Source organism: Leptinotarsa decemlineata, unplaced genomic scaffold, assembly GCF_025532065.1.
Source record: "Leptinotarsa decemlineata unplaced genomic scaffold, Ldec_3_MD MMD2_tig00000576_RagTag_RagTag, whole genome shotgun sequence".
Taxonomy (NCBI): Eukaryota; Metazoa; Arthropoda; class Insecta; order Coleoptera; family Chrysomelidae; genus Leptinotarsa; species Leptinotarsa decemlineata.
This window is the reverse complement of record NW_027412551.1, coordinates 6,514,578-6,586,666: the sequence shown is the minus strand read 5'-3', so window position 1 is coordinate 6,586,666 and position 72,089 is coordinate 6,514,578. Positions and strand designations below refer to the sequence as shown.

The 72,089-nt window shown below is 34.3% G+C and overlaps 1 protein-coding gene and 2 long non-coding RNA genes across 4 annotated transcripts; 2 read left to right on the top strand and 1 right to left on the bottom strand.

The window, feature by feature from the left end:
* The first annotated feature begins 2,692 nt into the window (after nt 1-2,692).
* Nucleotides 2,693-6,967, top strand: LOC111511280 (uncharacterized). 2 transcript variants are annotated; one of them, XM_023167326.2, is made up of 7 exons: nt 2,693-2,803; nt 2,862-2,904; nt 3,657-3,704; nt 5,037-5,150; nt 6,002-6,064; nt 6,454-6,510; nt 6,802-6,967. In XM_023167326.2, the coding sequence occupies exons 1-7, from the start codon at nt 2,795-2,797 to the stop codon at nt 6,879-6,881; spliced, it is 414 nt and encodes a 137-aa protein (XP_023023094.2). In that variant the 5' UTR covers nt 2,693-2,794; the 3' UTR covers nt 6,882-6,967. The 2 variants fall into 2 exon arrangements, with proteins under 2 accessions (XP_023023094.2, XP_023023157.2); XM_023167389.2 differs by having other exon boundaries at nt 2,707-2,803; nt 3,663-3,704.
* Nucleotides 6,968-11,895: 4,928 nt separating this feature from the next.
* LOC141481932 (uncharacterized) lies at nt 11,896-13,885 on the top strand. The gene is made up of 3 exons (XR_012465253.1): nt 11,896-12,135; nt 12,948-13,115; nt 13,525-13,885. It is a non-coding gene; the product is annotated as an uncharacterized lncRNA (long non-coding RNA).
* Nucleotides 13,886-25,231: 11,346 nt separating this feature from the next.
* On the bottom strand, nt 25,232-33,623 carry LOC111510994 (uncharacterized). The gene is made up of 2 exons (XR_012465272.1): nt 33,448-33,623; nt 25,232-25,426 (listed from the first exon to the last, which is right to left on the bottom strand). It is a non-coding gene; the product is annotated as an uncharacterized lncRNA (long non-coding RNA).
* Nucleotides 33,624-72,089: the final 38,466 nt, after the last annotated feature.

Genomic DNA, 72,089 nt, shown 5'->3' with positions numbered 1-72,089 from the left:
TAACTCTGATTCTTTGAAGTTTTTTTTAAGAAATTGTTCGTGGAATTACTTATGTTTTTTTTTTCATAAAATCATCACTATTTCTTCAAAGATGACCCTAGACATTCCATAGGAAATCGCTCATGGATATTGGATATTTATGAATGCAATGAAGTGGAAAGCTAAGACGCTTTTTCTCAAAAACTGATCTCCCCTTGAAAATAATGTGTTTCAAAAATTAAATGTGGTGAATCCAAAGTATTTCAATTAAACTCGACGTTTCGGTTTATCATTGAACCATATTCATGGGTGCTTAGGTCCTATTGATTTATGATAATAATAATACTTTATTTTCTTAAAGACATGCTGATACATGTGTAGAATTTGTCACAAAATAAAACTAAAAACTAAGACTAAAACTCTTCCAAGGAATAAAATCCACCATTCAACAGGTACTTCCTAAGATATTGTTTGAATGCTTTCAGTGTTATACATGATTTGATTTCGGGGGAAATTGTATTGTACAACTTTTGCCCAGTTACAGTGGGTGATCTTAATAAAAGATTAGTTCTTGAAAATGACACGGGTAAATCATTCCGCTATGTTGTATTAATATTGTGAATTTGTTTATTGGTTTTGAAAGAGTTTAAATTACAAAATACAAAAACACACACTTCAAATATGTACAAACACGGCAAGGTTAAGATTTGATAGGTTTTGAAAAAAATTCTACAACTAGGTGTACGAGAGACACCAGCGATACAACGAATCAATTTTGTCTGCTTTATGAACACATCATTAAAACAAGTCGATGACCCCCAAAAACATATTCCCTATCTTAGTCGGGATTCGACCTGCGCATAATATAACATTATCAGTTGATTCTCCGTTAAAACTGATCTCATGTTTCTGGATAGATAGCTTACAGAGTTAAGTTTAGAAATTACCGATTCACAGTGTCTCCTTCAGTCAAGACACTCATCAATGTAAAGGCCCAAAAACTTTACACACGATACATTTTCCAAAACTCCATTACTAATATTTACCTGAATGGTAGACAGTTATTTTTGTCTTTTGTTGTGAAAATGTATTGACTGAGTTTTTTCTGCATTTAAATGCAATGAATTCATGCAGAACCAGTCATAGAGATTAGAAAGAACTCCATTAAATCTTTTTTCTAGAGAATAATTAGATTCTTTGGAAATAAGTATGGACGTATCGTCCGCATACAATGTAAGATGTATTGATGGGTTCACTTTAACGATATCATTTACATATATTAGGAACAATATTGGGCCAATTACTGACCCCTGAGGAACACCTACACTGATGTCAAGATAATCCGAATTACAAGTGGTCACCGTTTTCTCAGTTATTCCTGAGAGACTAACGTATTGGCGACGAAAGCCTTGCTTAGATCACAGAATATCCCAACAGGGCTTTCGCCTGCTTCGACCAGGTTAGTAAGATTTTCATTAAAGGAGTGGACAGCACTGCACGTAGATTTGTTTTCTTGAAATCCATGCTGATTATCGATTATTGAGTGATTTAGCTTCAAGTGAGAAATCAGCCTCTCTAAATAGGCGTATTCAAATATTTTTGAAAATATGGAGAGAATGGTTATGGGACGATAATTACTAACCAGTTGAGGATCCCTTTTTTTCAGAATCGGAACGACCCTACCAGTCTTTAGGTAATCTGAAAAATTAACATTTGAAAATTAGAGGTTGACGAGATAGGTCAAAGGAGATATTACAAAAGAGACTACTTTTTTTAATAAAAATGATGGTATGCCATCGAAGCCAGTAGATCTCTTATTTTTCAACTTATTTTGTAGTAGTTCAGATAATTCCAGTTGCGTATACGGATATAATAAAAACATTGTCTGCGGAGAATTTTGGGAATTGTTAACAATGTTCGTAACAAAACCATTCGGTATATTCTTAAGTATATCAAGTGGGGCACTTTTAAAAAATAAGTTGAAAGAATTAGCAACATCTACGGGACTCTCTAGTAGGTTATTTTCATTAGTTAGTAATGATATATTTTGGTTTTTAATATTATTATTTTTTGAAAAGTCATTTATTACTTTCCAAGCGGTTTTTGTGGGATTATCAGATGTTTCAATTAGATATTGATAATGTTTCTCATGGGCTGCCTTTAACAGGTTTATATGATCCTTTTCTTGATCTTTATAATATTGACGTAATTCAGGAAATGTCCTTGATAACGCATGTAAGTTTTTTAAGTTAGTAGAATGAATGAATACACAATGCACATTGAATATTGAATTTTTTGCTGTTCTAAGTGGTTATTAATGGACTCCACGGGTTAAATTGAATATTTCTGATTCATTATTGTGCCTGTTTATACTAGCACACTCTCAAAAATTGAAATTGGGTCACAAAAGCATCAAGAAATCCATCTATATTGTCATAATAAAAATTCATATCATAAAACAAATGAAGAGATACATGGACTCTTCAGAAGTAAAAATTCAAATATACTTCAAGTTGCTCGAAGTATAAAGAATTATTGGACTCAATTCCGTGTCGTACACCTTGCTTATCTATATGAGAACATGAATATTGCAACTGCAATAGTTGATAATCCAGGTATCGAACATTCAAATATGGAACTGAATTGTTATCACACTACATAATGGACCGGCTAAATTGATCAAGAATGAATTGTAATTTACAAAACGTGATCGAACATTCATTCTCTAATGGGTATGATTTATATAAATACATGGTTTTTTGAAACAGTAAGCAGTTGTGATAGTTGACATACACAAGCATAACTTAATAGAAACATGAACACGGTAATATATATTGTATTATAAGGGATTGACAGAAATTTTACTGATATTTTTTTTGCAGTTCACATTAGTTGGTATTTGCCTTACCATTCTGGTAGTATCAGGTGAGTTATCAATTTGCTACAAAAATCAAATGAATTTTTCATTCAAACTAAATTACTATTTTCCATTTCACGAAGGGATTTTTTCACATTTCCATAGATATCAAATCAAAAATGTTGAATAACAAAGATGACTATTATTTCTTGTAATCTGATCATTCTGAGAGTTCATAAAATCAGCAAATGAAGAATATGTTTTTGAAAAAGAAGGAAAGTCTTTCACATTTGAATATTGAAAACAGTGATAGTACATTTAAGGTTTACATTGAACAATTTTACTTCTCATCCATTATTAAACTGATACATCAGTTGAAACTATGCTTCTTCTCCTCTTAAAAAATAGGGAATAGTGAAAATTCCATTCACGAAAACCGAAAACTGTTCACTTTGGAGCAATTTTACTAATTGTTTCGTAATTTTTTCATGAATATACGAGTATTTCTCGTTATGGAGTGTACAAAATGGTTTTTTGAGGTGGAAACCAAATTTTGAGGTAGTAGAGGAATATCTACAAGTTTGTTCTGAGTTCAACTATCTATCTACGATTACATTGAAATCATTAAGACATCACTACACCTTTTCGGGTACTCTGATTAACCGCAAATATTCATCTAAAAAATGTTGATGTCTGAAGACTTTTCCATTATTATAAACACAAAAATTCTTCATTCGTATGAGACGAAAATGTGGCCTTCTGATTTCTGATATGTCTAAGTCGCTTAAGAGAGAGGTATATAATTATTGACACTCTTCAGTTGCAGGAAGCGAAGCTAATAAAATACCACCCAAATCTGGAGCACCAGGTAAGCCAAAAATATATTTTTTGATATTTATTTGAGTCATTTTTTGACTCATCTGATCATCATGAAACACATTTATGACTCTAAATATAAGTATCATATTGGACTGTACTAGGTGTGCACTGAATGAAGTGAATTTCTCATAATAATGTCAGTATTTGTGATGTGTAACTTATTTGAATTGGATCAGAAAAAAGACCTGATTTTTCTTCAACGAAACCAGTTAGCTCCAGAGTATACTAAAAAAAGTCCAGAAAATTCTATCAAGTACCTATCCATAGACCAGTAACTTTGAATATGAGTGGAAATGTGTGTTTTTGTACTTCAATGACAACCCTTGAAATCGAAAATTATGCGATGCAGAGATTACCGGGGTCTCATCTCTTAAATAACGATCACTAGCAAAAGTCCTTTCGAACTTTTTTGCCATCAAAACTATGTACACTCATTCCTCAATGGGTGTATGATGAATATCATCTTTGTAGTTTTATAGTTAGGTTATGAGGTCACTTCACCAAGTACCAGAATCTAGTAAAGCGCGATTCGTCGTTTGTTATGACACCAAACTGATAGTTAAAATGGTTGAGCATCTCTAAAGATAATGAGTATTGTCTCCACAAACAAAGATAATCAGATGTGTAAGTTTTACCAGAAGAGTCTCAAATTGTTGTTCAATGAGAATTGAATGTACTCATCAAACTCCTTATGAAATGAATGTTGGTTTTCATTTTTTTCTTTAATTTACTTCGCCAACAACCCTGATTGTCTTTGCTTCGATCCATATAGGCTACAAATCTTCCAGTATTGAATAAACAACGACCAATGTTAACAAATTTTATGATACTTTGTGAATTCTCAAGTCAAATAATGAGAAACGTTTTTAACGATAACAAAATCTGTTTGGAACTAACATTTTGAAAATTGATTTTCTGAATTGTTTGACAAGATTCTGCAGAATGTGTGAAAAGTAGACGATAAATTGAATTGGATCAACTTGATACATTCAGAAATAATCGTCACAAGAACTTCATAGATAACAATTTGTCTATTAGCCCCTTTGCGAAAGTTTCATTGAAACTTGTGATATTATTTGAAAACTTCTAGAATAATTTCCATTTGGGAAGAGCTTGTCAGCTCCATGAAAAATTCAAATCCACATATATGTTTATAGTAGACATTTTCTACTTGGAAGAAAATACGTGATTTTTTTCTTAATTTTTCATGCATATACTCAAATAAGTTGTGAAATGATTTCATTTTTGTTCTATTTCGTAAATGAACTTATTCTTTCATATGTGCTCCATGATATCTAATTGATTTTTTTCTCAATTTCAGAGGCACCCAAACCACCACAACAGAAGCCAACACCACCAAAGTCATCTCCACATGCCGCATCATCACCAAAGCCATCTTTCCATGAGGATGACAGTTCTTCTTCTTCTTCTTCAGGTAATCAGAAAAACAAAAAGAGAATGAAAATACCAAGTAGTTGTATCACATGTCGGAAGCAGCGTTTTCTTTCGGTTTGAAACAAAATCAGACAAATCGAAGTCGATTTTTGTTCAAAGTAGACGTAATATGTAGAAATATTCTTTGGTAGAAACTAAGGTTAGGATTGGTAAGAAACCAGTAAGTGAGATCTTTGATCGAAAATATTACGGTTTGAAACTTTGGAACTGTCGAAATCAAGTGAAAGAAATGAATCAATGAGTCGAAAACCTTATTGGATTATATTGATTGAATATCAACACAGGTGAAAATATACAAATGTTCGTAACATCTGGAGAAAATTTCAACACTCAGAACATTTTGTAGAAAATAATGCTAATGGTAATATTCAAATACGGTATAAATAGAGTATACCTAATTTTATAACTCCTGCACCGAACAATGAGACAAGAACAAATTAACGATATCAATTTTTGTATTGATTATAATTGAAGATTTCTTCTCATCGTTACTGTTTTCATCATATTCAATAGGGTTCTCGTTCATGTCTAATTTCATATTTCGGCAACTTAGCATATCATCGTTTCAAAGGATTAATTTTACTGGCAGTTGTCATTATTCCTTTCCATCTTGGTTTATCCGATATGTTAGTGTCAATAACTCATAACCGAAAGAAAAAGAATATATTATTATGATAAGGGATGAGCTATGAGTAATACTGGTATATCAAAAACAGCATTATCTACGCCCTATCGTAGAAGTTCCTCCCATCTGCGCATTTCCTTTTGAAGACGAATTTTTTCATGCTCTAACTCGAAATAATATTTATTTTAACATTACTTCCATTGCAGAGGAACACTCAAAATTACACCGTCTTCTGAGAATAGTTCCACATGGTGTAGAACGTTTATTGGGTAAGACATTTTCATAGATATTGATATAGCAATTATGATGTGAATCTGAAAACAGGAATAAATTAGTTAGTTTTTGAAAGTAGAACTTCAAATTAGGAAGTATTTTGTTGGCTTCATATAATATGAATTGAAATGATGGGATAACAATGATTGAATGTTGATAATCCACTTTATCAACAAATTTAGTAAAACTATTTTAGAAAATGTTTACCTTAGTGTTCAAGATCACTCAGTGTTGCCTAAATGATTTGATAGTGAAAGAGTATTTTATTAGGATTATCAGTTTCAATAACAAATTGTGTTTCATGAAGTTGTATTTTTTCAAAACTAAAAATTGCTTCCTTGGCCAAGTTTATAGTGTAATTTTTATGATCTTCTTGAATTTTCAGGTGGAAAACTGGAATTCGTTTCAGATGCAATTGAAGATGCAGCTGACATCACTCACGGTAATGATTTGTGTAATCCACATATCAGATAAGAGAAAAAGTAATTCATTTCAATCAGTAGTTGCATTGTTGAGTGAGTTTTCAAAAAGTTCATTCTGTACGGCATTCAACGGCATTTTTGAATAGTTATTAGTTTCATTTTCTACTTTCTGTAGCTGAAAAACTTTGAATTCAACTATTCTGTGTTAACACTTTCTACTACACAGGTTTGATTTTTCATTGGTATTGCTAACATCACACTTTCACCTTGAAAAACTGGATTTTGACTTATGTTCTTTCATAATTTTTCAGATATCATCAAACATGGATCGGGTTTCATTGCTGATGCAGCAGACAAAATACGCCCACATGATCATGGACACAAAAACTGATTGCAATGATTTGTTGAAACCGATGTTTGATTTCTTGTATTCTTTCGATTAATAGAAAATATATTCTGCAAATTCAAATAAGTAAACTGATTTTTCATCAAGATCCCACATTCATCCCCAGTTAGAAAATGGTGTTGTTCATGTATCAAGGTAGGTGTTGAGGCCCTGACAATCTTACAAACTGCAAATCTGTTGATAGCAGCAGCAGTGCATACAAACATTCATGTAATTCTAGCCCGATATTTCATTCACAATACTCAGTTTGAAAAATACGCAAATTTTCAAATCATAATGTAGGGCTGATAATCGTTGCTGAAGGTATTCATTCGTTGAAGAAAATTATTTTTGTAGCTTTCTAAATCAGAAATCCAAAATGAGTAAACGTTTCTGGGTTTTTGACAAAATTTCAAAAACTGGATGGCAGAGAAGCATGTAGAACATGTTGATGAAAATGTGCTACTCAGTTACTTCCGTAATATCTGTGAAATATGATCCATAAAATCTTAATGATGAATTATTACAATCCATAAAAACACAATAATGAATCAGTGTGACATGAAATCAGTTATTATCGAACGAAAAATCAAATACTTTACGATTTATATATATATATATATATATATATCTAGAAAGGTTAATGCAGTCAAGCTGCTGGAAAATAATTCCATGAAAATCAAATAATGAATAGATAAGTACTTTCTTGATCATTCCCACATTGATTTCAATTTAAGAGCCAACAGCACACTGTTAGAAATGTCTGTAAAATTACAAATGTATTACAAAACAAATGATCAGTTAAATTACAAATCAGTGTGTTGCCAATACAATATTCAATACGATTTGAGTAATTTACCAAAAAATATTTGGAATCCCAGTCAACTGAGTCGTGATTTTACAATCATCATCAAATAACCCTAAACTTATTGTAATTTTACCAAACCGTAAGTCAGTTCCGAAAGAATTTTTTTTGAATTTACAAATATTATTTATGAATTGATTCACTTCAATTTTTTGTGAAATTATAAAAAAAAGTTGGAACTGGAATTAAAATGAAGTCATAAGCATTTTACAAAAACATTTAGTATTTTTAAAATTTCCGTTTAGAAATTATATAGTGCTTTGTAACTGGGCCAATTGTTTTCATTTTTCTCACACGTATTGTAATTATACTGAACCGTTATTAAATTTTTCATAAAAAGTTTTCGAAACGTACGAATGTTATTTGCAAATTAGATTACTTAAATTTTTTGTGAATTGAAAAATATTTTTATAACTGGAATATCTATGAAGTCATCAAAATTTTACAAATACTTTCAGTATTTTAACAACTTTTGTTTGTAAATTATAAAGTGCTTTGTAATTTGGCCAATAATTTTCATTTTTCTTACACGTATTGTAATTATACTGAACCGTTATTGAATTTTCCATGAAAAGTTTTCGAAATGTACAAATATCATTTGCTAATTGAATCACTTTTAAGTTTTTTGTGAATTAATAAAATATTTTTGTAACTAGAATAACTATGGAATCATCAAAATTTTACAAACACTTTCAGTATTCTAACAACTTTTGTTTGCAAATAATATAGTGCTTTGTAATTTTGCCAAAAATTTCAATTTTTCCCACACTTATTGTAATTATACTGAACCGTTATTAATTTTTTCATAAAACGTTTTCGAAATTTACAAATATCATTTGTAAATTAATTCACTGTAATTTTTTGATAATTGATAAAATATTTTTTAACAGGAATTACTATGAAGTAATTAAAATTTTACAAATACTTTCAGTATTTTCACAACCTTTGTTTGCCAATTATATAGTGCTTTGTTATTTGACCAAAAATTTTCATTTTTCTCAAACGTATTGTAATTATACTAAGCCATTAGTCAATTTTCCGTAAAAAGTTTTCTTAATTCACAAATTTTATTTGTAGAATTATTAAATTTGATTGTTTGTAAAATTATGAAATATTTTTGAAACTGAGATTATACTATGAAATAACTTGAATTTTACAAATATTTTTAGTCATTTTACAACTTTCGTATGCAAATTTCGTATTGCTTTATATCGACTAAAAATGTTTATTTGTCTCACACGTATTGTAATTATACTAAACCATTTAGCATTTTTTATGAGAAGTTTTCAAAGTATACATCGTTTGTGATGTAATATAAATAATTGTTAGAATGGAAAGTACTATGAAGTAATAAACATTGTAAAAAAGTATATATTATTGTACTTATTGGTCACAATGCGATAATCAGAGTTGTAATAGTGTAATTTTTAGTACAGAAATGTGAGTTAGTGAAAGTTAGTGATATAAGTGGTTAATCACTAATGATTTTCGGTGTCAATTCAATCATGTATACTCGTATAAATAGAAATTCGGTTCTAACTCAAAACAAATGAATATTTACGAATTCTAGGAAATTTCCACTAATTCATGCGGTTTATATATCAGAAAAAAATATCGCGAATTTGATTGGCGACAATATTCGAATTTTGTTATCACTAACAATCATTTAAGGAAATTGATACGATGAATGAAAATTTAGCCTCGAATGGAAGTTTTGAATATGAGTTTTCAACATCAATCGTTGCTACATTGCGATAGCAATGTCGCAAGTTAATTTTTTTTTGTATTGAAAATCATTCGATCATAATTTCTATCATTGTTGATGAAGCAATTTTTGTTCCATCCATTGGATTGTAATCATTTTCTTTAAACTTTACTATCTTCAGTAATCAATTCTGATTTTCTAGAAAGAACTAGATATCTCCACATTTCTGATCAATAATTTAGTGTATTGTTTTATGTTAACATACTTCTTAACGCGTGTTAATAATCACAAAATAGGGCACTGCGTACGCTGTCATTATTTATTTCAAATTACCCTTACATTTTTAACAGTACACTTTCGGTACTGAAAAAACCTTATTCTCAAACCTTTTCCAAGTAAAAAACAACGCTGGTGGTGATCGTTTTCTAAATATTTACAATTTTATATATCGATGCATATTACTTAGCTCCAAGGGCGCTAAGTGAAGTTGCTAGCAACATTACAAAAACTATGAGTATGTGGTGGATCTCGTCAAAATAAACAATTTTTCCTATAAAATGTTTATGAAAATATCATTCGTTTTTTTGCAATTTTAGTTATTTTCATCAAACTTTATAGGCAGTATACCCGGACAGACTTCTTCTAAACTAATCATTATTGAACTGCCTAATCAATCCAAACTGAAAAAAAAATCCAGATTTGATTATTCAATTAGAAAATGCTTCATTTCGGAGTTTGTGAAAATAACAATTCAGAGAAGTCCTGTGTTATTTATCAGGAAAATGAACATTTAAAAATTAAACGAAACAACTATTACAACTGTTCAAAGTGACGATCCCCAACAGTAATACCAGCTTCTGCTCTCCTCATCAAATAATTCCGCACCCGTTGGAAAATGCCGGGAGTATTTCTTATCGTTTCGCAGTAAGCTATGATGTGTTCTTCAACATTTTCTCGTTTTCAATGGGGCTACCATGAATTAGTGATTTTAGGTGTCCCCAAAAAATTCGACGGGATTAGGATCTGGTGACCTCGGGCGCCAATACTGAGTGCCTCCTTTTCCTATCCATCATTGTGGATATGCTACGTCTGAGACATTTCTTACTATCACACTAAAATGAACAGAGGCTCCATCGTGCATAAACTAAGAGTGACTTCGGACGCCAATGGGAATATCTTCTATAAGCTGGAAAAGCTCGCATTGCAAAAAATTCAGACAAGCATCTCCATTCAAACGTAATCCTCAAGTATGGCTACCCATACTTCAGAAGAGAATCTGTTTTGGAAATTAATTTGTGATATCGCAAGTGGGTGATCCCCATTTCTTGAAAAATTAGGCTTATCTGTGAAGAGGATTTTCGATTAAATTTGGGGATGTTATTCGACTTTTCTATGAAGACATTGAGGAAATTCGATGCGTGGTTGGAAATCACGTAGCGTAGTGCCTGGATACGCTCAATATGATAAGGATATAATTGCTGTTCCTTCAAAAGTCTGTAAACGGTCATGTGAATCACATTTGAAGTTTACTATTTTTTTGTACTTGTCTTTGAATGTTCATTATTTTCTTCGAGAACCACCTCCTTCAATTCAACAATTCTTGTTGTCTTTGGCAGTCCTACTGCAAAATTTCTTTCAAAGCTTCCAGTCGTCGAAAAAGATTCGCAAATGACCCTACACAAGGAGTCACGCGTTGGAGATGCAAAAACCATCTCAGCCACTTCAGCATTCGAAAAGTCGGACATGGTACCAAAAAATCACTTTATAAACACCAGCTGTCGAAAGCGCTCGCAGATAATTAAACAGAAGTCATAGAGCTTCAAATCCTTTTTGTAACTTACATTAATAGTAAAATACTGAAAATAAAGAAAAAATTAGTTTCATCATTCAATATATATATATATATATATATATATATATATATATATACAAGTATTTTATTATTTGACTTCTGTTACACTATAATTTCATGTATAAACACATAATTTTAATATGTTCTTTCTGAAATGTTTTTCATAAAATCATTTATAACCATAATAATTAAATAACAATCAATAACCATTTCTATTATTATCATCATCATTGTTATTATACTCAGGGTAATTATTCACTAAACACATATATCCTGTAAAAATCGTTGTAGGCCCAATTAATATTTCAAGTCGATTGGATGTCAATACTGTTTTGTTTTGGCGGTTAGGCGTCCAGCCCCGCTAGAAATTGTCTAGACACTTTTTTTTACATTTAAGGAGTACAGGAGTAGGTATGTATTATAACATATTCAGTGTCAAGTGTATCAGTGCCGAGAGAGGAAGGATCCAGACACATATAAGTCGAAGTAGTTTGCATTGCTTGAAGAATTACATTTATTTGATTTCTGTGAATTAAAACTGTCTCTTTTGTTTTCCGTGAATAGTGCGTGTGAACCTTTTACTCAAGTAAAGTATCAATTATAATCAATAGTTGGTAAACATTTGAATCAATAAAATATAAAACTCTTCAAGATCTTTTAGAAATAAAGTCATTCCATGTAATTATTTAATAATATGTTTCAGATTGTTATGGTATCCATCAGTTTTCAATTTTAACGTAAGTTTACTAACTTAAGTTACAAATACTACACTTTATGTTAACAAATTGATTAATTTTTTGGGCAGGAGGACTTAACTGATGATGAGTTACTCGAGAAGGTAGGTACCTGTTTCCCGTATTGATGGTAAGAGATGCGTAACAATTCCATATTTCTATAAAGTTAGTTCCTTTCAACTATCGAGTAAGTTTTATCAAAATTACTGTATGTTTGAAGGTGTTTCACAATGTTTCATTGTGAATTTCATCCATTCGGACTTCCACTGTCTAATATGATATAAAATGATTTGAAATCCCTGAAAGAACAAATAAAAATGAAAATTAAAATAAATAGCTGAAAATAACAATTATATTAAGCAAAAAACCCTGGAATGGAATTACAATAAAATACAAGGAATAATTTGAAATTGAACCATCAAAATGAAATGAAAAATTCAAAGATTTCAAGCCAAGTTAAATCACGACGTTTCGAATGTCAGTATCCACAATCGATTTCGGCTGATGAGTCATCACCCAAAGACGATTGTTGATACTAATAATCAAAACTTCGTGAAGTAACTTGGCTTGATATATTTTAATTTAAATTTTTTCAATTTTCAATTTTTTGCTTAATTTTTTTTATTGTAATCTGCTTTCAGGGTTTCTTTGCTTAATATAATTGTTATTTTCATCTATATATTTTAATTTTCATTTTTATTTGTTTTTTCAAGGATTTCAAATCATTTTATATCATTTCAGACAATGGAAGTATGAAGTAATGAAATTCAAAATTATTGTACTTGATATTTCAGAAAATTCACCTATTTCCAGAAAAAAATTGTACATAAAGAAGTTGAATTCATTTGATTAAAAATAATAAATAACAATGATAGTTTGAAATATTTTATATATATTTATTAAATATTTTTTTTAGGAAAAGATTCACATGACAGTTGAAATGTATGCATTTGGTATTTGATGAAGAAATAAAAATGCATGCTCCGTCTTTTCTTGATGGACTATTAGCTACATTTCTGTGCTGCCACGCATTTGGCTTCGCATATCCCCCGTAAAATGGGGGAATACTTGAAGCAATTCAACGGTGAGTGTTAAAAACTGTGCTATTCTCTAGATTTTTGATAATTCCAATACTCTCTTTTGTTAACAATTTCAAAAGTTGGAAATCAGTTTTATTTTTCATTTTTCCATTAATTAAACTCATCATTTAAAAGACGTCGCCCCGGAGCGCCAATTTTAATGATCTTACTTTCGACAATTGATTTTAAAGGTAATCATTTTCGCTATCTGAATAATTGAAATTCCCAATCTTAAGCGATTCATAATTTGTTGTACATATTTCTTGCGAAAAAGCTTTACATAAGACTTTATAGATACTGCACTGATAAAAATATTCACTTGAATCATGTTAATTTTGTCTCAGGATAATTCATATTATTCAATTTTTTTTATCTTTTGCTTCCGATTAATTTGTAAATGACTTTAAATTTCAGATTCTTGCTGGAAATTTGTCCTCTCAAACGTACAAAGTGGGACGGAAAAAGAAAAGCAACCAATATCCATCCTAAAGTCAGCAAGCTGAGAAAAGCAATCGATCCATATATTGCTGATGAATCGCATTAAATTGTCATTTTAACATAATTGTGTACTTTTTATGTTATACGTACATACTACATAATTATTATTCATTAATATGATGTGATTTCTATTTTGTATAATACTCGTTATAATCTTTTATTTTTTACTATGTATATTATAACTATTTGACTGAATTACTCACTTACTTAATTTTTACTTTGTATCTAATGTATATTACGTTGAGTTTGAATTATAATATAATATACTCAAGTATAAGTTTTATTTATATAATGTAGACTAATTATCCTACATTGAATAAAATTCCATTTGTTAATTTTAAAATGATTTTATTCAATAAACTATTTTGTTGATCAAGAAAATGATAAATTATCGTTTGGTACCTTGATAAGAAGCTTATAAATCGCACTTCTCATTCAACACCTAAATTATTTGCAATATTATATTGCCAAGTTAAAACTTTGGATGTATCCAGTAATAATAAACATCTCCAATTAAATTGTTCAAGATCTTCAATTAGAGCACTACTATAAGATCTGCTTCATTTGTAAATCAATAGAGAAATAAAAAAAACTCATTTTAGAAAATCACAGTGTTCGTATTTAGTGAATTCGCAATGCAGCATTTTAAAATTACAAATGTTTCCACTGAATTTGTTTAACAAAATCACAAAGTTTCTATTGTGATATTACAAAACAGACGTTCCATATATATTTACTAAAAATGCAACAGATGTTTTATAATTTTTCAAAACTGAGTTGAATTGAATGCGTAGTAAATTTGGGATACAGTATTTTCAAATTACAAATCAATTTTCACCGAAATTGCTTAACAAATTCGCAAATATTGTGTTGTAATAATAGAAAACAAACTCCCATCAAATGTTTACATAAAAGCAACAAATTTTTTGTAATTTTCTAAAACTGTGTTTGACTGAATGCGTAGTAGATTTGCAATGCAGTTTCTTGAAATTACAAATCAACTTTTTCGAAATTTGTTTAACAAATTTACAAAGATTGTGTTGTATTATTACAAAACAATTGTCCACCGAATGTTTCCAAAAAAAACAACAAATATATTGTAATTTACTAAAACAAAGTTGAACTGATTTCGGTAGTAAATTTACAATGCAACATCTTGAAATTTAAAATCATTTTCTACCAAATTTGCTTCACAAAAATACATAGTTTGTTTTGTAATATAACAATACAAACGTCAGGTGTAAGTTTACTAAAAATTCAAAAATGTTTGTAATTTTTCTAAATTGAGTTGAAATAAATCGTGTAGTAAATTTACAAAATGCGATTCTATTATTCAAAAAAATGTTATGCGTTAAAACTTCCAAAGCATTTTTTGTAAAATTAGCATAGAAATTTTTAACAGTGCAGCTTGACTGCATTAACCTTTCTAGATTTCATATCATTTCTAGAAACATGTGGATTCGTTTTCCGATGGCATTTCAGGTTAGCTTTCCAAATTTCTTCTACCGCAGTTGTCGGTTGATTGGTCAAACCACCAACACTGACATAAAAACTTGGCAAGTTGACTTGGGTTTCACACCAATAGGTGGTTCCACTTATGTTTCGCTTGCATTTACGCAGATATTTTTATCAAGTACTTTCTTGGTTTTTCTCATTTTGTCTTCAATCGAGGACCGCCTGCCCGGTACTGACGAGAATGTGAGAATGATCAAGAAAGTACTTATCTATTCATTTTATATATATATATATATATATATATATATATATATATATATATATATATATATATATATATATATATACAGGGTGTCCCTGGACTTCCTCTTTTCCTCTCGGGAATATCCAAATTTTGGTAATTGACTAAACAAATGAATTCCTTCGATGAGCTTTCATGCAGGAGTCAGTTGTTTTGCTACAAAGTCAAGAACGGACTACCCCGATGGTCCACACCCCAAAACTTTGAAATGACAGATATTTTTCAATATTTTTCAACAAATTAAGGTTACTTGGACAATTTTATGAATGAAAGTACTCGTGTGGAAAGTCGATCGGAGCAACGAGTCTTGATAAAAATGTAGTTTCACTCGACGACATCAAACCCGCTCGTCCACCATTATTTGAAATGAATAATTATCAAAGCAGAAATAATAATGATAACGTTAATTCAACAACATTTATCCTGAGATGTCTACCATTATTCGAAAATATTAGTTTTTAAGGAAAATGGAAATGATAGGTAAAATGTTCATAACGAATTTTTATAATGCAAACACGTTTAACTAACGAAACTCAAGAGCCTCAAGAGCAAACAGAAATGAAACCACCTTCTTTCTCTATACATTTTCTTAGTCTGCGAAGACACCCTCTCTGTACTTGAAATAGCATTCCAGGGTCGTTTCGTATGGCTTCACAATGTAATGTTATTCTATTCAACAATGCATCTCTTGTGTGAATAGGTGTAGCGTAAACAAGGCTTTTTTGATGCCCCCACAGAAAGAAATCCAATGGATTTAAATCCGGAGACCGCGATGGCCATGAATATGGCCCACCTCTACCAATCCATCTATTGTGGAAAATATGGTTCAGATGGTCACGCACAATCAAACTAAAATGAGGAGGAGCGCCATCATGCATAAACCACATATCTCTTCGGGTTTGCAATGGAACATGTTCCAAAAGTCCATTCAAATCGTTCTGAATGAACTCCAAATAACGTTCTCCATTCAATCGGTCCTGTAGAACGGATGGTCCTATAAGATGGTTTCCTATGATACCAGCCCAAACATTCACGTTGAATTTCCGTTGGTGTTTGGTTTGCAATATCCCATGGGGATTTTCTTCGGCCCATATATGGAGATTATGAGAGTTGATAACTCCATCTCTACTGAAAACTGCTTCATCAGTGAATAAAACTCGATTGATAAAAGTCATATCCTCTCTTTGCCTATCCATGAACCAATTGGCATATTCCAGTCGTGCTGGAAAATCTTGAGGTGTCATGGCATGTACCTTCTGGATGTAAAATGGGTGGAGCAGTTGTTCCCTAATTATTCTATGAATAGTGGACTTGGATGTATGGAACTGTTCTGATAGATTTCTGATGCTCATTGAAGGATCATCAACGACGGCTTCCAAAATATTTTCCTTCAATACAACGGTACGTACAGTCCTAGGAGCGCCCTCACCACCTCGTTTTGGCAAAACTGTACCTACAATAATATCGAAATAAAACAACGTGCTCAAATTAATTATCAATTATTACATACCTGTCTCCCTCAAGCTGCGATCGACACGCTCGAATGTTTCTCTTGACGGTACCGTTCGATTGGGAAAATGCTCCGAATACAGACGACGAGCTTCTGCAGCATTACAAAATGCTCGTCCATAAAATACATGCATATCTGCATATTCATTGAATGTAAACTGTTCGGCCATATCAAAAAAATTCAAAATATCCTATAGAATATTGACAATACAATGATAGTCATATGACAACGCACCACTCAACAAAACAAAATCGCATTCCAGTTTCTCATTTTTTATCAAAACTTTCTAAAAGGTTTTTTTGTCAACATCTGTGAAAGAAATGGAACATAATTATTCCCTGGATATTTTTCACCTGATCATGTGCAGCCGTTTTTGTAGTTCATTCGTTTGCTTTTTATTAGTATAGTAAATATTTTTTCCGATGTGCGTTTTTTCAGCTAAATTTAGATTCGTGTTAAAGAATTTCTCCCATAAAATTATAATTATCAGTGAAACTCCTCAACAGTTTAGCTGTGAAGAAGAATTCGAAACATTCGAATGTTGAGTTTCATGAGATTCAGATAACTGATCAACACGAAACGTGATTATTCCACACGTATTATGTACATACAAAATATGGAATGAATTCGATATTTCATAGTAGAGTAGCTTGTTAGTTTAAAAACACCACGAATCTACAGAACTTGATATTTCTTTTGAAAAAATATCTGCTATCACAATTGTGACTTAAACTTCCATATAGGTACTGTACTTTTTGTTCACGACTTCATTTTAGCATACTTTGTATTATTCCTGTTATAAATGTTGTTGAATTAACGTTATCATTATTATTTCTGCTTTGATAATTATTCATTTCAAATAATGGTGGACGAGCGGGTTTGATGTCGTCGAGTAGAACTACATTTTTATCAAGACTCGTTGCTCCGATCGACTTTCCACACGAGTACTTTTATTCATAAAATTGTCCAAGTAACCTTATTTTGTTGAAAAATATTGAAAAATATCTGTCATTTCAAAGTTTTGGGGTGTGGACCATCGGGGGTAGTCCGTTTCTGACTTTGTAGCCAAACAACTGACTCCTGCATGAAAGCTTATCGACGGAATTCATTTGTTTAGTCAATTACCAAAATTTGGATGATTTTGAATATTCACTTGAAAAGTTATCAAAGAAAAATATTTTTCATTTTGTAACTTCGAGGGCCCGTAACTTGGTTACGAAGACTTTTAGGAAAAAAAGTTATATGAAGTACTGGTGATATTTTGACCCCATCTATACATTCCCGAGAGGAAAAGAGGAAGTCCAGGGACACCCTGTATATATATAAATGTCGAAACAATGTTTCGACATTTTACTCAAAAAATATCATTGTGATTATTCCAAGAGAGTTGAGCATCAATGTTCAAACCTAAAAATTTTACAGATGAGGTTTGTTGTATTGACTTGCCATTTATTTTGACCAGAACACTGCGATCATTCTCATGTAGTGAAAAGACGATTGTATTAGTTTTTGAACTGTTCAGAATGAGAACAATATTTTTGCATAGTAGCAATTGCTTGATTGGCCTGACTCGACAATCCCTCATAATCTGAAGACTTCAGAGTGAACCAAAAATCATCGGCAAATTGCACTGTACAATTTTGACGGTTACTGTTGTTGAGGTCATGTACGAATAAAAGAAACAGAATAGGTCCTAGGACGCTACCCTGGAGAACACCGCTGGGAACAAGACAGGTTCTAGAGTGGAAGGTCCCAACCTCCAGTTCAACCCTCACAGTTTGCGTTCTGCAATCCAGATAAGATCTCAACCAATTCAGAGATGAGCCACGAATTCCTAGACAAAACAGCTTCAAGAAATTTGTGGCCGAAATAAGACTTTAAAGTTTCTATCTTTCGTCGATGCTGTTTCAAAAGTAATTTATATTGTTCGTTAATGATTTCATCAGATTGGATTTTACTGATGTGAAAAATATCTCTGAGTAATTTTTCTTCATTAATGATCTCCTTAGTTATCCAAGGTTTATTGTTATTAGATTGGTTTGATGTAATTCCTGAGGAAAGGCTTTATCGAATAGGTTGAGAATTTTTCATCAGCATAACCGTTTTTGGAGTATATACATAGCCAATCCTCACGAGCCAATAAAGCATTCAAAAAGTGAATGTTTTGATCACAGAAGGATCTTTTAAGAAAATAATTGTTTATCTTTACAGTAGGAGAGGTTATTGATAAAACTATATATTGAAGTGCATGATCCGAGAAATCTATGTGACTGACGGTGGAATTAGATATATTGGATGTAGAGGAAAAAATATTCTCCACCGTAGACATGCTATTGCCCTGTATTCTTGTGGTTAACTGACAAGAGATGTCAAAATGTGTTCTTATAGAAATATTGAATTCATCTATTTTATTATGAAAACAGGACAGTTGTACAAAACATATGATATTTGTGTTGAAAGTAAGTTTCATTTTGTTCGTGAAATTGCTCAATTCGCTACGCTCGTTTCGCAAACTTTTTCACTCAAACAAAATAAAACCTTACCTTCAACACTCATATCATAAATAGCTATTGAAATATTCATGAATCTCAATGTATTATAAGAGAAATATCTCATTCTCTCTATACCTGAAAATCATGCTCATATGAGCACATGAGTCTGTATCTATTTCCTCAACAAAACAACAATTCTGTGTCGTGACGTGCATTTCGCTGACAAAGTTAGCATCACCATGATGGTTTCAGCAATCTCCTGATGAACCCAATTTGATTAGCAAAACGCGCACCAAGAGACACCGTTTCTGATCTGTTGAGAAAAAGTGTTTTCAATAGATTTATTCCACGTCAGAGGTTCCAAATTCCAATATATGCAACTAAGTCTGCGATGGTATGAAAACATATATCTAGAAAATCATAGCGACGTGAACTTTAATTAATACATGAAAGCTACAAGCGTAACAGAACACTTCAGCAAAGCTAAACTCCAACATTTTTGTTACAATAACATCTATAATTGATGACACAACAAGAATAAAATATGTAGACACAGAACTAGGAAATGAGATCAATCTAAACATCAAAATTCAAGCATCTGTGAAAATTGATGCTCAACGTGAAACATGAATATATTTCTCTAGATTACCAATTGGTTCTGTGACATATTCTTGTGACTGGACTGCACTGATTATTTTTAGTTGACTAGAGACAAAAATGAAAGAATTACTGACCCTCTTTCTTCTAGCTGACTTAGAACAAATCTTCTGTTTCTACTACTCCGAAGCCGTCTGACTTGTCTATTCCTCCCGAATCTTGGAAAAAAACCTATTCCAACAATCCTGTACCCTGTACTAGTTACAGGCCCCTTGCTTGATTCATGTCAACAGGTTATCTCTGTCCCTTCGTTGCAGTTGAAGTATCCGTTGTACAAACATATCCTGTCCACGTGGCCTCTCAATGAGTGATACCCAGTGAGTAGTTCTATGATTGTTCTGAGCCGATCACCGCTTTGTTGGATCAGTTTTTCAGTCCTCTGTGTTCCCGGGTATGTTTTTCCAGTACTCCCTATGTTTCTAATAGAACTTTCCGATTCAGTTCCATACCAAAGCTTTGGTACCCTCACACCTCGTTTAGGACCTGTACATGGAGTTGATGATTCCTGTCTGATACACTCATCAGCACTTTCGTTGTCTGCGATGCCTGAGTGTCCTGGCAACCAGTATTTGGTTCATTTATTTCTTTCCGGCAGTTTTCTCAGCCTTCCTCTACTGAAATTAAAATTTTTTTCGACACAGTATATTTTAGCTCCCGCTTCAGGTTCGGTTTCCAGTCCGTCTGTATACCAGGTGTATTTTATTTTCACTATGACTGTCCACTTGCTTCACTTCGTGTTTTGAGACTCCAACCAGGGAGTTTGCCTTCTTGCCTTCTTCATTATCACTAAATCTAAAGGAAGAGAAAGATCCATATGCAGCTGTAGAGGTGATTTTAATTACTTTCGTTGTTTCAAAAGATGCTAATCTATGCACCCCGCCTAATTTGTTGATTTCGGTCGTTTGTTTCATCTTCGATCACCAGACCATAGATGCATATGTTATCATGCGTTCAACCACCATGGTGTAGAGCCAATATATCATTTATTGTTTGAGTCTCTATGTCATTTGGTAGGTGAGTCTGACCAACATCAGTGACACTACTGCATTTCTCTCAAGTCTTTCTAGATGTTCGTTCTGAATCAACTTGGGATTTAGTATCACTCCCAGATATTTGACCAGACCGGATTTTTATCTTCGCCAGGAAGTTTCAGAGGTCCTGAAACTATGGTTGTCGTGAAGAATACTCCCATGATCGATTTTGTTGGGCTTACGTTCGCCCCTTTTTCGTAGGTCTATTCAGTTGTGATATTCAGGGACTGGTGCATGTGCCCTTCTATCATATTATTATATTTGCCGTTGACTAGGATACATAGCCAGTACTTTGTGTAAATTATGGTCCAGAAGACGTGGCAACTTGTCCATTACAACATTTAATAATAGTGGCAACAAATTCCCCTTTGAGGACAGCATCTTAATACTCGTGTTACTACTGTCTCTCCTATGATGATTTGTATAACATTCTTCCTCTAAGCAATATTCACATAATTGATTGATTGCAGGGACGTATCATTAAATAAGCTCTCTATGTGCAAGGGAGCAGTTGAAGGCACTTTTTTGTCCTTTGAAGCATATTCTGCTCTTTTCGTCACCTGGCATAAAGCTGTTTCTGTCGGCTTTTGCATTCCGTTTTTTATTTTGTTGGCGTCTGAACTTTGCATATGTGTCGGTAGTGGAATATTTTCATCTCCATCAATGGGGGCTGTTTGGTATATTCTTTTTCTTTTGGAAATAAGTTTCTCTAGTTTGTCAGATATGTAATAAAACCTTTTCATTTCTTCCAATTTTAATTTCTGTATCTGTCGAGTCTAGCTCAACTTTACAATTAGTCTTTCCTTCTGATACCGACATTTTTGGTTCACTGTTGTTGATGACGATGACTTTTTCTCTATGATCCATATTTTTTCAATTTTTCCAATGTATTATGATAATGTACGAATTGAAAGCCAAAAAATGTTGTGATAGGAGTTTCTCCTTCTCGACATCACTTCCTTTTCCAGAGAGAGACTGATACCTGTTCCCGTGAGTGGAATTTCATATCAATACTCATTCATTCATTACGTTGATTTATATTTCATTGTAGGAATTATACTATGATAAGTCACTGACTGTTCAAAAAATTAGGAAGTTTTCGACTGATTGATTGATTTTATTGACAAAATGCAGTACAATGTATGAATAATACAGACAATTCTTGAATTTTGTCAAAAGGCAGAATTCAGGTTCTGATTTTGTCATTTCAGTAACGCAATCAGAACTTGCTCCTCCATTTAACCCTATATTTCATTACGTTCTGCAAATTTATTTTCGAAAGAAACTCTCTGTTGTATTCTCTGGACCCATTATAGAGTTCCAACAATTTTGACTGATCTGTTTTTGTGGGGATAGTCTGCAGGATTTGTGATCAGCCAGAAATATGTACTGCTTTTTCGAAATTGTGACAACCTAAATCCCATATTGAAGTTATCAGGATGATTTAAGGTATAGAAATTGTATCGGTGATTAGGCTTAATTGAAGTACTTACTCGTATCGAGTTATTCAATTCCGAAATTCTTCTTGTATCATCTTCATATCGTGTTCCTTTATTCTCGTTATTGTTTTCATTTCACCTAAGCAAAAACTGCACGTTCATATTAATAAACTTTGTCCAGCCCAGATTGTTAATTGAAATTCAAATTCTTTGTTCAAAATCCAATATGCAAAAGCACAACACAAAAATCTTCAAGATCTGTTCCGATCTAGAAATGACTCACGGCAACTATTTCTCAACTTTCCTTCGAATATAGGTATTTCACTTGAATATGAATCATCTACGTCAAACTGTCTAGAGGTTATCCAGTCTCTAAAAAAGATTTCAATCACAGTAATTGGTGATAACATATAGCCGTATCAAAGAGTGAAATGTGACATCTCCATCTGGAACTCACAGGTTTCAGATGATTCAGATTCTGAATTATTCCTGGGATGGGTTTTAATGTAAGTAGAACTCGTATTTCAATATTTCAAAACTATATCAGTTTATGAATAGAGAAACTTCTTCAAAGACCTTCAGAAATAATTCAATACCTCAAAATAGGACCATTCCGGCCCCGCGATTACTTCCAATTAATAAGTCGTATTAATTGAGATTCAAATTGGAAAAGTTTTGTGCTCTGAGCATTAATTTGTATTTGCAGGGAGAAATGTTGACTGGAAAGATACAGTTCGAAAGAAAATTGTAATATAATCACAAAGACGCAACATTCACAATAAGCAAGGTATTATTCCATCGTCATTCAATAATTTCACTCGTGATGGTGAAACACAAAAAATTGAGAGTTTGTACATTGGAAATTATTGATATAAAACGATAATTTGACTGAAGAGTGTGAGCTCTCACAGCCGGAGATAACTGAGTCGGCTACTTTCATAGTTTCTGGCCATGGTCAGTTTTTTCAAAAGTTCCTTTCATATAGTATTTATTGAGTACCATTGATACAGTTGAAATCGACATAAAATATTACAATATAAAACAGTAAATAATAAAATGGCCAAAAAAAATTCCAGACACATTTGAGCATTCGAAGGAGTTGTCCCTCTGTAATACTGAATATATCCAGTTCACAGTTCGTCGCCATTTTGTTAACTGTTTCGAAACATTTTTGAAGAGGAGACAAATTGTTTGAGATACGAAATAGATTGTCTCTTCTTCTCAGTCTTACGTCAGGTACAATAAAATCAATAGTACAGAGAATTTCAGGTACTTTCAGTTTTCTAAGAATGTTAAAAACAAAAATAACTTCCGAGGACTCACTGCGGTCTTTCAATGGTTTCATGTTTTATTCTTGTAATTGGCTAGAATACGATATAAATGAAGGCCAAACATTGTGTTTTCTAAAAAAGAGTGTTCTTAATAATCGTTTCTGGAATTTTTCTATAGTTTCAGATTATAAAATGGTCATTGAATTACAAATGACACAACCATATTCCAGCTTAGAACGGACAATGGAGTTGAAGAGTAACAAACAAGTATTGTAATTTAATTCACGGCTAGATCTAAAGATAAAGCTCATTTTTCTATAACATTCAATGTGCCCAGAGAAACTGAACACACCAGTGAAAATGATCCCGAAATCTTTCATCTAATTGATTCTCTGTAAATTGGTATGAATAATGAAATAGTCCTTGATAGTAGGTGACTTCTTTCGTGTGAAACTTATCTGCTGCTGGAAAATATTTTCATGAAATCAAAAGATAAATAGATAAGTACCTTTCTGATCACTCCCACATTGATTTCAATTTAAGAGCCATGGGTAGACAGATGTTTCAACCTATTGGGCATCGTCAGTAACGGGCAGGCGGTCCTCGATTGAAGACAAAATGTGAATAACCAAGAAAAGTACTCGATAAAAATAACTGCGTAAATGCAAGCGACACATAAGTTGAACTACCAATTGGTGTGACATCCAAATCAACTTGCCAAGTTTCTATGTCAGAATGCAGTTGTCGGTTGATTTGTCAAACCACCAACACTGACATAAAAACTTGGCAAGTTGCCTTGGATGTCTCACCAATAAGTGGTTCCACTTATGTCTCGCTTGCGTTTACGCAGTTATTTTTATCAAGTACTTTTCTTGATTAGTCACATTCTGCCTTCAATCAAGGACTGACGATGCCCAATAGGCTGAAACAGCTGTCTACCGGTGGATCTCAAATTGAAATCAATGTGGGAGTGATCGGTGATACCATATTCGAACCAACCACCAAAATTCCATTCCAATACCATTCCAATAACAAGGTCTCACCTTTCAACGTTTGATTCCTAACACAGGTTGGACAATGGGAAGTGGAAATCGATCGTCCGATCCGTTGTGGTTTGAACCAACGGTTCACACAGCGATGGATTGAGTGAGTGTAGCAAACCATCCACGTCAACCTAGCAAACTACCGTCCCAGTTCTCACACTATTTAAAAAATCATGAACTAGAACATGTTGGCTGTTGACGACATATGTTTAACAGTTAAAACCTATTTTCATCATTTATTTCAACTCATACTTGGCTATTTTGTAAATTGAATTTAGAATATAAGTTTTGAATGCTCAACTTGCAATTTTTTGCCACATTCATTACTAGCAATGATTTTTCACGTCTTGAGAACAGAAACTTCAGCTAGAAACTACTTTTGGTATATAAAATATTTTCGGTCCAAATAAAAAAAAACAATTAATTAATGTCACGTGAGGATCTGTTATTATTTTGACCACAGATATTACATCTTGACAAAGAAAATATTGACATATTTCAGGATTTTGCGACGTTTAGGACAATTTTTGCCATTCTTCTTCTTTCCATGGTTTGAACCAATCACTACCAGTGTCTTTCGAAACCACAGATAGCCTCGCCCATTTTTGCCTGAGATAACCTGAAAAAAAAATTCGTTATATTATATAATCATCAGAAAAATAGATGAAAGTTTTCAAAAATCATTCCAGTGCTTCAACAGTTACATTTCATTGGTTATGAAATGTAGAATAATGTGATTTCTTGAAATGTGAAATGTGTTCATTCTCTGAATGAACTCTGATGAATTCCATTGAAATTTAAATATATCTACATATAATAATTTTGTATTCTCAACTGAAATGAACAAAAACAATGAAGAGAACTTTTGTAACTTTACAGGTACAAATCACTCCTGTGATGGAAAAAGCATCAGCCTCCATTAATTATCCAAGTATATTTCCTCTGAACTGAACTAGAGTCATTTGAAAATTTACAAACCAAGTTCAGTTCAGTTGAAAATCAATCGAAAGACTGCTAGACTCATATGGGGTCTTTCATTGAGCGCTTTCTGTCTTCAGATTTGAATAAAACATACTGTGTGTGAGATATCATCGAAATTTATCATTCGTTAAAAAGGCTAATTGATGCCATTATGTGTGGAATATAACATAGTTCAGATGTCCAACCCTCCATGACTCTGGTGAATAAATCAGGCTGAATTTGACCGATGGCATGAATTATGCTGTCTTTGAGAATCGATGTGGTTTGTGGGTTATTCGCATACACCTGTGACCTCAGAACATCTTAGAGAAAAAGTCTAAAAATCGTACGATCTCGTTGGCCAACTCCCATCACCCCAACGTGAGATGACCATGCCCTCAAATCGCTCGTGTAGAATATCCAATGGGGTATGAATTGTTTGGCATGTAGCGCCGTCCTGTTGAAACCACATGTCGTTGGGGTCCAGATCATCCAATTAAGATCAAAATGAGTTGATAATCATCTACCTATAGTGCTCGCCGTTGACAGTGGTAGCCTGGCCAACGCCGTTATCAAAGAAATATGGACTGATGATGCTGCCAGCCCTAAATACACACTAAAGAGTGACACCTTTGGGAAGCATTAGACGCTTTTAGATCTCGTATGGCTTGGATCGTAGCAAATTCGATAATTCAGCGAACACACCTCGTTGTCTATGGCCGTTTATCAGTTCTTCTGTCAGTTGTGATCTGCATAAGGCTGAGTTCCTGTGAGCGACGCGATATCAACTGGCTCGGATTCTCTTGCATACTCCCACAGACAGTGGCAATGTTTTCATCAGATATTGCATTTTGTCAATGTAAGGGTATTTGTCGATCGTTTACTTAACCAGTGGACTCAAATTCATCTACCACATTGCGAATAGTCCACACGATAGAACGATTATGGCGACCGTAAAATGAGAGAAGCGCGCGGTATGTTGCCCGAAAAGAACTCCTTTTTTGATGAAACAATTTCATTATTTACACATGTTGTTGAATACTATATCCGTCCTTGATGATTTGGCAAAGCAGACTGAATAAATGACAACTATTTGTTTGAAGGTGGTTGACAATGTTTTGTGGTGTATTTCATCAGTTCGGACTTCCATTGTCTAAAATAATATACATTGATTTGATAACCCTGGAAAAAATCAAAAAGATCAACCGAAAATAATAATTTGATTAAACAAAAACTGAAATTACAAAGAAATAACATACAACAACAACTAAACAAATAAAAATTGAAATATTGATGAAATCTGAAAAAATGAAAAATATTATTAACAAAAAATGAAAAAATAAAAATTAAAAGATTTCAATCCAAGTTATGTCACAACGTTTCGATTGTTAGTATCCACAATCGTCTTCGGGTGATAACTGGACATTCGAGTGCTTTCATCTATCCCCTCTTCCCTCTTTCCGCTGCATTGGTTTTGGCGGGAGATGACCGTTTGGCAAGAGTTGGTCGTTTTTTCGCTTGATAAGAGGTTTCCATATGTTACGTATCTCTACGCTAGCTTGACTAAATGCGTTGTTGGACAACATATACATGGCTTCTTTGAATTTTCTCCTGGACCAGTGTTCCTCTTTGTGGATGATTTCACTTGATGTTGTATTGATGAGTCCAAACATGCTCTTCTATTCCGGATTTGCTGGTTTCTCCTCGCTGTGTGTGTTTCTTGTGCTCAGCAATGCGAAGTTTCAATGGCCTCTTAGTTTCACCGATGTATGATTCTCCGCACTCGCAGGGTATCCAGTAAATGCAATTCTTGGAATTGCAGTCTGCGTTTAGTGGCCTGGTTTTCGTGAGGCTGCTACGGATAGTGTTTCCAGATCTGAAGCAGGTCCTGATGTTATACTTGGACCCAATCCGTCTCATCCTTTTCGATAATCCTCTGATGTAGGTAAGTACAAGTACTGGTTATGGCGGCTTCACTTCCTTGTGGAGTTTTTGCTGTCTTCTAGCTGAAGTCTGTTCTACCATCACTTTGGAGTAACCATTCCGTTGCAGGTCATTTTTGATGATGCCTAGTTCCTTTTCGAGACCTCCTCTGTATCACAGATGCCAAAAGCATGGTCCAGTAGAGTCTTGATGATTCCTCTCTTAATCGTTTGATGGTGGTTGGATTTCTGGTTCAGATACTGTTCTGTGTGAGTGGGTTTTCCATTTAGTGTCGGTCCTCTTCACCCATACGTCTAAGAAAGGCAATTCGTTGTGGATTTCCTTCTCCATTGTGAAAGTGATGGAAGGACTTACGTTGTTGATGTGCTTCAGGAAAATGTCTAGTTCTGCATTTCCATGGTTCCATATTATGAAGGTGTCGTCTACGTATCTCAACCAGACTCGGGACTTAACAGGTAAAAGTGGCGATCCCATTGGCAGTCCCTCATCTTGCGTAAAGAATTCGTCCTTCAGTTGGAAGTAGCAGTTTCGTACACAGCATCCTAGTAATTTCATGATTACTTGTATCGGTGAGTTTGTTCTATCTTTCAGGTCCACATCTTCGGAGAGCTTCTTCTGTTTGATTCGAAGTGCTTCTTCGACAGGAACGTTGGTGTAGAGGCTTTCCACGTCGAAACTGATCAGTTGATCCTGCTCTTTGACTTCTATTTCCCCTAGTAGGGTTATCAAATCAATTTATATTATATTAGACAATGGAAGTCCGAACCGATGAAATACAAACGACAACTAATTTGACTTCAGTAAGATGGCCATTACTAATTGTCGAAGTTCCACAGTCCCTGTTGAAAAACCTTTTATCGAATCGTCAATCTCATCCATTTATTAATTATCCAAAAAACTATCACAGCAATGAAAGTTCATATAATCCTAAGAATACTCATGAATGTATAAAAATAGTAAAATATGTACCAGAATTGTAGAGGGAAATACTGCATATGGTAAATTCAACATACCTATGTTCCAAATTTTTTTTGCAGAATACTGATTGGGAAAGTGTCCAGTGAAGATCTATTGATATATTCAAACAATTAACTAACTTTAGTAAAGATATTAGTGATGCTTTCGATGCGGTACTTACGGTTGGAATATTGAACATGAGCGAAAATCGGGTGCTACGAGGGGGTAAGTGAAATGGTAACATACTGAGAAGAATCAATGTTGTTATTCAAGAGTTTGTGCATGAATATCATTGCTGATAATTGGCGTCTGTGTTCTAAAGATAATATTTCAAATTCATGTCGTAGATCCAAAGACTTTGTTGAGTTATAGTTTGGACACTTGTGATATCGCTTGAAAAATAAATACCTCAAGAATTTGTTCTGAAATTTCTCATGTTCATAGGACCAAGAAGTTGAATGATAATGTCATTTATTTTTCGTGAAATCAACAAACATTTTAATTCGATAGCGATAAAATCAAAAATGAAATTGGAAAAATAGTTATTGAAGGATGAAATTTCGAAACATTTACCTTTCCTAATGTTTCTGCACAGTAGGATTCGGTACAATCCTGTCAAAAAACAACTTTTTCATAGGTTGAAAGCACTACGGACATCGAATTAGGTATATCTGACAAATATTTATGGCAAGTAGGATAAATTCGTAGAATATTTTTAGTTCATTCAGCAACAAGACTATGCTGAAATTAATCCAGTGGATCACATATAGACCAGTTTCGAGATATAACTCCTCATCAGTACAGAAAATATCCGTCCGAAACAGTAATGTACCTGAGTCGCTAGTGATAGCTCCAACTTACGAAGAAAGCCGCAGGGTAGGGAAGAAATATACCATGTACACTCAACAGATATCAAAATATGCCTGATGACTGTTTCGAGACGAGATACAAACGTATGAGAAAATAAATATTTCGAAATAGAATTTCAAAATATTCACCTCTCCCAACATTCCTACACAGTAGGATCTGATAGATGACTGCCGGTTCACAACTATCTCCCTGGCCGATACCGTAATTCACATTTCATCCTACAGACATATATACGCAAGTTATGCCTCATGGAATCACAGATCAGATTTGTACCTAAATATTAATTTCAACGAAGTATGCGCTGGTCAGGCCCTATACCTGAAGCCCCGATACATTCGGAAGGGCGCGCCAGAATTATCAACCAACGATCACTCCCCACACCGTGAGGTAAGTTATCATTAGTTTCGAAAATCATGTGCCCTGAGTAAACGCAGTGAGCCAAGAATGACATCCTTCTGCATCTGTCCAGCTAAGATGTCTGCCTTAGTACGGCAAGCCGGTATGATTTTAAGATTTGAGAGTAGAGGCATCATTCTACCAAGGACTCCAATAATCAGAACAACCATTTTGACAGAGTGATCTGGATAGACTCTGCGGAGTTCGAAGAGAAAATCTCGATATTTTATCCGTTTTTCCTTCTCTTTTCTGACGATATTGGTCTCGCCAGAAGCTGAAAACTCCACGAAAAATATCGTTTTGTTCTGGTGGTCGAGAAGGACTACATCAGGATTATGAGCTTCTATGTATATTATTATTATTATTATCATTTTTTTTTCACCGTTGTGTGCGCTGGTCAGGCCCTATCGTCCGTAGCCCCGATACATTCGGGAGGGCGCGCCAGCATTATAAACCAATGACCACCCCCCACAACCGTGGGATAAGTGATCATTGGGTCCGAGAATCATGTGCCCTAAGAAAGCGCAGTGAGCCAAAAATGATAGTCTTCTGCATCTGTACGGCTAAGATTTATGCCTTAGTGCGGCAAGCCGGTGTGATTTTGAGATTCGAGAGTAGAGAGGACATCATTCCACCAAGGACTCCAATATTCAGAACAACTATCTTGACAGAGTGGTCTGGATAGAGTCTGCGGAGTTCGAAGAGAAAATCTCGATATTTTATCCGTTTTTCCTCCTCTTTTCGGACGATATTCGTCCGAATATTCGTCTCGCTGGACATGCTGATAGCAAGTGCATTAGGGTCTAGGGCGCCTCTCGGCATGCCCTGCACCTTGTGTCAGGTACCTCTATGCCCACCACGCAACTGCGGTAGACTAATGTGTTGAAGACACCATCCAGGCAAACCATGATGAACCCCTCAGTTTCCGACTCCAGCCCACTCGACCTGAGAAAAGCGAACGTCAGGCGCTTTGATAAGCCAAGGTCCCCAATTATTATTATTATTATTATCATTTTTATCATTATTGCATTATGTATTCTTTATGTTGCTTGACTTATTTTATTCATATACACACGCATTCTTAAATTTCCATAATTTCCAATGTTATAATCTGGACTTTGAAATTTTGGGGATTTATCCCCATTTAAAATTCATAGAAATTTTATATACCAAACAGATTCATATTTCTCATGCTAAAAGATTCCCAATAATCATACCTCTCAAGGTACTTTGTGGGTTCAATGAAATCCTACCTTTAGGCATTTATATCTAAATCTAAGCACCATTTTGGAAAATAGAAATATTTGAAAATTACATAATCTGAAATGTATGTATATATTTTTTTAAGTCTTTTGTCATTCTAAATAGTTCACCGTTGGAAAAACAGAATAATTTCGGTTGTGTCACTTAGCTATAGTGATTCATGATATCTTGTGCTAGGTACTGAGTACCAAAAAACATTTTTGGTCACCAAAAAACTCGATTTCTGGAAACTTATTTTGTTTCATCATCGTGAACTATTATCAAAACATAAACCAAAACAATCATATATGATGGGATTGGCCGATATACTTGATGAAAATCCATTATTCAAGTAACACTTGATATTTTCACTGGACAGTTACACCGCAACATATTTAGTATGAAAACGCTTGAGCAAGCCATTGTATAGCGAGGCACCTTTATGGTTTTGTAAAGTGTCCACTGAAAATCCCACTATAAAGTGTAAGTTGAACATAAAAATCATATTCTCAAAAAAAAACAATGATAGCAATGAGCATGTGATATATTTTCGTGTAGAACTTTACTGTATTTCTTATATGACATTGTTGAATTTCCTCGGAAATTCCTGTGAAGTAGATTGACTTCATCAATCTCAGAGAAAGAATTATTTTATTCTCCATTTTACTGATTTCTATGAATTGAACAACACAGCGAAAGCGTCCAAGATATGACTAAGAATGAAATAACCTATATTGGGGAGAATGAAATCCTGAATGACAGGCCGTGGTCGAATGGAACCCGTACCAAACGTTCATTTATTTATTTATTACCGAATCAGGCTATTTCAGCCTAATGACTTGGAAAAATAAGGTAGATTATAATTGTGTACAAGAAATATTATCTATATTATACCTACTACCTTAATATTAAATCAATGCCCAGAATTGCTATTATGGCAAATATCTTCAGGATGTATGTAGGTAGGTATGGCTAAAGTGAGTGGGTCTATTCGACCCTCCACCGCAACCCAAAAGGATTTATTGTTGCTCACACATATTCACACTCGGCCAAATAAACCCAGCTTCTTAACGAAGCCGATTTGTTTGTATGGTGAGTAGTCTTTCAGGTCAGATGGTGAGAGTGCGGATTCGCCGAACTCAAAGAACCTGATTCGGTCCCCAGCAGGGCAGGCACAAAGTATATGCTCTGCAGTTTCATCATTTTTCAGACAGAGGCGACACACACTGTCTTCCGAGAGTCCAAGTCTCTGCATGTGATGATTCATATGACAGTGACCTGTAGTAAGAAGGCCTGTTAGACATCGTAGTTCATCCCTACTGTGACCAACAACTGTTTGGAATCAAGCTTCGAAGGGTGAATAAATGCCTTGGAGTGAGCCAATCCTGGAAGATTCTGCCAGAAGTCCTTAACTCTTCTTGCCATCCAGGTGTTGAGTGTTTGTTTGGCAAAGCCCAAAGCGATGCCAATGATAGGTTCTGGTCCAATGAAGCCGCTTGCAGCACCCTACTTTGCAAGAGAGTCAGAAGCTTCCTTGTCTTCCAGGCCAGTATGGCCAGGAATCCAGACCAGAAACAATCTGTTCAGTCTTTCTATCGAGGAGAGTCTTTCTCAGCTGTTTGCTACCAATTTAGACGTTGCTCGGTGGGAGCCAAGAGCTTCCAACGCCGCTTGACTGTCCGAGAATATTTTTATTGACTTGTGAGTGAGGTTGGATTAATCCAATCTCTCCGCACACAATTCAATTTCCGCTTGAAATACCGTCGCATAAGTTCCTAGGCAGGTAGATAACTTAGTCCTGGGTCTGCGACTGAAAACACCAGCACCAGAACCGGAAGGTGTTTCTGATCCATATGTGAACCAACAACTATCTGCTCTCAATATTTCCTTCTCCCGCAGGATCCAGTCAGGATGTAGGACAAAGGTAACAGTGGCAAACAAAAAGTTTTTGATTGCACAATTTTTATTCGACCAAGGCCAACCAGCGCAGATTTTGTTCTAATGAACGTATTTTATTAGGAATATCGATTCCGAAATGAAAATATTCCATGTTTTCCTAGTCATTCCAGAAACTTCATAAGAAACTACAATACTGGGGGATATTTCTGTGAGAAAAACAAGTTTACATGTATTATGTCACTCAATGGATTTCAATGAACGTTCAGTTGGATTTGAATTTTCTCGAGTTCAATAGAATGAAGTTCAACGGAAAGTATACCAATTAATCTCGAACAAATGAAATTTTTATTAGTCAGTTTAATAGTCTCTCACCAAATAAACTCAAAGGCGTCCCGAATGTCCTTTCTGCCGAAGCACTACCGTTGATTGGTTTTACTGGCTCCGTATCTATATCAACCTTATGTACGGCAGCAATACCTGAAACATCATTGACATTTACTTCACACACACACAATTTTTATTTCTCAATCTGAATTATTTGAAAATCGTGTTTTCAACATATATAATCTGAAAAGAATAATTTCAGTTTTTTCTCCTAATGCAGAGTAAATTTTTAAATTGTTCTTAAACGCCCCCAATAAATATTGAATGATGTTTTTTCTAATCAACTGAAAATCATATATCCGTCATCTAAATACTCATTACAAATCTTTCTCTGTCCTGTCTGTTGTTTTGTTGACCAGTTGTTAGCTTGTAAGCACATCAATTTACAATTTCCGAACCCATTGAATCTTGAAGCAAATATTCTTACCAACGTGGTTCAAACAGAACTGGCTGGTATCTCAACTGTCACATAAGAAATAACCAGGAAAGGAATTTCTGGCAAAAATATAACAATCTGCACTGATAGCAGAAAAGCCCTATTAGCCTTGAACAGACAACTTGTTACCTCAGGGCTAGTACCAGAGTACCACCAAGATTTAGCCAGAGCCTCGGTAGTTAATAATATTATCCTGAGGTGGGTTGAAGGGCACGATAGTAGTGAAGGTAATCGTATAGCCAACTCTATAACCAAGGAAGCGGCTGGACTGAGAATTTCAGAACCCAGTGGCACCTACAGCCTGATGACTTCGACAATTGCGGAACTAGCCAAACAGTACATCTATGCTCAATCCCTTAAGAGATGGGATGAAATCAAAGGATGCAATCTTGTCAGGATAACCCTGGGTGATCCTGGGTCCTGGTGATGACCAGGACGCTTAACAGTATGACTTCTGACTGGCCACTGCCAACTAAGAAAACACCTCCATAATATGAAGCTAGTGGAGACACTTCTTTGTGGGATGTGTGAACAGGAAGATGAAACTATCAGGCATGTCCTATGCGAATGTCAGGAGTTATCGTCAATAAGAGAGTGTGTGTTCATCGAATCTTGGCCTTCACCTGCTGATATGAAGGAGATGTATCTTAGTGACCTGTCCACCTTCCTGGAAAGAACAGGATGGTGGATGACCTAGGTGGACAACTCCTCGGGAGGATATACAATAGGTCACATGTGGTCTAAGTGTTGTGAGCCTATATACACCCTCCCTACTCTACAGATACAGATACGCTATGAACTTTTTACAATCCTCACATCTGAGATCTGTGAAAGATATACACAGGAAGCACAAATGACAAAAACTACTGAACGTTTGATTTACATGAGGCAAATCTATAAACCTGAAACTTGTATAGCTGGCGGGCCAAACAACGTTCAGATTTCGAAGTCACATGAGCAAATACATAAAATGTGGTAAATCTCGATTTTTCAAACTCAAAATCTCTACTTGAAAACGCCAAACATTTTTTCGACATTAGGATTAATGTATCTATGAAATAAATCAAAAAAATAAATCAAAAGCAGTACGCTGAATCAATAATTTTGTTAAACAGTTTGTAGACCAAACAGTAGACGAAAATTGCAATTGTTATTAACAAAATAAGATGAAAAAAAAATGGCATTTAGTTTTTCGTTATCAACTCAAAAAATGTTAATATTCAGGCAATTTTAAAAAAAAAGCTCGTTGAAGAGGAGGAAATTCTTGATAAAAAAAGTCCTGACTCCCGAAACTCTAATGGGCGCGCTGCCGCTAAAGAGAGTTTTGTCAAAAGAAATATGTTTTCATAACATAAAATGTATTTTTGAAAATTTGAAGAAAATCTAGTATCTTCTTAACACTTGAATGAATCGAGTCTTGTAGAAAAAAAAGTTTTATCTTCATTTTTCAAAAAGTTATTCAATTGTTAATTAACAAATTTTTTCCCAATTTCCATTGGCATAAATAATGGGATATATATATATATATATATATATATATATATATATATATATATATATATATATATATATATATATATATATATATCCTGCGATGAAAGTTCATGAAAATTTATTAAGTTGGTAATTATGATTTTTTATAACTATTGCAAAATGAAATATCTGAAAATTGTTGACGTTTTTTTTTTTTGATATTTAGCTATGTTTGTTTATTCAATTGTTTCAAACAAAGAGATAAATTCAATATTTTTGAGAAATTTATTTTTGCTATCTTTTTGTCTGGAGATAATTCTGATTTTTAAAATAAAATTTTTTTTCTAATTTTTTTATTGATCAGAATCGATTTTTTTATATTTCGATCATTTAAATAATTAGTTAAGAAATAAAGTTGTTAATTATGATTTTTTATAACTATTGCAAAATGAAATATCTAAAAATTGTTGACGAATTTTTTTTTGATATTCAGCTATGTTTGTTTATTCAATTGTTTCAAACAAAGAGAGAAATTCAATATTTTTGAGGAATTTATTTTTGCTATCTTTTTGTCTGGAGATAATTCTGATTTTTAAAACAAAATTTTTTTTCTAATTTTTTTTTATTGATCAAAATCGATTTTTTTATGTTTCGATTGTTTAAATAATTAGTTAAGAAATAATTTTGCTTTTTAAAATCATATTTCACAGTTTTGAATAGTTTGACAAAAAAACAATTTGTTATAAACAAATATTGACCAACGTTATATTTTTTTCTGAAGCTGAAAACGGCAGCGCGCGCATGCCGCGCGGAATAATATAACAGCCGCGCGGAACCCTATTTTCAACGTCAAATTGAAATTATAAATAATGGAGATAGAGTTTCGGGAGTTGGTATTTTTTTATCATAAATTTTTTCCTCTTCAACGAGCTCTTTTTATAACTGCTTGAATATTAATATTTTTTGAGTTATTAACGAAAAACTAAATACCATTTTTTTAAATCTTATTTTGTTAATAACAGTTGCGAATTTTTACCTGCACCAAAATCCTTCAAAAACATTTTTCTAGCGGTGATTTCAAACCGAATGAGCTATCGCTAATATTTTTAGGACCTTTATCTCTACTTTTCATGTTTTTGAAGTTGTTGATTAGACTAAACATAGTTTGGAATACTTCTATTACTTTACAGTATGTTCGATAGAGAGCGCGTCAAATAGGGTTTCTTTTCTTAGCAACTTCATTCATGATTTACTTTTGGTATCAGTTTCAGCATCAATCAAAATAAAAAATAATCGAACTAATGATCATACATAAAATTATACTAAGAACATGTCACTTTTAAATAATGTTCACTGAATATTCTGGTGATATTTTGAATTTATTGGAGCCTCCGGAGACATCCTTTATATTATTCTATGAAAGAGATGACATTGGCTGATCAAGATCTTTAGATGATGTGCGGCAGGTTTTTCCGGGATTTCCTTCAGCTGAAAAAGCAAACGCGTCACTGGATTCAATCAAGTCGCCCCGGAGCGCCAATTAAATTTTGTTTTTTCATAATTTTATGATTTGTTTCACTTTCTTCTTCACTACTCCAGAAAATAATATTTTTGATACGCGTTCATTAGTAATTTTGAATAGGTAATTATGAATTCAAAAATATTTTTCAATTCTTATTTCAATATTATTATATCATATGGAAGAGGGTTTTGGCATTTCATTTCTTATTCTTCATACCAAAGGAGAATAATTTTCCAAAGGAAGGAATAAAGCAATTGATTTCTCCTGAAGTATGAATTTTTGAATTTCATGATATATGATGAAAAAAAAAAGATTATCTGACACATCAAAATGTGGTCAGAAGTTAACAAGTTCTTATGATTTCGAATCTAAAAAATATTTGAGATTGGAAAACATTGGTAGTACTTACATATGATAATAGTTATATTATCGAGAACTATAAACCCGAAACCGAAAAGTTGGTTGATTTTTGCCAATATTATTCTTCAATGATATGAAACAATTCTGATTCTGATCTCATTGATCGAAGTAAAGAAAAGCTTTTCTAACATTGACAATTTTCCACTTGGAATAAACTCTCTTATGTTCAGCTGTATTTCAAAAATTGTATGAAATGGAACATAAACTATGATAACATTTTTCAAATTCACTGAAAACTATGTAACGAGTAATGATTTTTGATTATAAGTCGAACTTACCTGATGTCGCTATTATTGAAATTATGACAACCACAAAAAAAACATAATTGAAATGTTTAGGGCTGTATTTCGGAAATGAACGAATACAACTCATATTTGATTTCGAATCACCATATGAAACGTTGTGTACCTTTTCAAAAACTAATTTATGGAGGATGTAATATTTTGATAAACACGTATCAACTATTCAGTGATAAACTAGCAATTTGTGAGAATTGTGACAATTGAATGTACGAACTTGTACACGTACGTACTCGGAAACTCTTATATAACTTGATAAAGTTTTCTAGTCACATGAGTATAACCTACTGAATCTCATGTACCGGTCATTATATTCAGAATAGAAAAGTTTAATTGATAAATTCAAGGAACTCATTGATGTATAATGAAAATTTTTTATCGAATTCAGTCATACTCGTATTGTCCCAAATAATTAATTCTTCATAACTTAACTGGTCAGCAAAGACTACCCTCCTACCATAGGGTCTTCCAAATGGATTTTCGAACTTTGATAAACAAAGGTGTGCTTCATGTCGTTATGTGTTGGTTTTGAATTGAATAGGAAATCGTGTTTTTTTGTATATATAATTCAGTGTTCATAGGAAAGCAGTTGTTTCGAAAGTATTTTTTTTTTTCGTGAAATTCAATGTTCATATGAAAGTAGTTATTTCGGAGGGATTATTCCTATCAGTTTGTGTCTGAAAGTTACTTCTTTGCATGATCAACTTATTTTGTTTATTTGAAGGTAATTGACAATGTTTCATGATGAATTTCATTAGTTCGGACTTCTATTATCTAATATTATTTAAAATATCTTTGAAAAATCTGTTTTTCCGTTAATCAGCTGTCGTCTCCATGCGACAAAATGATTCGAAATCCCTGAAAGAACTAATAAAAAAGGAAAATTAAAAAAGAATAGCTGAAAAATTAGGGAATAACAGAGCATGTTTGGACCCATCAACATAACATCGAGTGGTCCCAAGCTGAGAGCATATCCAGGGAGGATATGCTCTCAGCTTGGCTGAGAGCATCAAGCGGATAATCAAGCGGAAAATGACCAACTTCTGCCAAAAAATCATCTTCTCCAAAACCGGTGAAGTGGAAAGAGGAGAGCGGAGATGAGTGAAAGTACTCGAATTACCCATAAATAGTCATCTCTCGGAGGAATTAGTCCAGTCATCATTGTAGATACTAACAATCGAAACGTCGAGAAGTAACTTGGCTTGGAATCTCTTAATTTTTTATTTTCTGTTTAATTATATATAATAATAATAATAATGGTCTTCATTGGGTGAAATACAAAATAACATCCAAAAGGCGAAGTTCAAAACTGTAGTGTAGAACATTACAGGTTTGTTCTACCACTTAACCTCCACAGCTAGCTACGAGAACTGGCAACAAAAAAAAAATAAAACAAATACAAATAAAAAACAAAAAAAATGGAAAAAGTAATACATTATACACCTGATATCAATCAGCATTCCAATAACAACAACAAAAAATATACATATGGATAAAGTATTGAGTATTTAAGTTTGTTTACCTAATAGTTCAATTTTCAATTTTTGCCAAAAAATACCTATTTTGAAATGTTTTAAATGAGGGGCAAGTTTATTGTAAACTTCCCCCCTATATATTCATTTATCGAAAAACTAACTATTTAATATAACAATGATAAAAATAAAAACAACAATTAATAATTGGCGCTCCGGGGCGACTTCATTGATTCCAGTGGCGCATTTGCTTTTTCAGCTGCAGGAAAACTCGGAAAATCCTGCAGCACCACATCATCTGAAGATCTTGATCTGCCAATATCCTCTCTCTCATAAAACAAAATGTAGAGTGTCTCCAGAGGCTCCAATAAATCGCCAGAACACTTTGTGACACGACTATAGCCAAACTAAAATCAGTCCGTTGCGTCTTCGACCAAGGCGTAATAATGACCAAATTCAACGCCAGAACCACAGTGAACAATGACTGCATGAATATTATAATAATGGTCTGCTAGATTCAAATGTTCATCTATTTCGAACCTTCCAAAGAGTTTCTTGCTTCCGTCAGAGGTTGAGTCTTGTTTGAAGATCATCAGTGTTATTATAAGATTGACTGGTGCCTCAGCTATACTTGTTTCCTTACAACAGTCAGTTAGTTTGGCGCATGGTTGGCAATACAGTCGATCTTTACCTGTTAAAGATTCAACAATAAGCTTTGCACGGACTGGTTATTAGTCATATTAGGAAAAGCTAGATGAAGTTCCAGAAATTCATATAAGTTTTCGCTACCTCTTGAACATTCATTACAAAGTAAAGAGAGGATTTTTCCAGAAAAAGATTTACAAACACAAGACGAGATGGACTGTACGGAATCATTCAATCCAGAGCGGTCAGGAGTATTGATTTTGCTATCGTTTTGCTCACGAATGGTATTCAACAAGAACCCCAAGAATTCAGAACAATTTTTTTTTGGTGTCCTAATGAGTATCTAGTGGACTTCAAAGACTCCAGGAAATCGGTTGGAGAGAAAGATGATGCATATTTACGAAACTGCAGCTGCATGAACTACACTTGTAAAATGCTAATCATGTAGCAAGCGTTTCCCAAATTATTCGATCCAATTTTCTTCTCTAGATTTTCTGGACAACTCCCTACTGATTTGTAAGGAAAAACATGTTTCACAGAATCTCCATAAGAACCATTTCTCAAGCTGCGGTCGATCCTTCCAAGTGAAAAAGGGTTTCGTAGAGGGATCAATTCGGCTCTTGCTTCATGGAGCTCTTCATGGAGCTCTTCCACTGAAAGGGAACCAGAACTACGAGGACTGCAACTCATATTTAGGGGGCAAGAATGACCTAAGTCCATTGACCGCACTGAATGAGAAGGAAGTGGATCAATCACTTGTGAATTAACCTTGATAGGAGACTGATGAATATCCACATATCTCGGCTTGTTTCGAAGAGATTTCAGTTCCGTACTGAAATTAGGGCAATGCATGATCTCATCAAAATTATGTGAACGAGGAATTGTTCCAAGGACCGAAGCAGCATTGCCACGTTGAATAGCCATACTAATAATTTCTATCAAAAAAGAGGTAGAACGGTGATCTTTCGTTGCTTGGTCTATTCTCCTTCCGAGTTCATGTTTAATTGTATATTATTCCATTGTTATTCTATTTCAGGGTATTTTTCTCAATATAATTGTTATTTCCATCTACTCTTTTTTTATTCTTATTTTTTATTAGTACTTTCAGATATTTCAAATCATTTTATATAATATCATACAATGGAAGTCCGAAGTTTCGCACATTTTTGCATTAAGTTGTCTCGCTAATGAATATAAGTTGAATCACAGACTAAAAAAAACACTTTCAAAATACGCATGAAACCGTTATCAACTTAATCGGGTTAATTACTGCACACCAAAATTTCATCTGTAAGTTGATCAATGTCACGGCAAAGCTCACAATCAGATTAGGTAACTAGGGTCAGAAAGGTTTTTGCCGTTATTAACAAATTAGTTCTGCCAATTGCAGTTCCGAAGCATTAGGTCTGTACGAGGGCGAGCGCGATAATGGTTTTTGTATAATTTCACTCCACCTGCAATTCACATAATGTTTACCTCATCTGTTCTGGAACAAAGGTCAGGAACGGCTTTGGAAATTTATGAGAGTTATGAAGACAGAGTTGATTCTTTTGATGAAATGACGACTATTCACTATCAGATCTTATTATCTTGGTCTATAAAATTGAGTTACACAGAGTCACCAAACAAAACTGAAAGAGACTTGTCACCAGGATCTGTAAGAATATTTTAGCAAATCGCAACAACTGTTAATTTTTTATCGAAGAAGGAAGGTTACTATTTTCCGGTATTTTCAAATTCATCTACGTCAATCTGAAATTTTGGGAACTTCAGTGATTGAGAGAGAACAACATTCATTTGGCAATCAATATCGAAGCTTGGCTTTTCAAGTGACCGCCATGTGAAGCCTCGTTTGTCTTTGAGATTCATGAATCTAATCTTCTATTGATCCTATAGATGTCATCTATAAAGAAGGAATGGCATCGCCATTCCTTCCTAACCAATCGGGATTCAGTGTAACATCAATGATGATACCTTGGCTAATCGAAACAGTACTGTTTGGTTTGGATCACGAACGCTTCGTTTTATGACTCTGGTTTCGTCTGCATGTCTCCAACTTTGTTTTGATTTTGAAAATATACTCTTTCATGACCTTTAAAAGCCCGAAATCTCAAATGATGACGTGTGTTATGAAGTAGGCTCTATGTCACAATTCAATACGAAATACAAAGTGAATCCATGATGAGTTGGACATAAAGAGTACATTCATTTTTCTAGTTATATAATAACTATACCAAACCATATACTAATACTGAACCATATCAGTGTGACTACTCCAGAATTATAATTAACTGAAAGCAATATTCAGCCAATTGACGATATCACCCAAATGATGAAACATTTGAAGAATGTATGGTGATTTTGGAGAAGATGAACATCGAAATCAGCAAAGAAAAATTCAATGTGTACTATAACTCGTAATTCTCTTCAGATTGTGAAATATGCCTTTATTGGCAGTGCAACATTCTAAAGAGAGTAAAATTATATATGAGAACACATATATTGAGAACCCAACTAATTGCAGTTTGACGCTGTTACCATCAAATTTTGTGTCAATTCATAAAGAGTCATGACCTTGTCTAGAATCAACACTCTGAACTTAGAAGACTGGTAATTTCTATAAATCTTGGTATGAAATCGATGGCAAAATCTGTTGCAATTCGATGGCACGAACAAAAATTAGATGAAAAATGTAGACAACCACTGTATTTCAATAATTTCTTGTCATTTCAGGAATGTTGAAGATATTTGTATTCTGATTGAATCGGCCGTTACTTGATGAAGATCCATAATGAAACAATTTGTTCGATTCATGATCAACTCATTTTGTGGAAATTCATATTGAATAGACTGATTAAAAAGTATTTTTTTGAATTTTGCTAAACTATCAAAAAATTTTGTCGAGTTTTCCAATTTTTTGTATTCTGAATTCAAAATATATATTATCAATATTTTGTTGGAAAAGAATTATCAAAAATTATTAAAAAATTAAGATACGATAATAGTTTTGGATATTTGACAGTTAAATAAAAGGATCTGTGAAATCAAAAAACATTGAATACAAAAAGTTTGGAACATTTTACAACATTTTTCATAAACTTGATAGTTGAATAAATTGTTGAAAAAATTCAACGTTGATATAAAAGTCACATTTGCGCTATGTTGCCAATGAAGTTTCCCTCTTCGAATTTGAGATTTTTTGACTTATGTGGGTAGACATATTGCTCGAAATGTTTTCGCACACTACGAAATAATTTCGTCACTCGACAAATTTATATACACTTAACAAATCTGGCGAAAATGCATGCTTCATTTTCACCCAATTCAGTGTCTTTAATCGAAAACAACAATATGATGAAGGTTATTCGATGTTTCAAAGTGGATAACTATCATAACAATCAAACAATCAATTCGGATTTCAAAAGGGTAAATCAACTGAAGATGCAATAACTCTCCTTACTAACAAAATCAGTAGATATATAGACGAAAAATCACCATCGCCATATATATTTGTAGACTTGGAAAAAGCATTTGATACAGTTATATAGCCATGATCAATTCCGAGAGGTACTTGAGAGTATTGGATTCAGAGGAACATCCCACCAACTCCTCTATAGTTATCTCCATGAAAGGAACCAGTGTGTGAAAATCAGAGACACTCTCAGTGAATCTCGAATAGTAAAATACGGTGTACCCCAAGGGACAGTTCTGGGTCCAATTCTCTTCAATATCTACCTAAACGATATTTTTATGCTAGATGTGGAAGGGGACATAATAAGCTTCACAGATGACACAGTAGTCATTTGCAAATCGGAAACGTGGAGCTGGAAAATTCATATCCTTGCAAACTTTTGAATAAATTACTTTTCAGCTCTTTTTCCACAGTGACTACTGTTTCAAATAATTTAGTTAACCCAATAAATAATAATAATTTAAATTTTTCAAACAGTGGAGATATACTTCCAACTTCATTATTTTTCAAAACCTTACCATATTTCCAGTCTTCAACACCCAAGCTCTTGAACGTTTTCAAGAGTGAAAATATTAAATTTGCTCAATACATTGTCACCACTACGAATAGTCTGTTTTCCAAAATTAAAACTCCTTTGAAAACTTTAGAAAAGTCTAATGTAGTATATGAAATTCCTTGTCATACATGTGATAAGACATATGTTGGTCAAACATCTAGAATTTTATCAGGACGTATAACATCACATAAAAGTGATTGTAATATGAATAAAGCTACCTGTGCATTGGTTGAACATGTCATCAACACAAAACACACAATGAATTACACCGAAGTTAGAGTATTGTGTACTGAAAGTAACTTACAGAAACGGCTGTTTAAAGAAATGTTCTTTATCAAAAGGAATACAAACAACATGAACAAAAAGACTGAGATTAACAACCTCAGTAATATATATAATTACATCTTGAAATTGGAACTGATTCCCCCAGGTTCCCAAAGTGACAGATAGTGTGTGAGTTTGGAAGCAGTGCTGAGTCTTGTTATTCACTTCTTTTATGAGTACTTGGCAGCACTGTATCCATATTCAGATACTTTTTGAAACTGCTAGTGTCAACATTGTTGTTGGTGTGCCTGTTGTCAATTTTCAAATTTTAAACTTCAAATGTCATAATGTCAATTATCAATTTGCAAATATTTCCTGTTTCCTTTCTTTCTAGTTGCTACCACGCCACTAGTAAGTGCCATGCATGGCCGGTAAAATAAAATTTAAAATTTCAAATCCTTTAAATATTACTTCTGAACAAGTTTTATATATTTTTTTTTTTACTTTAAACCATAAAAATTTAATGTGTGACACTTTTCTACATAATGAAAAGGATTAAGTTTGTGTTTCTCAGTGAAACTATCGACTTTTTACTATAACCTCAAGTTAGTAAGTACTTTTTATCTATTGTTTTACAATTTTGCTTCAATATCATCAATTTATTGTAGATGTCTTGATGAAGGGAATAAACATTCTCGAAAGCTCGACCATATAACAAAGAGTATTCTTTAAACAACAGCCCAGCAATTTTGACTGCATCTCCAACATTCAGTCAAGACTACCCGTCGCTTTATAAATATATAAATATATACATATATATACATATATATATATATATTGACTATTTGGTGAAAAAATTACGTGGTGTTACATATAGATTGAAATACATGACATCCTACCTAGATATAGCTTAAATGCTCATGCTGTACTATACGTTGTTTGAAACTCACCTCTCCTATGGAATAGTTGCCTGGGGAGCAGCAAATAATTCTCATATAAAAATCTTAGAACAAATTCAAAAATCAACTCTGAAAATAATCACAATAAAAAAATGAACTTGCCCCACAGAAGTGCTATATGAGGAAACATTGACTTCAGACATAAGGCAACTTTACTTCTTCAAAACTGTTACAAGGCAACACAAAAATAAACATGAACTTAGAAAAATTGAACACCATTATGCAACTCGCCACAAAATGAATTCAACCTATGTACCAAAATCAGAGAAAAATACTTTTCGAAAGTGTTATACTTACTTAGCTTCTCGACTGTATAATCTTATTCCAGCACATATCAAAACTATATTAGGCATTGCTATGTTCAAAAATAAGCTTGAAGCTTGGATCTCAGGTTTGCATAGAGCACAGATACACCAATATGTTGATGTGAAAAATACATATTACTACAATGTATAAATGTCTGTAGAAGATGTATGTGATTAGAGTTATGTAATCTGTAGGTCAACTTTTCCATGGTTTGTTTGTTTTTTGTTTCATTTTTAAAAAAGGGTATTTGTTTGATTGATGTGTGAGTGATCTTCGATGTAATTTACCTATAGCGATTGTTTCATTATAGGTATAACTTGAATGTTTCATTTATATATGGAGTTTTGATGTCATATCTGTATATAATTTTTCAAGTGCTTTTTCTGTTCATGCTGAATGTTTCTATTTACATTGACTATATATGATTTCAATGTAATATCTGCATACAATTTTTCTGGTACTTTTTTTGTTCATACCGAAAAGAACTTTATTTTTTATATTCCATTCATTATAATCTATTGTACCTATATTAAAACGATATAACCCACGCAAGGTTTATCCTTCTGTGGAAACTATATTTATTTGTCGTGAACTAAGATTATTGTGTATTTCAAATTGAATGGCAAAGAAATATTATTATTAGTATTATAATTTATGTTTCACCGTATCATCAAATTATTCTACTGAATTATTCCTTACTCAAGCACTAAAACACGATAAAAAAGCATATTCGATAACGAGCAATTATCAACATACGGTACAAAAAAACAAAGAACCACACATCAAATAAAACTCATCAGTTCATCACAAATATAATTTGTATTATAAAAAAGCTTGTTACTTGGCCATGACATACATGATTCGAAAATATAGGTAAATGTTGTTCAAAAATAGATAAATCTAGATTTTATAACAAATTTATTGTTCAACATGGTAGTTATTTTCGATATGAAGCAACATCGTCCTATCTAATGAAAATTGTGAAATATTAAATATGCTCTGAAGTTGTTGTCAGAATACTATGAATTAATGTTTTGCAAATGATTTTCTCGTCTAATCGACTTTAGATCTTCTGAAGAATTTACGTTGACAAGTAGTTACATTCGGCTGTAATAGGGAGGACGGAGTATATTTATAATTGGTACCTATAAGATAAAAGTCAGCAGTGCAGAAATATTCATCGTTGACGGAATATGAAACAGAGCAGAAGCTTGAAACTCAATTTCAGAGAGCTCTCAGAGAAAATGTCTATCTTCATTTTCATCTTATATTAAAGTATATTTCAATTTTTTTTTTCGAAATTGCTATTTTTAAACTGCCCTCTATTGATTTGGAAGTTTGGATATGTAATGAAAGCATTTGTTTTCTCTTTACTCCTCTTCTGATTATTATTTCGTTTTTGTTTATTCGAATTTCAACTCTGTAGTTACAGGCACCCCTATTATTTTGTACCAGTCTCAGTGAACCGTGTAAATGGTTTTCAACTATTGAATAATGAATGCTATCATTATTATTATTATCATTATTATTATTATACGAAGTCTGCGAATTCACAGCGTAGTTTTCACAAATGGCTGAGATAATTCGATATGGAAAACGATCTAAGGAGGATATATATTATTGACTGAAAAATGTGGTTTCTCAACTGAACAAATAAAAATAGAAATGATCGAAATCGAAACCAATATAGACTCACATGCGGACTCGTGACACTGAAAAAAAATATACTGAGGCCTGAACTTTTACTGCGAATCGAGCACTGAAAAAAATACTTACTGCGGTATTCTAGTCCACGATGAATTTGTAAACGCTAATTATGCACATTCACTTCGAAAATAGTCATGTGAATGAGCACCACCTTCAAGGACGTCTTCTGGTAGTTATTTTCCAGAGTAGAAGTTATTGAATTCTACTTGGAACTACTCATAGTATGTATTTCTAGCATACGGATGTAACACTGCATCTGAACTTATTTTTCATAGTGAATAAATTGTTGTTATCTTTATACGTACCCATTGATAATAGTTTAATTTTGTACTTGTATTGAATTTGAAGTTTTTTTGAAAGTTCATCGCACAAAATTCCAGTCAAGTTACATAAATACTTTGGCAAGTTTAGTGAAATTTATTATTACTAATTTCAATCAACATAACTGGAAAATTTTTCACCAGAAGTCTAAATTGAATACAATAAAAAGCACACTATTGAATTAAAATCATCGTCAATGACATTCAGTACGAAGGCAGGTAGAATGAATTCTCTACTCAGAACAGAATGTAATCTATTACTTTCAGTACATCAGCTTAGTACCTACGCTTTATTCTAAGGTTATTTGGGAAAATATTTTTTGGCAATAACTTTATTTCAGTTTCTGAATCATTCTAGGCCGTTAGAAAATGTTCCACATTCTCGTTTTTTTACACACCACTGCTTGGTGTGTATATAACTGTAATGTGATTCAGTTCAGTGTTGAAAATTTAAAGCGTAAGCTCCCCATGTCCGGATTATCAATCTTCTGGAATGTAGCAGAAAAGTAATATAACTAACTCCTTTACGAAACCTACGTGCACAGAATTCGACATTGCGGGCTTTAAATATAGAAATTCGGGTTTTCCAGGCTAATATATTGCATCCGTCGATAAGGTGATTCATCTTCTGACTAGTTCCTGAACTATTTTGGAAATACTCCGCATGTTATATTTAAAAGTGCTTGTGACTTCCGCTGTTCGATATTTGTCCGATGAGATCTTACTTGGGTAGTTGGTAGATGAGAACATGGACATGGAGAATAGGAGAATACTATAATCACTGGCATTTGCCCGAGAAAAAAACCACGGTAATTTAATTATCAATTTAGTGAATCTAAGTAATTTTTTTTCTACTAACAAAATTGAGTAGTACGAAACGGTTTTACAATCTTGTCGTTAATATTATTACTGGAGTTTTTTCCCCAACACCAAACCGTTATTTCAACACTCCGACACGTGTTTCGATCACCAAGTGATCTTGTTCAAGAGGAAGATTTATTTTAATATACTTATGTTATTTATATCATAGATACCTCGTCTAGGTACTTGCATCTTGAGTGTCTTAAAGTAATTTCACAGTATTGCTTTATCTACTAGTCTCAATAATTGAATAGAACTGGCCGATACTTGAAAATCCATATTTAAAAAACTAATAAATAGAGTTCATTCTATGATTTCCACTATAAGGGTTTTACAAAAACCGCGACACGTGTTTCGCTATACAATAGCTTCTTCAAGCATAACTAAGAGTTACTTCTAAATTACAACCTATACCATAACCTAGTACCTATTCGTCTGCCTAAGTAATAAAACTACCTGAAAAAATATACCTGAAAAAGTCAGGTATCAATACATTTTTCGAAAGTCTACCTGTAAATTATCCAATTTAGTTTGATCGTTCATAAGATGGTGAGAGATTTTGAATTTTATTATTTCCATACTCTCCAACAGGTTAAGTTTCAAACCTTTCTTCTGGAAATGGAGGTGTTTGTATTCATGGTCGAACTCATGTCCCTCTGAGATTAGATGACTGGCATATGTGGAATTTATTTTTCCGTTCTGAAAACTATATTTGTGTTCCTTTATGCGGGTTTTGAACGTTCTTTCAGTTTGACCTATATAAAACATCGGACATGACCCACACGATAATTTATACACTCCTGATTTTTCTGAAACTGAGTTTTCATCTTTGTTATTTTTAATGTGCATGCCCAAGATGTTGTTGGTTTTGAATGCAGTATTTACACCTTTGTTTTGCAGAAAATCTGAAATATTTGTAGTGGGTTGGCCTAAGTAGGTTAAGGTTCTATAACTTTTATCCTCTTCCCTTCGAATTGGGTTCTTCCTTCTTTGATGATAATGTATCAGACCACTATCATAATCATTGTTGATGGCTATTTGCTTTATTATATTCAGTTCTTTATTGAAATTCGCTTCTGACAAGGGTACATTTATCAGTCTGTGGATCATACTGTTGAAAGCTGCTACCTTATGCTGATATGGATGGGTGGACGAATTATGAATGATAATATCTGTATGTGCCGGTTTACGATAAATTGAAAAATCATGTTTGTTGTTAACTTTTGCTATTGTCAAATCCAGAAAATGTATAGATTCGCCCTGTTCCATTTCCACTGTGAATGTGATAGTTGGGTGAAGAGAATTTATATACTTCAAAAACTTTGTCAACTGTCTGTTCGTTCCCGTGAAACATACCAGAATATTATCCACATATCTGTACCAATACAGAAAACTTCTTACTAGTGGGTTCCTGTGTATTCTTCTCTCCAAAAAATCGTCCATGAAAATCTCTGCCAGAATAGAACTAAGTGGGTTTCCCATTATGAGACCTTTGCAAGATGAGTAAAACTTGTCATTGAATTGGAAGTAATTCTGTGACAAACATACCGTAAGCAAGTCTAATATTTCATTTTTCACTACTGGATTGATAGCGTTTTTGTCTAATAGATTCTCCACCAAAGTAATCGTTTCATTCGGAGGGATACTGGGAAACAGATTCTTCACATCGAATGAAATCAATTTGGCATTATCCGGGAGTGAAATATCTTGAATTTCATTAATCAAATGGTATAAATTCTTCAAACTGAATTTTGATTTGAAATTGGTGTGGTTTTGAATGTGTGAATGTGTAAATCTAATAATTAAAATAAACTTTTAACAAGCCATATAGTATACTATTAGGTATTGATTCACCATTGTTATTCATAATATTATTAGTTTACTTATTTCTACACTCTCATGGAAAAAATTGAACATAATAATATTATGAATAACGATATGGTGGACCAATACCTAATAGAATATTATAATATGGTATTGTATACTAACTATATTATTAACTCCACTCATTTCTACACTTTCATAGAAATAAGTAAACATAACAATATTATGAATTACTACATGGCTTGTTTAAATAATGGTATAAGTAAGGATAACTTTGTAAGTATATTTAGTTTTAAAATAACGGTTTGGTGTTGGGAAAAAACTAGTAATATTCATTACTACACCAAAGGTGCTAAACCGTGCATCACAACCTTTTCGTTAGTAAAAAATATTTTGAAGTTTGTTATGATGTCTATTGCTAATGTTTTAATACATTCCTTTTCCATAGACTGGTCACGTTTTTATTGAGCAGAGAAAGAAATGGTTTCGATAAAAAGTTATGGAGGAGACAGTTTTTAAAGTAACGGGTATCCTTTTGTTATAGTGGATAAGTTGATTAGGTAGAGACAATTTAGAGAAATATATTCGTAAATCCTCGATGTTTCAGGGAAGCAGAGACTCTTCTTGATAGCAAAATAGTCCAACAGATTGATTGAAATTTTTCAAAAATCCGAAACATAGGTCGACAGAAAAGAATAAGTCCAGAATTAACGAAATAATGATTGCGCTAAAAAATATGTTGATCAAAATAAGCGGACCGAAATTGTTCCCCAACAAGGAACAAATTTCACATATTTGGTATTATAGACTCGAGAATTCCAGTGATGCTCGAAATGCTATAGAAAACGGCGTCAGAATAAGTAGGGAATACTTGAAATTATTTGGGTCGATAGATGAGAATGGGTTTTTTAGATGCCTTCTAGAATTTATATATCGAAAAATAAAGAACAAGAACTGTGAACGGTGATGAAAGTGACAATTTCAACAGCCCTTCGTTTGCACTCTCACGCAATGACGAGTGGAAAACAGGTAAAAATCGGGTATCAGTCAGGTAACAAATAATGATGAGAATATTAACGAAATACTAGGAATTGACTCTCATTACGCAAGGTGATGATTAGTATGAATGAATATATAAATAATAGCATATATCTGTCAGAAGTAGGTTCATGAACTCCTGATGATGCTAATTCGGTTAGCATCATCATCAATTTTTTTAATAGGTTCATTTCACGTCAGATATTCTATATCTCATTCGAATTCTTGTTAGCATTCCATTTGTATTCCAGGACATCGGCTGTGGATTCAAATATTTACCAGCTGCAGGAGGTTGCATATCTTAATGAGGATCTAGAAGTAATTTCGAATTGGAAAGAAAGTAACCAGGTTCAATTCAATGCCACAAAATCCCAGGCATCTGTTTTCTTCAAAAAGATAAATGTCTCCGAACTGGATATAATAATGTCAGGTCAGACAATTCCGCTTTCTGCTTCGATAAGTTTGTTGAAAGTAAAATGGGCATGAATATGTCTTGACACAATAATGTTGCTGGAATTGCAAAGGCTGCTTCTCAAAAATTTGGACCACTATTTCAAACCATAAAACTGTACACTCGTCAGTAACTTCTGATGCTTTATAAAGCTCAGATCACACCTATGAATGTAGAGAGAATAGTACTCATTTCTCCTCGACATATTTCCCGATGGTTTCCTAAATTTTCAAGTCGTTCAAAAATAATTGATAGTTGTAATAAATGACCTTTCTGGCAATATTATTCAAAAAGTCCGTCACACACGTTTATCAAAATTCACACACATCTTCCTCATGAGCTGAAAAATTGGCTTCAAATACAATTGGAAAAGTAGCTTGTGAATATTTTGTTACCGTTCATTTTTAGTTTAACATTATTCATTCCATATTATTCTGATTGTTGATTGTAGCATGTTTCTCAGTTTTAATGTTTTCTTTATCATCAAACTCCCCTTCTTGATTATTATAATTGTTTAATTTGTTCTATTTATTCAAATAAAATTTCATTTACTTCAAAACAACGATAAAAATGGAAACAACAATAAAAATTATTTGGCACCTAAATACAGTCTTCCCAATACTCGGCAAAAAACACAATGTGTTGTTTTATTTTTATATCATTGATATTATGTGTGTGGTGATTATGTGTGTGGTATATAGATGTCTTTCACTGCATTTAAGCCAGGAGTTCTTCTTGAAAAGTGAGTTTTTTTGTCACGATTTGGGTTCATTTTGGCGAATAACTTGTTGGCCATATTTGAAACTTTATAGCAGAGTGTACCATTTCCATATCGAAGAGTCATGATTGAGGTTATCTAATGCTGTACTGAAAACTGGGTGAATTCATATTTATTACCAAGACACTGAGTGATATGAATCTAAAAAAACTATGAGATTTGTAGTATAGTGTGAATCCATATTGTTGCTTTGAGATATTTTCACAATGACATGTTGAAAAAAATTTTACCAACCAATTTTTAAGATTTGTTATTTTATGGACGTTACTGATAGGTATATATAGTTTGTTACATCATTTTCATTAGATAAGTATGAAATAAACATCTTTCTGAGTATCCACAAAAGTGACTCAATGAGAATAATCCCATCAGTTCACTGCCTTGCCAATAGTTTAGTATCATACAAAATTGAAGATCTGATGCATTACTAGGTTTTCTTCTGATCATCAAGCCAAACAACAAAGTATACACATTTCTCTTGAAGAATGATTTTTTTCACGCTAAGATTACCTGGGGAGAACAGCAATGTGTATCCACTTGCAACTTGCCAAGTTCGATCAAAAGTGGTTTTTTCCACTGTATTCCATGATTCTATGTGGCTAGTGCATCAGGAGTTCTTGTCACATTTTCGTACACTCAACAAGCAGTATAATATAGAAGTTATCCGTCGCTTGTGAGGAGCAATATGAAAAAATAATTCATGGTTTTTGCCATGCTGCTCACTCGTCATTGCTTGTTCGTAATTTTTTGACCAATAACAACACCGGTATCATGCCTTAGCCACCATATTTACCAGATTTAGCCCCTGAGATTTTTTTCTGTTCCCAAATTTGAAGAGGCCCATGAAAGTTTGGCTTTTTGTGACGATTGAGGAGATTAAAATCGAATCGCTGAGACAGCTCAAAGACATACAAAACAGTGCATACCAGAACTGCTTTCGGAATTGAAATAAACGCTGGCATAAGTATATCATATCATTTTTTGAGAAAAATGAAAATTCACCCCATTTTTTGAACAGATCCTATGCATTTCGATTATATCTTGTATATCATTTCCAATCCCGTGATCTGTTTGTTGTTTTATCAGTTATATATCTCACATGAACCTACCAGCACATGCATATATTTCAGCCCTGAACTTTAAACTAATAAACGAACCGCGACAAACCGTTCCACATGCTGAAATAGTATAATTCAAACCGCAGCCTTTGTATATTAATGTGACCTCAGACTCTAATGTGTTCAACCCCTCTAATCTAGTGAAGAATTATTATTTATGGTCATCCCGTTAATGAACGAATAATAACTGTAATGCAGAAAGATAAATTAAATCATAATTTATGTGTGAATTGACTGATAAAAAAGAGACGCACGTGTCACGGAGAATATTAAGCAATGCGATCGATAACAGAATTTTCTCTAATGTGTTTCGAATTGAGGGTCTATATCAGAGGTTCTCAAACATATTTTGTCTACCGCCCACTTCGGTAATTGAATATTTTCTAGCGCCCTTCAAATTTTTTTACATTACTACATCTTAAGAAACACAATCGCAGTCATTATTTTGATAATTAAATTATCTGTGTCATGTGAAAATAAGACTTTCTGATGAGGGTAATGTAAAACATCATTTTGTAATATTAGGAAAACTTTTATTCATGTTATTGAAACAAACATGTCAATTTGAATTTTTAAACTAATCTAATGTGAAGGATGAATTTCATGATTTTTAACAAGTTTGTTAATATCAGGCTCGAATTTACTCGAAAACAGCCGTAAGTCACCGTGTTCGGTGATCCGCAACCGATATCTCTTTTTAGTTAGCAACGTTGCAACTGCACTAAATCCACGTTCACACAAATACGATGGGAATGTTATCAAGAATCGTTGAACAATGGACCATCATCCAGGGTACAATTGCGGAATTGGCTTTACTAGCCAAAATTCTTGGTGTTCATTTTTAAATTTTATTATCATTTCCTCGTTCGTTATCAGTTCTATGAGTTCTTCTTCCAGCTGGGGTGATCCTGCTGTGTTGAAATTTGAAAAAGAATCCAACACCCAGTCCAATATTTCCAATTTTGAAATGTCCTGGAATCGTTCTGCGAAATCACTGTGGGTGTTCTTCAAATGTTGGCAGTAAACAAGCAAGTTGTCGTTGTTGAAGGATACTGCTGACAAATTGAGGAAATTGCGAAACTCTCGTAAGAGCCATTTGGCTACAATTCAATTCAAGTCGTCACCTTGAAGTTGAAGATTGACATCATTAAATAATTTATACAGGTCGGTCAAGTACGCAATATCATTCTTTGAAGTGATGAGGTCGTTGTGTAATTCTTTGTCTTTGTTTTCCAAAAACTCTATAACAGGGTCAAATAGATTGTAAAATCGAGTTAGACAGTTACCTCTTGATAACCAATGCACTTCTGTATGAAATAGCAATCGGGTGAAATCTTCATCATCAGCAACACGAAGCTGATTGAATAATCTGTCATTAAAAAATAAAAATAAAATATTTAATAATCCTTTCAACTATTGTTAACAATAGATAGGATAAGTCAAAAACAGTGTCATTAAGTTTTAATTGACAAACAGGACGAAACAAGCACAATGATGACTAACATAGACTATGTAAAATACACTTCGATATCATCTCAAAATTGAAAAGTACAATTCAAATTCCTCAACAGTATAGAAACATTCTCTGATAAGGAGTCCCCTAAGTCTATACTTAAAAACCGCCAGGGATCCCGCGTATTTTATTTCTTTCGGAAGAAAGGGAGCTGTTTCAAGTTTTATTGACTGTTTTGATAATATATTGCAGCGATTGAGAGAGGCGCTCACTAAAATTTTTCGCAACCAAATGTTGCCTATCAATGACGCAATGTACAGCGAGCACATCTGGAATTTTATTGTGTGCGCTATGATGCGCTAGTGCGCTATGATGCCTTTTTGACGTCCTGTCATAGCCGGAGCGCCGTCCGTAGCAGCTGATATAATATTCTTCAGTGGAATTTCTTTCTCATCACAAAATTTTTCCAGTGTATTATATATAATTTTTCCTTTGTCTCTAAATTTCTGGCAAATAGTAATTCTTGATATATTTTCTCATTTTTAATAAACCTCACGTATAACAACAACTATGCTTCATTGGTTGATAAAGTGGACTCATCTAACTGAATTGAGAATTTAGAAGAGTAATATCACAAAAAATTGTCACACTGAACAAACCTCACTCAAATGTACCTTATGCAACAGGACTGTTAATTGCACATTGACTTTTCAATGTTTTCAGCGATCACATGAATTCGTTTTTGCACGGAAATATTGCTCAAAGAAATATTTTGGCAAACATCTGCCGCTGGTTTATGGAGCACAGTAGCTATTACTTTTTTCATTGCCGGTGAAATCAAATTCTATCCAATAGTGTGAGGTTTACCTGTTTGACGAGATAAGGAGATATTGTAGGAAGCTCGGAGTCCGTCGTCGTCTTGCTTAGAAGCTGCTGAAAAAAGTTTTGACACAGTTGGCTGAGCTGAGTGTTTCTTTTTCAGTTCTTGAAAATAATTCACACTTCTGCCTTTTTTATCAGAATGCATTTCATTCAAATGATCTTGTAGCCTTGAGGGTTTCCTCACATGATTAGAAAATGTTTTTTGACTAAGAAGGCACATAGGTGAAGATGGATTCGTGGTATTTTCAATATATCCATATTTTATAATAAATTCCGCACTATACTTCTGCTCCCGACAGAATTTTGTCTTCAAAAAGGCCGAAGTAAAGAACCGAGTATTGAAAAATTGCTAATGACACCACTCACAGTATTCATCACCGCACATACAGCACTCCACCTAGCTTGTAGCTAACTAAATTCACTTGTTTTCATAATATCTCCGAATGACATTACTGGCTGGATGGCGCGCACGCTTTTATATAAGGCAGCGGGCGGGCCTAGTACTCTCGAGAATGGGGACTAGAAACTTTTCGCTTCACATTAAAGCTCACCGCCTAGTTTTGATCTTCCTCGTTGAAGATGATCACTTGGTGATCGAAACACGTGTCGAGGTGTTAAAAATAACGATTTGGTGTTGGGAAAAAACTCCAGTAATATTCATTACTACACCAAAGTTTCCAAACAGTGCATCATAATCATCTATTGTACAGTTTGAAAACTATTGGACAGTCCCCTAGATGGCGTTACACGAAGAAACGCGCGTTAAGCGTGAAGGAGCGGTAAGTCTGTGTTAAAAGCAGAAAAACATTTTCAAATAAGTCATCGCCTTCATAAACCGCTTCAACGCCCCCCAATCTTCTCTGTGCCCTTTACTGCCCCCCTATAGCCTCCAGCGCCCACAAGGGGGCGTTTATCACCCACTCTAAGAAGACTAGTCTATATCTTGGGAATATTCCCTGTGATTTTATGGACATATGAAGGAACCTCATTAATTTTTAATACCTTTTTCTTGTGGAAAGCTCTCTTATGTGATATAGCTTTGGAGACTAGAGTAACAGTATGTATTGAACCCAGTGTTCATATATATTCTTCCAAGAGAGGGCTGTCAGTTTCTTTTCACCCTGAAAATGAAAAAGTTCATTATATATACCTGAGAGAAAATACATTCGATGGTGAAATGCATAATCCTTTGAAATTATCTAGAAAAACGATGAAGAGTATCATGGAAAATAAATCACCTGATTTTACGATCCTAAATCAATCCTCAATAAACAGGATGCAGCGAATCATTTCTTCGCAGATAAAAATAATTAGTATCAATACGATTGATTTCGAATAATTCAAAGTATACGAATCAGTTCATCAACTTCTATAACATATCTTCTGAAATGAGATTATTTGAGTTACACCTCAGATAAATGGAAAGATATTACTGACCCCACTATCCCTAAAAGTATCCCTTAAAAAGACAATTTCAACTTTTCAAGATTTTACGCCACTACCATCACACGAAGGCATTGATGTGAATCCATTATGCTCTTGTGACAATTTTCATTTAGCGGATATAAATCACATCCTATTCACATGTCCCAACTTCGAACTGTACCGGACGGATTTTTTAAATGATTTTCTTTCCTCGAATGTTTCGTTTCCAACCAATATAACAGCTACAACCAAATACACAACATAATTTTATCATTCACAAATCAATCTAAAATATCAATATAAAACGTAGTAACTCGATTGACTCGAAAATTCTGTGGCAAAATAAATAAATGTGAATAGATCACCATTATTGAACTTGTTTTCTTGAAAAAACCGAGCAAGTATTATTATTGATGTAGAAATGAGGTAATATGCTTCAGGTAATCATAATGAAATGGTATACAAGAATTGTAGAGGTTAAGGTAATTTGCTGGAGGAAGTGTTCATTGTAGTTACCTGCGGAATATGAATGGTATATAAATATTAGCGTAAGAAACAACTGGGTTTGTTTGAAGGTGATTGACAATGTTTCATGATGAATTTCACTAGTTCGGACTTCCATTGTCTACTATATAAAATGATATGAAATCCCTGAAACAACTAAAAAAGAAGAATTATAAATGAATAGCTGAAAATAAGAATTATATCAACCAAAATGAACCTGAAATGAAATAATAGTGAAATAAAATACAAGTAAAAATAGAACAATTGAATGAATGAAAATAAAGAAAAGAAAAAAGGAAATAAAAATAAAACGTGGAGAGTCACGTTAGTTCACGACGTTTCGATTGTTAGTATCTACAATCGTCTTCGGGTGATGACTGGACTGATTCTTCCGAAAGATGACTATTTATAGGTCGTTCGAGTACTTTCACTTATCCCCGTTTCCATTTTCCGCTTCACTGGTTCCGTGGGAGATGACCGTTTAGGCGGGAGTTGGCCATTTTTTGCTTGATGATGGATTTCCATATGTTGCGTATTTCTACGCTAGCTTGGCTGAATACGTTGTTGGACAACATGTATGCGGCTTCCTTGAATTTTCTCCTAAACCAATGTTCCTCTCTGTGCAAGATCTCAGCTTGGGACCACTCGATGTTGTGTTGATGGGTCCAAACATGGTCTGCTTTTCCTGATTTGCTGGTTTCCCCTCGCTGTATGTGTTTCTTGTGCTCGGCAATGCGAACATTCAATGGCCTCTTAGTTTCACCAATATATGATTTTCCGCACTCACAGGGTATCCGGTAAATCCAATTCTTGGAATCGCAGTCCGCGATTGGTGGCCTGGTTTTCGTGATGCTGCTACGGATAGTGTTACCGGATCTGAAGCAGGTTCTGATGTTGTACTTGGAACCAATTCTTTTTATCCTGTCCGATAATCCTCTGATGTAGGGAAGTGCAAGCACTGGTTGTGGCGGCTTCTCTTCCTTGCGCGGCTCCTGCTGTCTTCTAGCCAAAGTCTTTTCTACCATCGCTTTGGAGGAGCCATTCCATTGAAGATCATTTGAGTTATAATCGATTTCTTTGCATCATTGATCAGGTCTCTAAAATACGCAACTTTGCCATAATCTAACCGACACTCTATCTTTTATCGTTTACGAGATCCCCGTGTACAGAAACGAATTTGAATAGCCCTGTATAAATCAATTATGTAACAACTTATGTAGTGAAAAAATTCAACAACTTCAAGTATCGTCGATGATAAAATTTCAACATGGGTTATCGTTTGTTATACCAAAATAACTTTTCTTTCACAAAATTATTTCGATGTCGTTATATGATGATGTAAGAAGTTGATGATTTGAGTACTTCAAGCTAAATGAAAACTCATTCCAAATGAAAATTCTTTTAAGACAGTGTTCTCCTCGAATACTTTGTCACATATTTTCAAAATGAAAAACTGGAGAAATCATGACTTTTCAGATAGAATCAGTACATCAATCTTCGGCAAACGACACACGTTCTGGAAGCAAACCGTCGGTCCTTTCGAAGATGTCAATATTCATTTTTCACAAAAATTACTCCATAAAGCATGATAGATTCGTAATCGATGGAAGTCCTGTGTCAGAATGCAATGACTTGTAACATATGAGCCAGAGTTTATGATAGTCATTTGGGCGTTGATTCATTTTTTGATCAATAAAATGGAAAGAATGTCTGGCTGCCTGGAACGTTCCCGATATTTTAGGAGCTGCGGAACCTGATTTCGACTGAAAACGCAATAAAGGAAACTGGATAAACATTTGTCATCAGTGGGGATATCCGTATAAAAGTTTATGCATGGTAATATGTGTAACGCTTGATATATACACGTCAAAAAAAGTTAGTTGCCCTAAGAATTATCCAAGACGAAAAAATTATTTTGTTTTTCACAAATAAAAGATCGCTTTTAGGAGGAGAGACGAAAATAGATTCATATCAATGAAATCATAGTAACTCTGCATTCATTCCACAGCCACATCTTATGGATGGTCGTGAGCATTTTTGGTGTCGGCAATTCAATAAAGTGATATGGATTTCCAAGTGAGTTCGAGATTTGAAACTGAATTCCAAATAGTGTTGGTGAGTTTTCAATTTCTGATCACGTTTACACGAGCATATATATCCGGTTTCATAACAACCAGACTTTCAACCTGCCTCATTTCGGAAGATTCACACTAACCCAGCAAACTACACCTATACATTTTTAAACTCGACCCTAGCTACCATAGTTGTCAACAGAATGTACCAATCGTTCCTTGATTTAGCTTATGAGCTATTAGACGTTTTGTTTTCTCTTACATATAAAATCTTTCACGTAATACTTGTGTGATAGTAGGATTATATTCTTTCTAGCATCATAGCTCCTTTTACTATGAAAAAATTGATTTCATTAGTTTGGACTTCCATTGTCTAATATGATATAAAATGGTTTGAAATTCCTGAAAAAATCTGTAACGACTAAAAAGATAAGCTGAAACATTACAATTGTATTAGTCAAAAAAACTGTAATTACAATGAAACGACATACAAGCAACAATTAAAAATTGAACTATCAACAAAGAATAAAAATCAAAAATTATCAATAAGAAATGAAAATTAAAAATTGAAAGATTCCAAGCCAAGTTAATTCACGACGTTGCAGTTGTTATATACGGATGAGCGAAATATGAACAACCGTCATTCAAGAATAAAATGATTGTAGTTGGTATGTATATATGTATATTGTAGGGAGGGGAACTGTATTCCTACAGAAATTTGGCCACATCTGACCCATTGTACATTCTCCCTAGGAGTTGTCCTTCTAGGTCATCGTCCATCCTGTCCTTTCCAGGAAGGTGGACAGGTCATTAGGAAACATTTCCTCCATATCAGCAGGTGTAGGCCAAGACTTGCTGAACACACACTCTCTTTTGCAACCTTGAGGTATCACACGGCGGCCTCCGCGAAGGTTTTGGAAGGTACAGCGATATTACTGTCGTTGCGCGGCTTCTTCAACCTTCCTGGGATTCCCCTAGTGGAGGTGTTCAAGTGAGGTCGCTTTATTCCAGGCGGAGATCTTGACGCCCGCTGCAGGAAGTGCCCTTGTTGGAGGTGGAGTGGGGGAGGAGGAGGAGGGTGCACTTATAGTTGCTGCCACTCCTGCCTGTTCTGCTCTCTTTTTCCTCTTGGCTTCGGCGCCGCAAATGCGCCGCCGTCTTTGTATTACATCACGAGGTGATCTGCTATGACCAGCCTCATTTCGAGTGGTAGATTGGGGTGGAGATTTCTGTTCATCCCCAGCCATCATCATAGATTGAGGTGATCACTTCTGTGTAACCTCGCGATTGGTTTTTGTTGTGTCTGTTTTGTTTGTTTCATATATGTGTGTTTCCACGAGTAACAATGGAAGAGCTGGTAACTTCTGGCAGAGCCCCGCATTACCAGAGGAAGGCTGATTACAATGAGGTTTCGCTCGGTTTCCCAAGGAGATCGTTCGTAGCTGCATATCACCCTGAGACCATTCATCTGTCCACACGATTCCTTACCTCTTAGCTTGGGTAGGCTGGTACACGGTGGCATGTTTCGCAAAGGCTTTTGGGAAGTTTTAGTAATGCCACATATTGGCTTCCCGGACAGGGCCCCCCGTCCCCTGGCCGTTCATCTATCCGCCACCTGGGGGGTCACACTAAATTATAAGTACAGCAGTTACATTTTCTAAACTATACAAATATTTGATGGAATCGGCCGATACTTGATGAAAATCTATAACTAACGTATTCTAAGTCACACAATAAAGTGTATGTAGAATACGTTATACAAATATTGAAATTTAATATCAAAAATATGATAACTCTTCCAGATGAACTTTTTTCGAAATTTTCCTGATATTTTTCACATAAAGTCAGTGGGCATACTTGAAGACTGACTATAAATCAAATCATCTAAAAGAAAAATTCGTTCAGGCCAGTCTCAAATCCCTACACTGTAGGTTAATTGACTGACACCTATCAGAAAACAACTATTTCACTAGCTAATACCACGAAGGTCGCTCGTGGGACCTTCGTGATATTAGCCATTTCTGATATAATTCCTAGCAGAAGTGAACTACTTTTCATCAGAAATGATGGTTACTCGCTCAATTTTTAAAAGGTTCATTTTTACGAGTGATTTCTTGTTGAATGAAATATTATAAAATCAGTTGTTGCAGATGTGATCATACTCAGAACAGTCGTACGTTAGAAGTTAATTTAGCATAGAAATCACTGAAGTATAATAAGCAGCGGTAGTATAACAGAAAGTAACTTTTTTAATAAATTTCAATTTGAGACGCGCCTCCCAACAACCCCCTTTTCCACGATAAATTGACAATATGGAAGGAGGCACGTGACTTCGTATTATATCCACGCGTTCAAGTGAAACACCCTTTTCAAAATGCAGCAGGATGCAATTCCCATTTCGCGTGAACAATTTACGGAGTGAAAATGAAAACGAATTTTCTGTATAAAGAAAGGTTTTAATTGAAGTTCTTTGTTGAGCGAAGAGGAAGTTAAGAATGCAATAAGTATATTGCATAATGGTATGATAGTTTAAGTTACTTGAAAGCATGACTAATTGAATTCAAAACCATACATCGTGGAACATTTGATTGGTAATTTTTTGCCGAAAAAGGCAACTAAGCGCAAACATTTCTAGGAGGTTATTTTTAGTAGCAATCAATTGATATGATATCATAATACATACTAACATAATAACAAACTTCATGACCAACACCTTTACTGCTGAAAAAAATTAGGCTTCATTAAAAACACATCAGTAGTGACGAGAATCTTTCACTTTCAATGTTTTCAGTGTCCAAATGGAAAAGTAATATACAAGACAAATGAAGCTAATTCATAACCCGAAAATGATTTTTTTGTACTCAATAATGGTAAATTTATTGAAATCCACTGGAATTGCTCAGTGATTATACACAAGCTATTGGATTGTTCCAAGAGTTTCGTCTATTATTATAAGTTTACTTTGAGCTGTAATTACCCAGTGAATACTTATTCAATTCAATCAAAATGAGCGCCAACGATTATTCCATCAGCTAAAAATTTGTGTGATCCAGATTAATTTTTTTTGTTTCAAATACAAAACACAAGCTCTATAGGAAAATCCTTGAGGAGCATTCGGAGTGGTGCCTATGCGAAAGTAGCGATTCACATTGGATTTGAATCGCTGGAGATTAAATCCATTTGGAAAAACGTTCTCAGGAAGTTTTTATCACATAAACACAGTTATCCAGATGACAGAGTGCTCAGACAGTGGAAGTTCGAGGTGATGGGCAGCCTAGGTTCGTCGCGTATTTCTGATATGTACCGCTTTTGGTGGAATCGAATGTGCCAAGTCACTTTAACATTTTCTGTGAAAGTATTTATAAAAGGGAAACAAATCTCCAACCTTTTTTCGATGTTTCAGGCTATCAAAGTTGCACGTGATGTTCGCGTCTCCAGTCAGACGGATGACACTTTCCTGGATGGAATCCAGCAACTTCAGGGTATGTTTGTGGGCAGAGTTCCATACTTGGAAACACTACTCCAAAGAAGGTCTGATCTGATATTTATAAATCATCAAAAGGTGTGTGTTCCAAGCTTTTGAAAAGCAGCCTTTGCAATTCCAGCGACATGATTGTGCCAAGGCATATAGGTGTCTATTTCAACCCACAACAAACTTATCGAAGCAGAAAGCGAAATTTCCTGACCTGACATCATTATATACGGTTCGAAGACATTTATCTTCATGAAGAAAACGGATGCCTGGGTTTTTGTGGCATTGAATTGAACCTGGTTACTCTTACCCCAATTCGAAAACACTTCTAGATCCTCATCAGGATATGCAACCTTCTGCTGCCAGTGAAGATGTGCCTCCGTAGCCGACTTCCTGGAATCCAAATGGAATGACGAGTTTGTTGTCGCCAGCAAAGCGATATGTTGAATTCTTGGTTTTATTCAATAATTCATTGATATTCAATAAACAGAGGGTTGGAGATAATATGGATCCCAGGGAAACACTAGCATTGATTGTTAAAGTATTCGAGAGATATCCACCGACGGCCACTTGCCGGAAATGTTCTTTCAGTAAGGTGAAGAGCCACACACAAAAATGATCCGACAAGTCATAACAGCAAAGGCCTTAGAAATATCAACCGCAACAGCTTTTGATTCTTCATGTTACTCGATTGCGTTATTCCAAATTTGAGTGATATACGATAGAAGGTCGCCTGTTGATCTTTGTTTCCGAAAGCAATATTAATGACCGCTTAAGAGCATGAAGCCTTCCGAATATTTAAGGATATGATGGTTTACGACTCTCTTCATGATTTTTGATATAACTGATAGCAAAGCGACTGGTCTATAGTTATTTGGAAGATTTTTTGCCCTTTCTGAAGTCGACGGAGGAAGAGAATCGGAACTCTTCTGTTGACCCGTGCCGGTTGCTGTTGATACAATTTTCGGTACATTTCGTCGATTTTCTCACAATAGGACTCTATTGAGATAGTATGGCCCAGTTGCAGAAAGTTATAGTGAATCGCACCAGCCGCTGACAATGATACAATAACCATGGTATCTTATTGGTGTGTTCATGTCTTTGGGAAGTGACTTGAAGGCTCATCGATGTTCAACCATTGTTCCGAACGCCTTCTGTTTTAGTAGAAAATCCACTTTTCATCACACCTGAGAATCCGACTCAAAAAAGGATCGCTTTGGTTACACGAAAGCAAAGAAGAACAGACTTTGTAACGTGACAGATTCTGTCGATAATTCGAATCGTGGGGCACCCATTTTTCGAGCATGTTCTAAACCATTAATTCGTTTCAAAATCACTGACGGTCACTATTTTTGTCACCCCACGCATCGTTTTTGATGTGTTAGTCTCCTCCAAGGTCCTCAAAGCATCGTCCTGGATTACTGTAGATCGACCACTCCACTGCTCTTCTTCGAAGCTGAAATCTCCGAAACGGTATTCTGCAATAACACTATCATTGCCAAATATCTGGTTAATTAATCGAGTTTTATCGACAGCGCTTTGGTTTAATTTGAGCTCGTAGGGAAACATTGGCAGAAAATCGCCCAACAACATCATATTGTCATAAATAAGCTGGAAGAAAAAAAATTAAAATTTCGAAAATAATGAACAGCATCCATTTATGGAGTTCAAAATTCTCTATCGATCATTATATGGATATCTGTTTAAAAATCTGTTTTTCCGTTGATCAGCTGTCGCCCCCATACGAACGATAACTCTCAGAAGTTGAGAAACTAACGAGGAAGACTAACGAGGTTTCACTTTCAAACGTGTGATTCCTAACACATTGAGATATGGAACAACAGACACAAATGACATTGAAACAACCTTATATAATGATTTTCATTATATTTAATTCAGTGTAAAATATGGATGAACACTAAAAATTTGTTTTGTCATTCATTCGCCATAATTTACTTTTTTAGTATTGAATAATTAATAAAATCGTTTCAGAATTTTGATAATAGTAACACTTATTTCAAATTCGGCTAACACATTTCAGATAAAGTCTTACGGTAGGACTAGAACTATGCCTGAGTAGTTTAGATCGATGTATCGAAGAGATATATTAACTGTGAGAACAGCTTTCATTTTGTTAGAAACAAAAAAAAATCACAGATGTCTGATTTCATCCAACATTTTCTGTATCATTAATAACTATTTCGCTTCAGTAGAAGTGCTTTCAATATAATATGATAACCCAATATAAAGTGATTCCGATCATAATCTAGTAATTCTGGTATTGGGCGATGATCTTCCTTCCCCTGATTATCGAGCTTTCTGTGAATGATACGTTTCGAGCGGCCACTTCCAGGGAAGGGTGTCCGCTGAAGAACTATAATGAGTTTACCCCTCGTATCAAAGCCTTGATACGAGAGAGAAATCGCTTGAGAAGGCTTTATCAACGAACCCTTTTCCCAGAGGATAAAATTGCGGCAAATAGAATGGCCAACCAAGTCAATCAGGCTATCATTGATCACCGAAACGGAAGGTGGAAAGAGCTCTTGAAATCCTTCGAACCTGGGAGTGACGAGCTTTGGCGAGTCACCCGCACCCGCTCTCTCACCCATTCACGAAGAGCGCGGAATGTGCTACTCCCCCGCCGACAAAGCGTCAGCCTTTGCTGACATGATGGAACGTCAGTTTCAGCTTAAAGTTGACGAGGATGACGACATCGACCGCGATATGCTGTTTGAAGATCGGGTTTACTGAATCCTCATGGAGGATGACGATGATGACATCCGTTCAACTTCTGTGGAAGAGCTGAAGAGATACATCAGGGCCGCAAAGGCCAAGAAAGCTCCAGGGGTCGATTCAATAACTAACAGGTTATTGAAGAGGCTCTAGGACAACTGCGTCGAATGCCTGCTGAACATAATAAACAGTTCGTTGGCCCTCAGGCACTTTTCCAGAAGATGTAAGCATGTGATCGTCGTCATGATCCCAAAACAGGGTCGAAACCCGCTGTTCCCACAGAACTATCGCCCGATCAGTCTACTCTCGTCGGCGGCTGAGCTGGCTGAAAGAGTTGTTCTCCAAAGGCTCAACGAAGAAGATGAGGACCGAAATGTTCTGCCTGATAAACACTTCAGGAGAGAACACACCACTTAGTTACAAGCTCTAAGGCTGGTAGAAAACACCATCCATGAGCTTGATAACAACAAGAAAGTGCACATTGTGCTATTAGATATCTCGAAGGCCTTCGACCGTGTTTGACACGAAGGCCTTCTGCACAAATGCAGTTAAAGTACCTCGGCCTTCTAATAGACCGTAGGCTCACTTGGAACCCGCACATCATGTCCGTTAAATCTACGATCAAGGGTCGGATCGCAAGTCTGATCAATAAATCGAAAATGAGTCTGAAGAACAAGATTACCAACTACAACACGATGTTCAAGCCTTTCATCATGTATGCTTCAGGCATCTGGGGACAAGCGGCTCCGTCCAACATCTCCATCTTGAAGAGATTACAAACCAAGTTGATTAGGATGATTGTGAATGCTCCTTGGTTCGTGCGAAATGAAGCCATCCGCAGAGATTTGCAGCTGCCTTCCATTCGGCAGTCCATTCAGTCGAGGAATCGGCGAGTTTTCGAAAGTGCGGAAACTCACGAAAATCACTTAGTTAGGGAAGCTATAGACTATGCTGTAGACGACCCCTCCCGATATAGGAGGCCCCGACACTCTGTCGAATGAGGCCCTCATGTCCCCCGTTAACGGACGAAAAGCTTTTTCATCCATCACATCCCAGCCAGGTAGGGATACCCCGTGAAAGGCGGTACTGATGTCTGAGGACTTCATACCTTCATCTCCTCAGTCATGAAAACATTTGTCCTTCTTCGACAAATATCAACCGATAGGGTAAGGGAGCTGGGCTCCATCCCGATTGAATTGAAGACGTTGGTTAGCCAATATAAAGTACCATAAGACTGAGGAGAAAAAATGACCTTGATGATTTAAGACCCGAATGAAATGGCAATTTATAAAAACAAACCTCTTCCACAACTACAACGCTGCCACATTCTGGTCTTGTCAATTTGTGTCAAAACAAAATGCCTCAACGGAATTTCTGTTCAGTTTGATATGGATTGACATAATTTTTCTGTTCAATATTTCATTATGTCGAATAACTCATAACTTGTAACGGATACAAAGATGAAGAAAAGAACAAGTCGTCACTCAGTATATATTGATGTGTTGATTGTGTTTCAGGTTTTTCATGATCCAATGGAGGTATATACGAGTATGTTACTTCAGGAAACATTCAAAGTAAAACGGCAAATGAATTGTACGGATTTTGAATCCAGGACAACAGAATATTAAACAAACTGATGGAAATCTGAAACAAACGATGAAAAAATCGATTGTTTTTTATCAAATTGTATACCAGTATGTGGAAAAATTGTATTATTATAATTGGTTCACCCCTTTCTTGGTTGTTGATGTTCGACCAGCACAAAATTATGGAAATTTTATTTAAATTATTTTGGGTTGTTTCAATGAAAATTTCATGTGGGTTCTTCCAATGAATGCCTTTTCTATGAAATGCCTCGAAAATGATTTCAATATAAACAATTATTACTTCGATTTGTGGAAATTATTGAGCACTAATAATAATCGCCATAATAATAGTCATAATAGCCATAATAATCGTCAATAATAGTCGCCACAGTGTAACCTCTAACCCACGCCTACACCTTAAAATAATTATCACTGTCAGATAGATCAGGAGTATATAAGTTGACTTGCCCAAAAATTTATATGGACCAAACGAGGAGAACGTTTTACCAAAGAATTGAAGAGCATAGAAATAGTTTCTTGAATAAAAAGACCAATTAAACATTTGCAAACTTTCTTTTAGAAGATGAGTTCAAATCTGAATGTGACGTGCTGCATTTTGGAAAAAACAATTCGAAATTCAATTTTTCAGAACGTTCAGAAATGAATAGAATTGAAAATTCGTGTAATTTACTGAAAGACTGATTGAAATATTTTTTTAAAATGTGAAAACTAGTACTAAGCTCGGGTAATTCAATTCATTATATTACAAATTCTGGTATACATTAACCATGAAGTGGCTGGGTAAAACTCAGGTACCTATTTGAAATTTAGGTACTTCAAATTGTAAACACATATACTCTATGAAAATGCCTCTATAACAATTACTTCGTGATTATGATTACTTAACTGACCTATTTTCACCTGTTTCAACTGTTTTTATGATGTGATGCAGCAGATTTCAATTGAGACTTTTTTGAAACTGTTTAAGAAGCTCAGTAAACTGTATTAGTGAGTTTTGATATAGATCACTTACCGTCAGTTACATTCAATTTTTGTCCAATCTGTCTATTGCAAATGCTCTTTGTTACAAATGATCGATAATCAAAATATAATCAGTTTGATGACAAGGTTCCAAACACGATTTAGTGTGCTGAAATTTCCATTCGCCATGATTGCATTGACATGTGATCACACACATCACAATCGCAACCCGATTTAGAATTATAATATATCACGGAATGCACGTTCTGCTGAAAATGAAAGAATGGAACGGAAAATAAAGAATCCGATAGACATTGCATTTTTCAAATCAACCCTCACCATTATTTGGCCGGGTTCCAGGTTGATATCCGCAACGCTAAGGGCAAGCAATAACTCTCCCAAGGGAAACTTTTATGTATTCCTCGTCTAGTTTATTCTTGTTCCGTCTTTATTCACCAGAGAAGCCGAAAGATGAGGATGAAACGAAACTATTTTTAATTTGGTGAAATGAACTCGAGATTGTATATTATCGGAATTATACCATTCCCGTTGCAGAAAAATGTTATTTGCATCAGTAATGGTCCTATGGCAGCAAGTTTCATTGCTGAAGTTGGTCCGTGAGTTAGTATTATTTCGAAAGTTTCTGCAAAAAAACAGTCATAATAGGGGTTTGATCACAGCGGAGTAATTTGGATGATCTACTAAAGGGAATTAATGGTCATAGAGTGGAACTTCCCAGTATCCGAGTGGATCAGAATGATGATTTTGGGTTGAGAAATTTTGAGGAAAATGGTTGTTCACTTCTCCTTCATCATTTTATTTTGTAAAAATGTAAAAAATATCCTGTACCCCCTATTTTCTATTTCATTTCAAGTATGAAGAATATATGTATATGATTATATAATTGCGGATAAATTACAGCGACTTGGGAAAAAATTAATCAAAGAAAATTAAAGAACCTGAAATGTTGAAGCTCTTGATTACTTGGAAAACAGTTTTTATCTAACCCCCACATCCTAAACTGAGATAACTGATATCATCAAAAATCTGAAACCGAAGAAATTGCCTGGCTGGGATGATACTAGATCTGAAACCGTCAAGCATTTGAACTATGAAATATCTAAACCTCTGGTTTTCATCATCAATAAATGTTTTACAAAGGGAAAATTTCCTGATTATATGAAACTTAGCATCATCAAACCACTATTCAAAAGTGGAAATAAACAGTGTCAAAGTGTCGAAAACTTCAGACCAATTTCATTATTATCTGTTTCCTCAAAGATTTTTGAAGGAGTCTTGAAAAATAAAATCTCAAAGTTCTTTGAAAAATTCAACATTCTCTCCGAGAATCAATTTGGCTTCAGAGAAGGTTGCTCTACAGAAGATACGATTTATCGATTGACTCGTGAAAGCTATAGTTCTTTCGACAGGAAAATTCCCCTATTATGTATTTTCGTCGATTTATAGAAAGCTTTCGACACCGTATGTCACAAAAGATCACTACATAAGATCGAGTCGTATGGAATAAGAGGTCGAGCATGCGATTTGTTGAAGGATTGTCTGTCTGATCGGAAACAAATGGTGAGTATTGATAGGGTTTTTAGCCGCCCGAAGGTCTTGACGTATGGAGTGTCACAGGGTACCGTTCTAGGACCACTTCTATTTACCGTTTATATGAATACCTTGATGAAAATCGGATCGACGGGAGGGCTTTGCGGATGACACAGGCATTATGTACAAGGGAGTCCGACCTGAAAATGGAGGCCTAAATTGACGTTTAAAAAATATGTAATTGGTTTAAATATAACAAACTAACATTATATATATAAAGATACGGTGATAATGGAAAAAAATTAAACGAAATATTTCGGAATCATTATAGATAGGCACATGAGATGGAATTTGCATATTACCAGCCTACAGAATGAATTGATAGGATTGCTAATCAAATTCAGATATCAGGTCGACTATTTGAACATGAAAAACCTCAAAATATTGTACTTTGCACTGGTCCAGTCTTGGCTATCCTACGGCATCCTGGGATGGGTTGAAGTGGCAGAAAATAACTTGAGTAGTTTGAGTGTAATGAAAAGGTGGATATTGAGAATAATATTCAAAAAAAAAAACATGAGTTATTCTTCGGATATACTTTATTCCGAAAATCATATATTTGATATCAGACAAATATTCTGCCAAAGAAATTAACTTCTATAAATAAAAACTAAATTTCTTTCCATTCCATTGAGCATACATATAATACAAGAACTAATATGAATTATAAAAACGTGCCGTGCCGTGAAAAGAGTATTGGACAACGTACTGTAGAATTCTTGGCTCAATTTGCTACCAGTTGGAAAAAATATTATTAATAATTATTTTTCTTTCAAGCATCATGTAAAAACATGGATAGACAGAAATGGTAGAACAATATTCAATATTTCAAATAGCTTATGATTCTTTCGTCCCGATATTGACACACTTACCAAATATAGACTTGTAAACAAGTAATTGATGCATATACCCTAATTTGATGCATTCACCCTATTGTGACCTTTCACCCTAAATGGACTTCCCATATAGATTATATTACAAATTTACTTCTCTGTATTTATATATATATTTTCTTATACTTTCATGCATCACGCACAAGAATTTTTGCTTCAGTGATTGGTTGTTTGTTCTCAAAAAAAATTGTTTTAATTCAGGAACGTGTTTTGATTTGAATTTTATTATTATTATTTCTTTTTTCGCCGTAGTGTGCGGTGGTAAGGTCCTATCCCCCGAAGCCCCGATACATTCGGAAGGGCGCGCCAGCATTATCAACTAATGACAACTCCCCACACCGTGGGGTGTGATCATTGGGTCCGAGAATCATGTGCCCTGAGCAACCGCAGTGAGACAAAAGTGACAGCCTTCTGCATCAGTGTAGCTAAAATTCCTGCCTTAGTGCGGCAAGCCGGTATAATTTTAAGATTTGAGAGTAGAGAGGGCATCATTCCACCAAGGACTCCAATAATCAGAACAACCATCTTGACAGAGTGATCTGGATAGACTCTGCGGAGTTCGAGGAGGAAATCTCGATATTTTATTCGTTTTTCCTCCTCTTTTCTGACGATATTCGTCTCGCCAGGAGCTGAAAACTCCACGACTAATATCGTTTTGCTCTGGTGGTCGAGAAGGACTACATCAGGCTTATTAGCTTGTATGAGCCTGAGGGTGGGAAACGAATAGTTCCCCACTCTCAGTTATTATTAATATCATTATTATTATAACAGTTACACTACCCATAGTAACTATGGGTAATGTATACATAATCGAATGTTTTTATATTGTATTTTTCGATTGATTGAGATGAAAAAATATGTCGCTCACATTGTCTGAATATGGTTCACTATTTGTAGTTTCATGAATTCTGCCATAGATACAAACTTCTGAATCCTACTGAAGGATGTCACATTTTAAATGGGTAATATGATTCGATGATTGATGGTATAATGTCTATATTTTCAAATTCCTGAAATGGTTTCAAAGGGAGAAATCTGAAGGCAGTGGTATTTTCGTCAACGGCAATCCAGATTTGTTCAAAAGAATCATAGCTGAT

Bases quoted from the DNA above. Each gene is read 5' to 3' on its own strand.
- LOC111511280 (XM_023167326.2), top strand. The intron at 2,905-3,656 runs GTGAGTTATCAA...GACACTCTTCAG, and splicing joins TACCATTCTGGTAGTATCAG to TTGCAGGAAGCGAAGCTAAT. The intron at 5,151-6,001 runs GTAATCAGAAAA...CTTCCATTGCAG, and splicing joins TTCTTCTTCTTCTTCTTCAG to AGGAACACTCAAAATTACAC.